Here is a 72,089-nt window from a genome sequence, read left to right as displayed (position 1 = left end):
TGTTTTGTTTATATACTGTATTTTAAAGTATCTTTCTATAGTGCTTTACCTTAACAGCCTGTTTTTATTCTCTAAACATTTCTCTGAAGTTGTCCATCTTGCTTCTTGGATATACTTTGGTGTCTTATCTCTTGGCTAGTGTCAATAATAGTTTTTGTTTTTGTTTTTTTCAGAAGAACTATCTTAAAAATACTCCTGCATAGTTTCCATTCCTTCCAAATTTATTTTATTCTTTTTGATTGGCTTAATCTCTGTTGGAAAAGTTATTCTGAAATGGTAATTCCAGGATATCTGGTCATGATTATGAGCTGCTGCTGCTGCTGCTGCTAAGTCGCTTCAGTCATGTCCGACTCTGTGTGACCCCATAGACGGCAGCCCACCAAGCTCCCCCATCCCTGGGATTCTCCAGGCAAGAACACTGGACTGGGTTGCCATTTCCTTCTCCAATGCATGAAAGTGAAAAGTGAAAGTGAAGTCGCTCATTCATGTCTGACTCATTGAGACCCCATGGACTGCAGCCCACCAGGCTCCTCCGTCCATGGGATTTTCCAGGCAAGGGTACTGGAGTGGGTTGCCATCTCCATATGATTATGAGCAGGGGAGTAAAAAGTAATTGGAAGCACGGGTATGTGGATGAGACTGCCAGCTTCAAACTTCTTTGCAGTGTGAGCTAGAAGGGCTAATGACGGTTTGCATGTCAGATAATTCCATATTTTCATTAGGTACTCAGGTGTTTATACCTGGAATCATCCTACCCAAATAATTTCTATTTTACCTTTCGAAACATTACGACTTGGGATTTCTTCACTACCTAAAGTAGGAGAAGGCATCTTGAGCTTTAAGGATCCAACTAACCTTTCTTCCAACTTTTGTCTTATTTTAACTACATCCTTCACTCCAGTTTTGAAGTTACCAGATTACGCTGCACCCGGAAGCTTTCCAGAGACTTTCCAGTTTAAATTGGGTTATTCTTGAGTGCTCCTCAATACTGGCTTTGTTCCTCATTGTCTTGAATCTCTTATATAAAGTTCCATCAGTCATCTGATTTCTTGATTCTAAAAATTTGTTTTACCTTTCCCCCATTCTTTCATTCCATGTGGATTTATTTCTTAAAAAGAAAATCACTTTAATAAAGTTTTATTTGTAAAGAGAAATTAATTTAATTTGATACCAACTTGAAACTTGCTTTTCTTTTAATGAATGGAATTTTAATTCTTTACTTTCACAGTAGTGTGGCAGGTTGATAATGATCCCCAAAGTTATGGCCATGTCCTAAAGTATTGATACTAAATATTTAATTTTGACTCAACTTTCTGTTACCAATAATGTGCCTTCAAGTAATATTTCCTTAAGGGTTGGTGGATAATATATTTTTAAACACTTACATATTTTATTATATTTTCAGTTATGAAATTCAATTAATTATTAATAACCTCAGTTAAGAGATTAAGATGTTTTCCCCTAAAATCCTCTAAAACATTAATCTATTGTCTTTGGCATTACATGTAACAGATAAAAGGTATGATACTCCACCAATTTTTGTTTATTGATAGCTTATAATTTTATATCATCTTGGATTATTGAGAATTTTTTCTTAATCTTCAAAATCCAAGTATTTTGTTTTTTCCCCTCTGCAGTTTGGAAGGACTTTTCAGTTTTGTCCTCCATGTCATTGATTTAACTTTTTATAAGACAAATATAGACTCTAAAGAGTGCATGTGTGCTAAGATGCTTCAGTTGTGTCTGACTCTTGGTGCCCCAGTGGACTGTAGCCTGCCAGGCTCCTCTGTCCACGGGATTCTCCAGGCAAGAATTCTGGAGTGGGTTGCCATGCATCGATTGAGCTGGGATTGAAGTGGGATTCCCAGGATCAAACCCACATCTCTTTGGTCCGCTGCATTGACAGGCAGGTTCTTTGCCACTAGTGTCACCTGGGAAGCCCCATGGATTCCAGCGCTCATTTTATTTGAAATTGCTTTTTTTCAGCTTTGCTGATATACTTGACATATAACACTGAGTAAGTTTAAGCTACACAAAATATATTGATTTGATACACTTAAATGTCTCAGAATGATTACTAACATAGCACTAGCTAACACCTGCATCATGTCACTTAATTACCATTCCTTTTTTATGGTGAGAACACTTAATGTTTGCTCTCTTATTAACTTTCAAGTGTATAATACTGTATAATTAGCTCTAATCTCTATGCTGCACATTAATCAGAATTTATTCATTTTATAGCTGAAAGTTAGTACCTTTTGACCAACATCTTCCCTTTCCCCAAACCTCTCAGCCTTTCTAGTCTCTGCTTCTATGAGTTTGGCTTTTTTAGATTCCACATGTAAGTGATATCATACAGTAGCTGTCTTTCTCTAACTTATTTCATTTAGTATATTGTCCTTAAGATCCATCCATGTTGCCAAAAATGGCTGGGTTTTGTGTTTTCTTTTTTTTTTTTAAGCAGCATGATATTGCATTGTACACATATCATATCTTCTATATCCATTCGTCTGTTGATGGACACAGCTTGTTTCACAGCTTGGCTCTAGTGAATAATGCTGCAATAAACATGGGAGTGCATATATCTCTTTGAGATTCTGTTTTCATTTCATTTGGTTATATACCCAGAAGTGGGATTGCTGGATCATATAGTGGTTCTATTTTAAGTCTTTTGAGGAAACTGCATATCATTTTCCATAGTAACTACACCAATGTACTTCCACCAACAGTGCACAAGGGTTGTCTTTTCACCACATTCTCACCGTTGCTTATTATCTCTGGTTTTTGATGACAACCAGCTTAACAGGTGTGAGGTGACAGCTCATTGTGCATTTTGATTGCATTTTCCTGATGATTGGTGCTACTGAGCACCTTCTCCTGTATCCGTTGGCCATTTGTATGTCTTCTTTGGAAAAATGGTTTTTCAATACCTCTGCCCATTTTGTAGTTGAAAGTTATTTTTGTTCATTTGTTTTTTTTGCTTTTGAGTTTATGAGCTCCTTATTTTGGATGTTAACCCTTCATTAGACATAAAATTTGCAACTATTTTCTCCCATTCCCAAGGCTGCCTTTTCATTTTGTTGATGGTGTCCTTTGGTGTGCTGCTGCTGCTGCTAAGTCGCTTCAGTCCTGTCCGACTCTGTGCGACCCCAGAGACAGCAGCCCACCAGACTCCCCCATCCCAGGGATTCTCCAGGCAAGAACACTGGAGTGGGTTGCCATTTCCTTCTCCAAGGCATGAAAGTGAAAAGTGAAAGTGAAGTTGCTCAGTCGAGTTCGACTCAGCGACCCCAAGGACTGCAGCCTACCAGGCTCCTCCATCCATGGGATTCTCCAGGCAAGAGTACTGGAGTGGGTGCCATCATCTTCTCTGCCTTTGGTGTGCAGAAGCTTTTTAGTTTGGTGTAGTCCCACTTGTTTATTTTTGCTTGTATTGCCCTGGCTTTTGGGGTCATATCTAAAACATTATTGCCAAGGCCACTGTCAAGGAGGACACCTCTTATGTTTTATTCTAGGACACTTATGGTTTCAGGTCTTATGTTCAAGTCTTCCCTCCAGTTTGAGTTGGTTTTGTGTGAGATATAAGATACAGGTCCAGTTTCATTCTTCTGCACGTGGATGTGCAGTTTTCCTGACCCACTTATTGAAAAGACTATCTTTTCCCACTTTTGAATATTCCATTTTTTTATTTCTTTGCAATCTCTTCTCACCTCATTCTCTTTAATGTCTCTTAATTTCTCCTTATTCTCTTCTCACAGTATTATCATTTCAGTCTCTCTTCTATAGTTTTAAGCATTTGTCACATACCAGTTATAATTTCTATTAAGATTGAGTAAAATTCTCTGAAATTTTCTACTGGTTGGATTCCTTCAGTTCGTCATTTTCAGTTTGGCTAATCGTTTTTATATTTTCTTCTCCTTATCAATTTTTTCATTATCCTCAGGTACATATTTCAATTTTATTCTTTATCAATTAATATATGCCAGTCTTAATTTGCCATCAATGAATGTGTATGCTACATTCTTGGCATAACTTTTCTTTTGAGTTCTGGGTGTGTCATTTTTCACAATTCATAAATGGATGATACACTCCAAGATCAGTTACCCATACTTCTAGACTTTAACAATGTTTTTCAAATGAATGGGAGCTTCTGATACCCTCACTGCTGTGCTTGGACAAAGTTAGTATAAAAAGAAAGCATAATACTTGTCATCATAGCTCTTCCTTTCTTTATTCCTCTGGATAGCTCTTTAATGGCAAGATCTGGGCATGAATGTCAATATGTCATGTTCCTGTCAAACTTCTTACCCTGTTACTCTTTGGATTTCCAGTTTCTTATGGAAGAGATATAAAGGAAGAGATACTCAAGGTGGTATGGGGTAGCAGTTCTCTAGCAATCTCAAGGAGCAAGACACATGCCGGCCATTTTTGTTTAGTTCAGCTATTTCATTTCTGATACCAAGGACTGTCAGTGTAGCAAGGATGAAGGATTTCTACCTACTTTAAGCAATATAAGCTAAGTGAGCTGTATTATTATTTTTTCAATCTAGTTCTATCAAGCTTATCAATAAAAATTCTCCTTAAAATCTGTTAGCTGTTTGATTGCTGGTCCTAGGTTTTGATTAATTTCATTAATTTCGTAGTATACGAAGATAATTTAATGAGAAGTTGGGAGATGTTTTACCAGGAACTGGGAAGTAAATTCTACAATAAATAGGTAATTAGGCTCCTTGCATATAAGTTCATTAAGTTGAGTACTTTCCCCCTAATTCTGTCACCACTTCATGCCTCTAACAGGAGCATATCCCTCATGTTACTGGGCACATGGAATGTACTGGTACAGAACCAAAGTGAACCCCAATGAGAAGGCTTGTTAACATTCCTGAAATAAATACTGATGTATGTCTTGGTCTTAGATGTTTTCAGCCCCTTTGTACCAATGCTATTGAATCACTGAACTACAGAAAAGTAGATTTTGAGGCACATCCTTGTTTTATCAATATATAAACTGAAGTTAGGAGAATTTTAAAGAAAGATGGGCCCTCTCCCATAGGGGACATGTATATACTTAGGGCTGATTCATGTTGATGTACGGCAGAAACCACAAAATATTATAAAGCAATTATCCTTTGATTATCCTTCAATTTAAAAATAAATAAAAAGAGATAAATAAAAATACATATAAAATAAAATAAAAATAAATAAATAAACAAAATTTTAAAAAAGATCCTGGTAAGAGAATGATGGAAGGAAGGTCTTTGTCTAGCTTGACATGAAGGAGACTTGAAGTTAGAGTTCTTCACTGCCTGTCTAATATTCCTTTCCCAGTGAGATGGTATCCTTTGTAGCATGGGAAACAGAGAGGGGGAAGTCTTGCTTGAGCTTTCTTTGGGATTGAAACAGAGACTTCTTATTCATTAACTCACCCAGCGTGGGATTCTCTTTTCCAGTGGATGAATGATAACTAGAGGATAACAGTCCAGGGTTGGAGACCTCTTTACTGAAGAATTGAAATCTGAGGGCTTTATACTCTTTTCTGGCAGGAAGCCCTTGACGACAGTTCAGGGATGCCTGGTACATGTCAAAAAGAACAGTCTTGGAGGTAAGCTTATGGATCTCTGGGTTGAAAACTTATCTCATATTTTCCCCCTTTTAGTCTGCCATCCAATCGACATATTCAGAGTATTGTAAATGACATCCTGCTTTGCTCAAAACACCAGGAATCTTCCAGTTGGACCCCATTCCTAAATTCTCAGCTGAGCTTCAATATATTGTTTGTGAAAGAAAGTCAGTTCCAATTTATCCTGATTTACCTTTGAATAAACTTCAAAATTGCCAAAGCAAACCACGATAATTTCACTACAGTTCATGCATGGAGATTGCTAAAGCAGAGAGTCTAAAAATTAGATTCATCCAGTTTGACTTTCACATTGGTTGTTTTGGTCATCATGAAAATCTGCCCATCATGTTCAAGATTTAGAAATAAAAATTGATTTCTCTTTCAGGAAAGGAAACAATAAAAAAAGGAAGCAATTAGATCGTGTAATTTGGGGAACATAATAAGTAATTACCAGGAAACAGAATGGAAAGATTACAGTTTTAGTGTTTCTGTTGCTGTTGTTTGTTGACTTTAACCTTAAGGCCATTTGACTTGGATGGAAAGGTTTGCAGATTTGAATGACCGAAAAATAAATTTGGCAAATACAATTTTTTAGGTGAAGTTCTTTAATTAATTCTCTTTTCCTCTACATGTTATATTCCAAGGCATCCAATTTCTTAAGGTCAGCAGTCTATGCATTGTAACAGGCCAAATCTTGATTACATTCCATTCATTGTTTTTAACTGGAAATATACATTCTTACATTTATTTTACAAACATGTATCCTGATGGAGTACCTCATCATATGGGCCATGCACTTTTCTCAGCATATAAATTTGGCCAATATACAGCTACCTCCTCAACAAATTTATAGTTCAGCTAGGGAGACCACAGATGAACAGATATGATATATGCAGAACTCTGTTCTATAACAACTTCAGTTGTATGTCACAGAAAGTGGCTTAAGTGTAAAATGTCATTTTTTGGCTAATGTAAATGAAATGTTCTAAGTTATGTCTCCTCTTCTTTGTGACATAAATGCTTTCACATGAGGTCACCATCTTTTGGCCACAGAGTAGTCCTGGCTTTTGCTGGGCTCACATCATCATCCTAGCACATCCATAGAAAAATAGAGACTCTGCTTTCCTGTAGCCCAAACAGGAATCAAATATCATTATCTTGAATTGGTCTGATTTGTTTTGTGAATGCCTCCCTTAATCTAGCATTTCAGTTGTGCCCAGGCAGTGTAATGGTGCCCTAAGAATACTACTTAAGAATACCGTAAGAATGCCATAAGAATACCACAGTGCAATTGTGCCTTGAGTGAGCGGCACGTGTGCTGGACATAGTAGTAGGGCAGGACTTGGGCAGGACTTGGGCAGCCAGAGATCCAGGCTAGTCAACTCTGGCGATGGGTAGCTTCATCTTTTGTCTCAATGTGGCATGACAATATATATATATATATATATATGGCTTCCCTGGTGGCTCAGACGCTAAAGTGTCTGCCTACAATGCGAGAGACCCAGATTCAATCCCTGGGTTGGGAAGATCTCCTGGAGGAGGAAATGGCAACCCACTCCAGTATTCTTGCCTGGAAAATCCCATGGATGGAAGAGCCTGGTAGGTTACAGTCCATGGGGTTGCAAAGAGTCGGACACAATGGAGCTTCACTTTCACTTTCTTTCATATATATATATATATATATATAGTCATGCCACATTGAGACAAAAGATGAATATATATATTCACATATATATATGAAAGAAAAGATGAATATATATATATTCATATATATATATGAAATAAAAAATATATTTTATGATATATATATAAAATATATATATATTTTATGAACCCTACTATGGACAAAGATGGAGAAGCAGTGGCTTAAATGCATTTTTATCACTAGTGAGATACAATGTTTTGTTCAGCCCATCCTTGAAACAGGATGATGACAATTTTTTTGTGGATTCTGTGGATGGAGAGTGGGGGAAGGGGTATGATTCATCTAGGACACATTTGAGAGGTTGTTAGCAGAATTAGGGAGCACAAAACAACAAACGGGCGCTTACAGCAGTGGTAGAGAATCTGATTCTGTGTTTTCTTGTCAGAAAACTGGAGCTTTGCTTGTGCTCTAGAAATAAAATACCACACAGTTGAAGTCTGCAATGTTTTTCTATGCATATATTGACAAAATACCCATAAGACTTCTGTCTTCTCAGTGGTATACTAATTAAATCTTAGGATAGTCTTCAATAATATATGAGTTCTTGCAAAAAATTATCAATTTGCATTAAAAAATAAAGAGAGGATAAAGAGAAGGAGAGCTTGAGGTGGAATTTTTTTTTCAATGAAAGGTCATTGAAAACGCCTCTGTGCAGGCATTTGCTCCATGGGCATGACAAATACCTCATGGTTTCTGCATTGCCGTCATTTACAGGCTTGGGACATGCTTTTAACGATCTGAGGAGCTGCTAAGAAATTGGCTTCTTAGGGTTATATAGCAAATAAGAGGGTCTGATTAGTCAATTATCCCTTGGTCTGGAAGAGGCCATTAAATCTGATGAAGGAAGCTGTCAATGCATTAAAAGGTATGAGTGAGTGAAAGGCGAGAACAAACGCTGACACATATGGTAAACACAGGACACAGCTGACAAGACACAGGACAAGCTGAGCAAATGGCTCATAAAGCTGATTTAGCAGAAGGACAGTAAAAATCCTTCCTTTCAAGTGATTTGACTTTTTACTAAGCATTTATATGGAGACAGGGTCTACAAAGGAAGGTGGATGACATGTTTTGACCAGATTTTGCAGGCATCAGTCTTGTATAATCATTATTTATTGTAGCATTAAATCTGCTAAATTCTTACAGTACTTTTTAACCTAAAATCAGATATTAACTGTCTTAACTCTAATCATTGCTTTTGACAGGTTATCTTCTGTATCTTTTTTTAAAAAAGTTATGCAGAATTGAGTTTCTCTTGTAGTGAAGGCTGGTATAAGGTAAATCTTTAGAACTAATTACAAAGAGGAGGAAGACCCAACAACTTCTCCTTCTCCTAACAAATTTTACAGCTACTGCTTTATAACTCCTCTTGCTACAGATGATTTCATCTCATGACCACTATATTAACACAGTCCTTATTAACACAAAGGCCTCAAAAGTGTTAGAGATTTATTTTGTTTCTAAATAAGCACCCAGACATTTAGATGTTTATTCAAAGTTTGTCTGAACCTCATTGGTCTGGAACATGCTTAAATTCGTGAATATTTAGTAGCTTGTAAGATTTGTAGTTTCAGATTGCATTGGAAGACAATGAAACCCAACTGCTTGGTAACTTTTCACAGTAGCCTGATACTTTCTCATTGAACCATCTAATGAGACATCTACATGCCCATTGTTTTCTTAAGGCTGTGTTCAAATGTTGAGTTATGCCTTGTGGCTTGGCCATCGTTGTGACTGGGCAAGGGCTGCTCTCTAATTTATACCCTTTTATTAGTAATGTAATGCTAGCTGCTGAAACAAATAAAGCCCAGATTCTTTGTGGCTTAACATAATAGAAATTTATGTCTTGCTCATATCGGGTCTAAGTTGTGGCTGGGGATTTACTCCCTGAAGCACATAAGGATCAGGCTTAGGAAATAGTTGGTGTCCATGGTCACACTCAGTCTCAAATTCAGCCTGCAGGCAGGAGAAGAGAGAGAGAGAGAGAGAGCAGAGTCTCTCGGCAGATTTTTTTTTTTTTTTGGAATATCGCTTTGGCCACTTTCCACTTGGTGGAACTGGGTCTCAGGGCCTCACCCAAAGTAAAAGGTGTTGGAAAATGTAGTTTCTTATGGGACAGGGGCTTCTCAGACACAACTGCACACAAGGGAAGGAGAAGCACAGATATTTGGTGGGTAGTTAGCGGTCTCCCCACAACTGCTGCAGGACACAACTCTGGAGCTACAGGTGCTTATGACGTATGTGTCTGAATGACAAACTCCCTTGGAAATAAATCTTCTCCACCTTCAGTTTAGAGAGCCAGAAAAAGTCCCCTCCAAAATTCTTTTTATTTCCCCAAGTTAGGTACAATGATAAGAAACTCTTCAAATTCCCAGTTACGTAATGGTCTTAGGATTCTGTATAACCTCTGAGAATATTCTGTCTTTCATATTTATCAGTCTATATGGCGATGACCACAGTCCTTGTCCCCAAGATGGTTGACCCACAGTTTGAGACTTTTTTTTTTTTTTTCCAGTGGCCTGACGTTCTCTCTCAATTCTAGCTCTTGGCTGGCATGTGCTGAAGATCCATGTTAAAGAAATTACTTTTGCCAACAAAACTAACATCATAAATTTTAAAAACTGAAAAGGCTTCTATGGAATAAGATCTGTGTTTTTTCTGCCTATGTGTAAGCCATATGACTATTTTCCAAGCTCACTCAGTAATAAGACTAATGTTATTCATAGTAGTATTATGACCACTTATCCAGGGCCCTGCTCAAAGTACATTAGAGGTATTAAATAATTTAATCCTCACAACCAAAGTGTGAGGTACCATTATTATCTCCATTTGACAGATGAGAGCACTGAGGTGTGGAGATATGCCCAGTGTCAGGTCTCCGGGAAGTGGGAGAGCTCACTTTCTAACCCCAGGAGTCTGGCTCCGGAGTCCTGGCTACTGACCACCACAATGGGCTGCCTTTCCCTCACTTCCTTTGTAAGCTGGTTAGATCAAACCCATTGTTAGAGTGAACATTTATTTTCTATCTTATCTGAAAAAAGAAATAAGTGTGCTGAACTGGCCCCACAATTAATAGAAGGCACTAATATTTTACTCTGGGGTCATAATTATGGTTTAAAGGATTTGGTGGGATCTGGAAGTGGAAGCTGCTTTGGACATTTGGCTGGAGATAAGGAAGATGATGTCAATACACCATCGGGAAAGGTCAGCTAACATATAGGTGCATATACCATAGAAACAAAGCAATCACTGACAGGAGGCTGTAATTCCCTAAAGTTCCCTAAGGTCAGGCTAAGAGTACATGAGTCTTATCCCTGAAGCACCAGCCTTTACATCAGTAGGATCCCAGTCTACCTATCCCCTCTTTGCCCCTTTTCCACACCTTACCATGGAAAAACCTTCTCTCCCTGCTTTCCACTCCAGCCCCTTCACAAAGCACTCTACACCACTGAGGCGTCTCTTTTTGTTGAACATCTGTAATTTATTTAGAAACTATTATTCAGATGTTATTGTATAAAAGATATAAATGTTCATCCTGTTTCTCTCAAACAAGATTCTAAATGCACCAAGAGTAGTGAATACATCTTTTAGTTCCTTTTTATCTTCCTACTTCACTCAATGTGATACTTAATTCCTAAATTAATTAAAACTGTGATTTACAGAGAACCAGGTAGGGTGAACAACATCACCTGGATTTGAGCCTTATAAAGATGTTTACCAGTCAGTTCTCTCTGAAATCCTTCCTAGATTATAGTTTCCCTGGATTCAATATTGTCAGGGCCTTTCTCAGATGCCTGAACCTAGAAAAACACACATTTCAGACCAAAAAAGTTTTCGAAGTCAAATTGCTTCACTATTGTTTACTTTGTTGACTGGAAAATGTTCTGATTCAACCATGAGGGCATCTCTAATTGTCACAGCTGTCAGAAGCAGAACAAGTGAATAAGATCAAGATGCTTGGACTTTCTGCAGGATCTTGGAGAGGACAGGGTATGGCAGAGCAGTGCCTGAGCGACCACATGTGTGCTGGGAGGTCACGGCTCTCCCTGCCACACGGCAACTGGTGTGACTGAGTCATCACCACCAGCTTTGTCCCAAACTTGGGATGCGAGTCAACACTTGTTTCAAATTATAGTAGATTGTCCTATTTAAATTTATTTTTATATTTGCAGTTCAGAATGTTGACATGGAAAATAGCTATACATATATATATATACACACATATACATATATATGTATTCTTTTTAGTCGAGCAAACAAACTATTGTAGAAAGATGCAACACCCTGGAAAACATCTGTGAGTGTATTTTTCCTGCTGGGTGGTTAGAGGACACAAATCCAATGTACTTATTACAGAGATTATCTAGAGAATGTTCTGGAAACACTATACTGATCTAGGACTTAGCAGATAACAATTATTCCAGGAAACCTGGGACACTAGTTGGGGGATTTGTCATGACACATTTATAACATCACTGGTTCTATACATCCTGAACCTCTTCTGTTTTTTGATAGCATGGGATTCTGAAACAGAGCTACACATTGATATTTGTCACAATTCCTTAAGAAAAGTTCATCTTCTACCACAAGTTTTATTTTGTATTTGGAGTTAATTTGAATAACTATGAATGTCAATATTGCTTATTTTTAGAAATTATTTCTGTGAATACTTTTGCATGTATATTTATAAAATTGTCTGTAATTCTATAAATTATAAAGTTAAGTCAAGAGTTACTTGGGCAACAAAAGTTTAACTTGCTTAAAGCTCTAAGGTCATGTTTTTTTTCCCCCAGAGTGTGATTTTCCCAGACACTCATTCATTCAACAAATATTTATTGAGTGCCTACTATACACCGAAGAATTGATGCTTTTGAACTGTGGTGTTGGAGAAGACTCTTGAGAGTCCCTTGGACTGCAAGGAGATCCAACCAGTCCATTCTGAAGGAGATCAGCCCTGGGACTTCTTTGGAAGGAATGATGCTAAAGCTGAAACTCTAGTACTTTGGCCACCTCCTGCAAAGAGTTGACTCACTGGAAAAGACTCTGATGCTGGGAAGGATTGGGGGCAGGAGGAGAAGGGGACAACAGAGGATGAGATGGCTGGATGGCATCACTGACTTGATGGACGTGAGTCTCAGTGAACTCCGGGAGTTGGTGATGGACAGGGTGGCCTGGCGTGCTGCAATTCATGGGGTTGCAAAGAGTCGGACATGACTGAGCAACTGATCTGATCTGATCTGATGTGCTAAGAACTGTTCGAGTTACATGGAGTTGTTGTTGTTTAGTTACTAAGTCATATCCAAATCTTTGCGACCCCATAGACTGTAGTCTGCCATGCTCCTATGTCCATAGGATTTTACAGGCAAGAATACTGGAGTGGGTTGCCATTTCCTTCTCCAGGGGATCTTCCTGACCCAGGGATTGAACCTGCATCTCCTGCTTGGCAGGTGGATTCTTTACCACTGAAAGCAAAAGCCTCAAGTCCTTGTTGGGTTGATCTGGAGGCCAGGAGAGTTTGGCTATAAACAACAATTATCAATTGTAAGTTGTGTAGTCTGTTAGAGGGTGATATATGCTATGGAAAAAAAAATGAGTAGAGAAGGTAAGAGGAATCGAGAGTGAATCGCTGGGTGAGGAGTGTTACAATTTTAATAGGTAAGGGTGTTCTAAACAGGTTTTAAGCAGGAACTTGCTTGGCAAGTTCAAAGGGCAGAAAGAATTCTTTTGTTTCTGGGACGAAGTGAGGAGAGAGAGGTTGGAGAAGTAATAACAGGGTGGTGATGGACAGGGAGGCCTGGCGTGCTGTGATTCATGGGGTCGCAAAGAGTCGGACATGACTGAGCGACTGATCTGATCTGTGAGGGAAAAGGGCAGCTCAGGAAGGGCCTTTTCCAGTGCTGTGAGGACCTGCTTTAGCTCTAAATGAAATGGGAAGCCAAGGTAGTTCTCATATTAGCTTCACACAGCTGCCTGGTGCACGTGTATGAAGTATTACTTCATCTTATGAATGAAGAAATGAGATGCTGAAAGTTGAGGTAACGTGAAACAATCTGCTCTTAATAATTTGATTTCTTATAGAAAATGGAGGAAAACATTTGTAGAAAACCACTTTTGGACAGAGGTTATATTTTGAGTTTGTCTTTCCTATTTTCACTTCCTTTTAATTTTTACAAATAATCATAAGATAAATAATGTTTCCTGTTCAATAAGTGAAAAAATGGAGGTTTAGAAAGCGTGTGAGTTTCAGAAAGCTTACACAGCTAGTGAACATGGATTCAAGGTTGAGTCTCTGAATCCTCATACAAAATGATTTGTAAAGCTATATTAAAATGGCTTTAAATTTTTGACTAAGAGTTACTTCAAAATCAGAAATCAAGACAATATAAAAGCTGTATATTGTAAAAGGAGATGTCCCCAGACATCTTCATGATACAAAGATATTAATTTTTACCCATGTATGCTATAGATCATGTTTTCTTTAATTTGAAAAATAAAATATTTAGGGTTTTTCCCATTTGGTTGAGCCAAAATGCTATATTGTTATTATATTAATTGGAATTTTTTATTATTCAGTTCAGTTCAGTTTAGTCACTCAGTTGAGTCCAACTTTTTGCAACCCCATGGACTGCAGTGTGCCAGGCATCCCTGTCTATCACCAACTTCTGGAGCTGACTCAAACTCATGTCCATTGAGTCGGTGATGCCATCCAACCATCTCATCCTCTGTTGTCGTCCCCTTCTCCTCCTGTCTTCAATACTTCCCAGCATCAGGGTCTTTTCAGATAAGTCACTTCTTCGCATCAGGTGGCCAAAGTACTGGAGTTTCAGCTTCAGCATCAGTCCTTCCAGTGAATATTCAGGACTGATTTCCTTTAGGATGGACTGGTTGGATTTCCTTGCAGTCTAAGGGACTCTCAAGAGTCTTCTCCAACACCACAGTTCAAAAGCATCAATTCTTCAGTGCTCAGCTTTCTTCACAGTCCAACTCTCACATCCATACATGACTACAGGAAAAACCATAGCTTTGACTAGATGGACCTTTGTTGGCAGAATAATGTCTCTGCTTTTTAATATGCTGTCTAGGTTGGTTATAGCTTTTCTTCTAAGGAGCAAGTGTCTTTTAATTTCATGGCTGCAATGACCATCTGCAGTGATTTTGGAGCCCAAGAAAATAAAGTCTGTCACTGTTTCCATTGTTTCCCCATCTATTTGCCTTGAAGTGATGGGACTAGATGCCATGATTTTAGTTTTCTGAATGTTGAGTTTTAAGTCAACTTTTTCACTCTCCTCTTTCACTTTCATCAAGAGGCTCTAGTTTGATTACTAGTGAAGTAAAAAATGTTTAAATGTTTTTATTAACCACTCAGTTTACTTATTTTCTGAATTGCCTGTTTATATTATTAGTCTATTTTACTATATATTACCTTTTACTTATTCACTTGAAGAGCTCTCTATGTGTCCTAGTTAATATTCATTTATCTGTCCTAATCCTTGCAAATATTTTCATGCAATCTACATCTTATTTTTTTCACCATTTATTATAAATATACAAAAGGTTGAACAAAATATACATGTATGCTTAAATAATTTTTCTGATCACAGAGACAGTATATCAATTTTTCCTCATTAGAATATATTACCTTTAGGTGTCTGGTCAATGGCATTTATTATATTCACTAAGAAAGTTGCTAAAATGGAAGTGATATATCATCAAATATATTTTTTGTTTTTATTGAGGTGATTATTACATTGAGATGGTGAATTATACTCATTGTTTTTCTAATGTTCCAATAATTCAGCATTTTTGGAATAAACCCAAGTTGTTAATTTTTTAAATACATTTTCTATTACTTTTTTTTCACTTTGTTTGTTTAGTATTTTGCATCAGTATTCCTGAATGAAATGTCTAGTAATTTTCTACTAACTTCCTTTCCAGATTTTTTATCATAAAATAACTTGGCAGGCATTCCTTCTGTTTTTGTTCTCTGGGAGTATTTGTGTAATATTGGAGTTAGTTGATCCTTGTTTGTTTCATGAAACTTGCTATTGAAGCCAGCTGGACCTGGAGATTTATTTATGGGAAGGTTTGTTATTATATTCAGTTTTTTAAATGGACATTCTGTTTTTATTTCCTCATGAGTCCGTTTTGATACATTATTTTTTAAGGGATTATTTCATTGAAATTTTCCACTTTTTTTGAACATAAATTTGTTCATAATATCATCTAATTTTTTAATGTGCATATTAATAATAATGTTCACTTTTATATTATTGATGTTGATTGTTTTGCCCACTCTCTTTTACTTGATTAATCTTCAGTTCAGTTCAGTTCAGTTGCTCAGTCATGTCCGACTCTTTGCGACCCCGTGAATCACAGCACGCCAGGCCTCCCTGTCCATCACCAACTCCCAGAGTTCACTCAGACTCATGTCCATCGAGTCGGAGATGCCATCCAGCCATCTCATCCTCTGTCGTCCCCTTCTCCTCCTGCCCCCATCCCTCCCAGCATCAGAGTCTTTTCCAATGAGTCAACTCTTTGCAGGAGGTGGCCAAGTACTGGAGTTTCAGCTTTAGCATCAGTCCTTCCAATGAACACCCAGGACTGATCTCCTTTAGGATGGACTGGTTGGATCTCCTTGCAGTCCAAGGGACTCTCAAAAGTCTTCTCCAACACCACAGTACAAAAGCATCAATTCTTTGGCGCTCAGCCTTCTTCACAGTCCAACTCTCACATCCATACATGACTACTGGAAAAACCATAACCTTGACTAGATGGGCCTTTGCTGGCAAAGTAATGTCTCTGCTTTTGAATATGCTATCTAGGTTGGTCATAACTTTCCTTCCAAGGAGTAACCGTCTTTTAATTTCATGGCTGCAGTCACCATCTGCAGTGATTTTGGAGCCCAGAAAAATAAAGTCTGACACTGTTTCCACTGTTTCCCCATCTATTTCCCATGAAGTGGTGGGACCGGATGCCATGATCTTCGTTTTCTGAATGTTGAGCTTTAAGCCAACTTTTTCACTCTTCTTTTTCACTTTCATCAAGAGGCTTTTTAGTTCCTCTTCACTTTCTGCCATAAGGGTGGTGTCATCTGCATATATGAGGTTATTGATATTTCTCCCGGCAATCTTGATTCCAGCTTGTGCTTCTTCCAGCCCAGCATTTCTCATGATGTACTCTGCATATAAGTTAAATAAACAGGGTGACAATATACAGCCTTGACGTACTCCTTTTCCTATTTGGAACCAGTCTGTTGTTCCATGTCCAGTTCTAACTTGCTTCCTGACCTGCATATAGGTTTCTCAAGAGGCAGGTCGGGTGGTCTGGTATTCCCATCTCTTTCAGAATTTTCCACAGTTTCTTGTGATCCACACAGTCAAAGGCTTTGGCATAGTCAATAAAGCAGAAATAGATGTTTTTCTGGAACTCTCTTGCTTTTTCGATGACCCAGCGGATGTTGGCAATTTGATCTCTGGTTCCTCTGCCTTTTCTAAAACCAACTTGAACATCTGGAAGTTCACGGTTCACACATTGCTGAAACCTGGCTTGGAGAATTTTGAGCATTACTTTACTAGTGTGTGAGATGAATGCAATTGTGCAGTAGTTTGAGCATTTTGGGCATTGCCTTTCTTTGGGATTGAAATGAAAACTGACCTTTTCCAGTCCTGTGGCCACTGCTGAGTTTTCCAAATTTGCTGGCATATTGAGTGCAGCACTTTCACAGCATCATCTTTCAGGGTTTGAAATAGCTCAACTGGAATTCCATCACTTCCACTAGCTTTGTTCATAGTGATGCTTTCTAAGGCCCACTTGACTTCACATTCCAGGATGTCTGGCTCTAGGTCAGTGATCACACCATCGTGATTATCTGGGTAGTGAAGATCTTTTTTTGTACAGTTCTTCTGTGTATTCTTGCCACCTCTTCTTAATATCTTCTGCTTCTGTTAGGTCCATACCATTTCTGTCCTTTATTGAGCCCATCTTTGCATGAAATGTTCCCTTGGTATCTCTAATTTTCTTGAAGAGATCTCTAGTCTTTCCCATTCTGTTGTTTTCCTCTATTTCTTTGCATTGATCACTGAGGAAGGCTTTCTTGTCTCTTTTACTATTCTTTGGAACTCTGCATTCAGATGCTTATATCTTTCCTTTTCTCCTTTGCTTTTCACTTCTCTTCTTTTCACAGCTATTTGTAAAGCCTCCCCAGACAGCCATTTTGCTTTTTTGCATTTCTTTTCCATGGGGATGGTCTTGATCCCTGTCTCCTGTACAATGTCACAAACCTCCATCCATAGTTCATCAGGCACTTTGTCTATCATATCCAGTCCCTTAAATCTATTTCTCATTTCCACCCCTAAATCATAAGGGATTTGATTTAGGTCATACCTGAATGGTCTAGTTGTTTTCCCTACTTTCTTCAATTTAAGTCTGAATTTGGCAATAAGAATTTCATGATCTGAGATACAGTCAGCTCCTGGTCTTGTTTTTGCTTACTTTATAGAGCTTCTCCGTCTTTGGCTGCAAAGAATATAATCAATCTGATTTCGGTGTTGACCATCTGGTGATGTCCATGTGTAGAGTCTTCTCTTGTGTTGTTGGAAGAGCGTGTTTGCTATGACCAGTGCATTCTCTTGGCAAAACTCTATTAGCCTTTGCCCTGCTTTATTCCATATTCCAAAGCCAAATTTGCCTGTTACTCCGGGTGTTTCTTGACTTCCTACTTTTGCATTCCAGTCCCCTATAATGAAAAGGACATCTTTTTTGGGTGTTAGTTCTAAAAGGTCTTGTAGGTCTTCATAGAACTGTTCAACTTCAGCTTCTTCAGCATTACTGGTTGGGGCACAGACTTGGATTACTGTGATATTGAATGGTTTGCCTTGGAAACGAACAGAGATCATTTTGTCGTTTTTGAGATTGTATCCAAGTACTGCATTTCAGACTCTTGTTGACCATGATGGCTACTCTATTTATTCTAAGGGATTTCTGCCCACAGTAGTAGATATAATGGTCATCTGAGTTAAATTCACCCATTCCGGTCCATTTTAGTTCACTGATTCCTAGAACGTCGACGTTCACTCTTGCCATCTCTTGTTTGACCACTTCCAGTTTGCCTTGATTCATGGACCTGACATTCCAGGTTCCTATGCAATATTGCTCTTTACAGCATCGGACCTTGCTTCTATCACCAGTCACATCCACAACTGGGTATTGTTTTGGCTTTGGCTCCATCCCTTCATTCTTTCTGGAGTTATTTCTCCACTGATCTCCAGTAGCATATTGGGCACCTACCGACCCGGGGAGTTCCTCTTTCAGTATCCTATCATTTTGCCTTTTCATACTGTTCATGGGGTTCTCAAGGCAAGAATACTGAAGTGGTTTGCCATTCCCTTCTCCAGCGGACTTCATTCTGTCAGACCTCTCCACCATGACTGTCCCAACTTGGGTGGCCCCACACGGATTAATCTTATCAGAAGTTATTTCTGTAAGTAATTTTTAAAAGCCAACTTTTGGCTCTGTTGAACCTCTCTAGAGCATCCTTATTTTTTGTTCCTTTAACTTTGCTTTATACTTCCTTTTTATTCATTTAATTACTTATTTATTTATGTTTGTTATACTGCCTTTTTCCTACTGCCCTGAGATGGATGATTATTCACTAAGTTTTATTCTACTTAAAAAAAACCCAAAAAACCTATAGTAAGCTATCAGTTTTTCTTTAAGTCCTGCTTTGGGTGTATATAGGTTGGCTTGTATTTCTGTTCAAAATATTTCTGATTTTAATATGAGTCTTAGCGTGTGTTAAAAAGTAAAAGTGTTTTTAATTTTCTAACATTAGGCATATTTCTAGGTTTTTTGTTTTCTTTTCCCATTAAGTTTTTAATTTCTAGTCATAGAAAATGTGTGATTTAAGTTATTTGAAATTTGTTGAATATACTTTTAGTCTAGGATGTGATCAGTTTTTATAAGTGTGCACATTGCAAAAGAGCATGCATTATAAGGTTGCTGAATGGAGTGGCCTGTAAAAATCTAGTATATCAAAAATTTTTAGATCAAATTTTTAAATTTAGCTATTTAAGTTTTCTATATCCTTATTTTTTCTTTTTAATAATCCTTATAATGGAAATTGTGTTAATCTTCCACTCTGATTTTAATTTATATATTTTTCTAGTTTTATCAATTTATTATATACAGTAAAGTTTAAAATATTATAAGTTATTGATGAACTATAATAGACATATTTTCTCATTTGAAGTGGCCCTGTAGAAATACAATAATATTGTTTGCCACAACACCTCTTTTTCTGCTATAAAGTATCATTTTTAAGGAAGATTAATATTTCCAAAGTACTCTGTTTCCAGTTTTTAAACTTTTATTCTTTCTTCATTTCTATTTTTAGTGTGCATCTTTAATAAAAAGTTTGATTTTGCATTTTTAATTTATTTTATCATTGCCCTTTAATTATCACATATAGCTCATTTATATTTAATGTAATTGCTAATGTTAAATTTTACCATCTTTCTTGTGCTATTTGTCCAACCTGTTGTGTATTGCTTTTTCTTATTTTTTCTGTTTTCATTTGTGATTGTGTTATTTCTTATTGCTGCATGTTTTTTCCATTCCCTAGTTGGAATTTGTAACTTTTTATTCTTTAGTGGCTGCTCTGCAAAATACCTAACACTTCATCTATCAAATACAGCATTATTGATTGCATTTTTTTCTGAGGGAGTGTAGGGATTAACATCGTACAGCTTCTAGAGCCTGTTCTCCTACCACCTATTTCCATTTATGTGACAGATTGAAAAAGTAAGTTCATATCGTACAGATGAAGTTGAACCGTGCTTTTTTGGTAACATATAGGTCAGGTACATTCCTCAATAAACTAGAACTTACCTAGAAGCCTCATGAAATCATGAGAATAAAATCCATTATTTTAGGTTTCAAGAGGTTCAAAATCTCTGATTTGATTCATTATAGAATTACTTCAGAATCCCATATGTTGTTTTGTTTGAGTAAAATCTGAAATATATTAAAAAAATACCTACTGCTGCGTTGCCTGTTTGCTTTTCTCTTCTTAAAAGTTCTATTGAGAAGTGCTGCAGAAATTTTGTCTTGACATGTGGGGGCCCAACTATTTCCTGCCACACTCAGCTTGGGGGACATAGCCTCTGGGTTATACTCTTTTGAAATTGTCCTGCTGAAATGCATGTTTTGATTTTCGGATTTTCCAGATGCTTCATAAGCAGGTCCCATGTGTTAAAATTTGTGGCAATTCAGGCTGTTTCTGAATATGAGGCATCTAAGTAGTTCACCAGTTTAGGGCAGTTAGTCTATTAGCTGTGACGAGAGTATTGCTATTTAATTTCATTCTATTGTTTACATATTATATGTTTATTCTATGCTTTATTATTTATTTTGTCTGCATTTTTAAAGAAGTCTCTACATTTACCATTTTAAACAATTTGATTTTTACATATAATTATATCCTCTGGCTACTTAAATTGAAGACACATTATAAATATAAAGCAAATTAATATCAATAAATGAACAATGCATTCACATATGACAGGAGCTTATTCCTATGCTAAAATTTTCTGCTTATTTTAATCCTCAGAATTATAGCACCACATAATATTAAAAGTTGGAAATAAATTTACATACCATGTCCACAGATTTTCTCACTCAACTGATGAGGAAACTGAGACCCAAAATGTTTAACACATGGGTGATAACTGAATTAGTCCTCAAACCCAAATTTCTTCATTCCTTATATCAATCCCAGAAACATGTCATATGTCTTAAACATAATGGTTTCAAACATTAATGAAGTATGTTTCTAAAATATCATGATGTTCATGCAAATCTAAAATTTCAGTCTTTGCACAGCTATTCAAAGGGTTTCCCTGGCAGCTCAGATGGTAAAGAATCTGCCTGCAGTGCAGGAGACCTGGGTTCAATCCCAGTTTTGGAAGGTCCCCTGGAGAAGGGAATGGAAACCCACTCCAGTATTCTTACCCGGAGAATTCCATGGACAGAGGAGCCTAGCAGGCTACAGTCCATGGGATTGCAAAGAGTCGGACATAACTGAGCAACTAATACACGCACACTAGCTATTCAAAAGGTAATATTGTTGTCTTAAAGTTTCTTACTGGGGCTAAAGCACCTGCCAGTCACTTTGATAGGTACCAGTGATTTAATGGTGAAAAAAAAAATAGATATGATCTCAGCCTTCAAAAGGTAACAAATCATAGAAATGAATGTGAAATTGCAACTGATGCAAATATTCACCGTCTCTTCTTAACTCGTCCCAATTACCTCTTCCAGATCTTTCAAACCTCAACCTGGGTTTCCTTTCTTGAGAAAACTTTTCAGACTAGTTTAGGTCTCTAGTCATCCACCCTCCTGTCACTGTACCTGTTTTGGCTCACTCTTAGGGAGGCCACATATATTTGGGGTGTGTGAAGTACACCTTGGAAGGCCTTACAGTAATCCATAGTAAAGACTTGGATTTTTAACCTTACACAATTGAAACCTTTTCAAAGACTTATTCATAATATCTATGCATTAAAATAAGTTGCTTGGCTGCATTCTTGAAAGGTAGGAAGCAAACTTAAAGGGAGTCTAGTTAGAAAGCTGCCACAGCAGTCCCATGGGAGATGATGGTAGTTTATTCTGAGGAATCTTCCTGAATAAAGAGATGGACAAATTTGAGAGTGGCTCAGACAGTAAAGAATCTGCCAGGAATGCAGGAGACCCTGGTTCAATCTCTGGGTCTGGAAGATCCCCTGGAAAAGGGAATGGCTAAACACTCCAGTATTCTTGGCTGGAGAATCCCATGGATAGAGGAGTTTGGTGGGCTATGGTCCATAGGGTCACAAAGAGTTGGACACAACAGAGCACACATATGAGGATTCCTAAAGTATGTTTATTGTTGTTTAGTTGCTAAGTCCCATCCAATTCTTTATGACTCCATGGACTAACATTCCAGGCTGCTCTGTTCATGGGGAATTCCCAGACAAGAATACTGGAGTGGGTTACCATTTCCTTCTCCAGTTGATCTTCCTGACCACAGATTGAACTTGCGTCTCCTGCATTGGCAAGTGAGTTCTTTACCAATGAGCCACCAGGGAAGCCCAAAGCATAAGCCTAGAGAGCATAAAAAAAATCAGATGTAAATATCAATGATTGGAAATATGGAAAATGCCTTCAAATGTAAATAATATATGTCTAAGCAACTTGGAATTTTGTGATTGGAAAGATTTGATGTGGGAATCTTTGATAACATATTGTTGTTAATTAAAACATCTATTTATAAATGAACAATGGAATACAACTGCTTGATGTGATTAGAACTTCTGAAAATGTTAGGGATGCTTCCTGTATCTACATGTAAGAAAAGTCTTTATGCTCATTTTAGCATTCAAATTACTTTTAGATCCCACATGAAGCAGAGCAGATTTGGGGTCGTATTAGTTGGCTGTTTTGTCTGAGATAAGTGGATGGTTTATTTTCATATACAGCATGATGTAGCAGGAGGAAATATTACATATCAATGTGAGTATTTATTTTAAAAGATGTTAGCACTTTTGTATCAGGTAGGAAAGTTTTCTTCATTACCATAGAAAGCCAACCTGATTATTTTGGGACACATTAAAAAGTTATCAAATTGCTATTTCTTTTTAGTGATATGTATATTTTTTAGCCCTTTGTAAAGAAAAAAAAAACTTTGGAAAGGAATCTGGATATCAGATATGCCTTAATTTCTTTGTGATTTTTTAAAAGCTACAATAATAACCTTGTTGATAACTCACAGTATTAAGAATATATACATAGTATATTCCTAACTGAATCACTTCAGTGATTCCTGAATCAGTGATTCAGTACAATTCCTATTGTACACTCTAACAAGACACTGTAAAATTAACTATACTTCAATTTTTAAAAGTCTAATTGAAAAATCCGTCAAAGGTTTTTAAAATTTTCTTTGGCTCTAAAGGTAATACTATACCTGAAGTATATAATTCACCTCCTAACTCCAGAAATGGTTAAACCAAACTATGCATTTAATGTAGATATCAATGTGACAGGGCTTAACTTACCTTGAAGTGGCAGGACACCTCTAGAGTCTTATTAAAACTGGCCTTAAACTTGCTAACTGGCAAAGTTTGTATTATATATGGGGTCTGGTTATCCTGAACACAAGAATACATTCTTGATGTTCTTAAGGCCATTCTAGTTAAAAAATGGCCTCTGCCAATAAAAAAATGTATAGCAGAAATCAACAACACATTGTAAAAAGCAATTACATCCCAATGAGAAAAGGTCTGTGAAACCATCTTCCATATAGATACTTCCATTAAAAAATTCACATTATGCATCATATTAAATAAAGTTTGAATTTTGGGAATTATGTAGTTTTGAAAAAAAATACTGATGGCAACAATAGTTTTAATTTACTGAATGATATATAAATATATTTATATATATTTAATATATATATTAAATTTCACAACCTGTAAGCTTGATTCTGGACTTCCCTGGTGGCTCAGACGGTAAAGCATCCGTCTACAATGCAGGAGACCTGGGTTCGATCCCTGGGTTGGGAAGATCCCCTGGAGAAGGAAATGGCAATCCACTCCAGTACTATTACCTGGAAAATCCCATGGACAGAGGAGCCTGGTAGGCTACAGTCCATGGGTCTGCAAAGAGTCGGACACGACTGAGCGACTTCACAAGCTCGATTCCACTATTATGGATGAGGCACGTGTTGGCTGAGCAGCCCATCTGAAGTGACACAGCCAGTGAATAGTGGAAGTGGAAGCACACCCAGGAATGCTGACACTCTGGCATGGTTCTCACTTTGAAAGATCATTACAGCTTATAGTAAGTGACACTATATTCTCTGTCTAGTCTGGAGTTGAAGAAACTAGAGACATGCAAAATTTTTATTTTGCTTTATGGTATATAATTATTTATGCACATATTTAAGTTCAACATGGGGGGTGGGGTGTGAACTGAAATCACTTTTTCCTTTAAAAGTCCCCATATATTACTCAGGTTTGACACACCCCGTACTGGTCCCATCCAAGTTCAATATTTTATGATTATGTGATTTCGTTGGCTGTGGGTTTTGGGCTTATAGGAACCATTTCAAATTACTTCAATGGATGTTGTGCAATCCTGCTCTACTAGGAAAGAGTTATGCTCTTTATACACCGGAGACTGGGTTTATTAAACCCATCCACACCCTGTGGTGTGTTTTTATGCACGCTCCCTTTGTCTTCTAAAGGAAGTTTCTGCATGTGGGAGACGGGTGTAAAGGAAAACAAAATCCTGGACTCTGTCTGTATGATGAATACAACTGAGACACAAAAACATCTGCTGGGTTAAAGATACCAGCTGTTGACTGTGCAGAGCAATCACATACAATGCCGTTGGTCAGGAAATTAAGAAAGCCGTGGTGTCAGTGGATCAAACTGTGAAGAATCTTGGAAAGACTAAATATTACTATACACACTGACATTTGACCAACACAAAGGGCTTAAGTAAAATATACTTATTTTAAGACAATTTCCTTCTCATTCCCTCTATTTTCATCACTGATTTTAGCCAAGTAATTTTGAGTCACTCTCAGAAAGGAACGAGCTTATTGCTGTGTAAAAACCCTCACCTGCAATGAAAGAGGGGTTTTATATTTTTAATTCAGCAGTGTTTTGCTTCTCATCTCCAAAGAAGCTCTGCTGGTATTTCACATCAGAAAACACTTTTGAAACTGATGTAGCTTTTTTAATGCACAGCTATTGATCATCCCTTCCTACTTTCTTTTCATCTATAGCCCTGAGAAGGAAATGGCAACCCACTCCAGTGTTCTTGCCTGGAGAATCCCATGGACGGAGAAGCCTGGGAGGCTGCAGTCCACGGGGTCGCATAGAGTTGGACACGACTGAAGCGACGCAGCAACAGCAACAAAAGTCTAAATTTCAAAAAAACATATGCACCTATTTATTCTTAGGACTTATCAAGAGTATTTTTGTAATGTTGTATTGACAAAATACCGATATCCTTGAAGACGTGTCCTGTATTGTGGCATCATGGTAAGTCACATTTGATTGATGACTCAGAGTAGAACAAGTCTCATGATTCCTCAAAATATAGAAGATTTACATTTTATAAAATAAAGGAATGATTCTGAATTTGTTTTATTTGTTGTGTTAGCTGTAGTTAAGTACAAATAGCTATAGCAGAGGAAATTGTTATAATTGACCAACTTCACAGCACTTTAAGCTTCTTACAAGCTCTGGAAAGAGCAAAAATATAATAGATTACAGAAAGAATTCTCTAATTATCAAAAGCAAAGAAAGACTTTTTTTCTGTGTCCTGAGTGTTTTGGTAGAGATACTAAATTCTGATGCCCAGTGCTTTTATCCGTTTGGAGGAACATTCATTAGTATAACACTCCTGGTCGCTGAGCCCACCCTTGCTTCTCCCAGAGAAGTAAAAGGGACTGCCCGACTTATCAGGCATATGCTATTGGTGTACTGCTTCTTGGTTCCGTGGGGTTGATCTACTAAATTCTTGCAAATGGGGGCTCAATATCTTATTTCTCCTTCTCACTCCACCAGATTCTGAGAGAGGCAATGACCTGGGTGAGTTTTTTTGTTCTGTAAATTTCAAAGTCTCCTTTGGTTAAGTTTTCCAAGACCAAAGCAGTCAAGTTGCCTCACCAACTGACCTCCTCCAGCTTAACGTGTGTAAGAGAAGAGCGTGGGTCTTCATCAGCAAGCTCGTTTGGCTTATCTCATGATTGGCACAGAAACTGAGTAGATGAGAAGGATGCTCTTTATCAGGCCACCTTCACTTCCATCTTGGCCTATTTGTTTCATTCATTGGGAACTTCATGAAGTAGAAGCCAGGGTATGTTATTTTTCGACATAAACACTTATGAAGAGGCCCAGGGAAGGGTCAGGGCTTTGAGCTTTGGATTCTGGTAGGAGACTCTGTGTTCCTTTAATGTGGACAGCCTTTGTGGCTGTTGTTATTGTTCAGTTGCTAAGTTGTGTGTTTTGTGACCCCACAGACTGTAGCCCTCCAGGCTCCTCTGTCCATGGGGATTTCCCAGGCAAGAATACTGGAGAGCCTGCTGCTGCTGCTGCTGCTAAGTCGCTGCAGTTGTGTCCAACTCTGTGCGACCCCATAGACGGCTCCCCCGTCCCTGGGATTCTCCAGGCAAGAACACTGGAGTGGGTTGCCATTTCCTTCTCCAATGCATGGAAGTGAAAAGTGAAAGTGAAGTCGCTCAGTCGTGTCCTACTCTTAGCGACCCCGTGGACTGCAGCCCACCAGGCTCCTCCATCCATGGGATTTTCCAGGCAAGAGTACTGGAGTGGGGTGCCATCGCCTTCTCCGACTGGAGAACCTACTTGGTATAAATAGTGGAGTGTGGCTGGGTTTGCAGGTGGTTTTAGGATTTAGGCATAAGCCTTATAAGATTTTCCCCTGAAAGATCATTGCAGGTTATAGTTGTTCAATTTCTCAGTCATGTCTGACTCCTTGCGACTCCATGGGCTGCAGCATGCCAGGCTTCCCTTATGGTAAGCTTATGGTTAAGTGACACTTTTTTAGAGGCAAATTTTGCCTTATTGTCTACAGAGGTGGTGGGGCTTAAGTGAAGAAGCAGGTGTTAGAGAAAGCTTAAGACTTTGCAAACATAGGTGGGTTTTAAGTGTTTCAGCACACAAAACATGAGCTGAGCAGACTGGGATAGCCTGCGAAAATATGCAAGGACCGTAGAAACCTTAACCAGGACTTAAACTTGGTTTTAAATGTTGTGTGTGAGACTATCCATGAAAAGGCATGGCTTATATAAAGCAAGTTTTCACGCACAGGCATTTGGGGGCGGAGCCACTGGTTATTGTGTTTATTGTGCTTTTCAATCACATAGGCGGGACATTTTTCATGCCAGCTCTAGACAGGAATGTGCTGTTTGCTGCTATTCTGACTTGCCTTTGGAGCCAAGAGAGGGAACAGGGAAAGCGTAACCTGGGAATTCAGGAGACCTGTAGGGAAGAATCACTCCCTACTCCGTCTTCCTGCCTTGCTCTGGATTGCTACTTACATAAGCTCTAACCACTTGGGGAGATTTTTCAAGACCCAAATCTTGACTTCTCTCAAATAAGAAAAATACATTTCATTACTGGGCTTCCCTGATTGGTAAATAATCCACTTGGAATGCAGGAGACCCTGGTTCAATGGGTCGGGAAGATCCGCTGGAGAAAGGACAAGCTACCCACTCCAGTATTCTGGGGTTTCCCTAGTGGCTCAGCTGGTAAAGAATCTGCCCGCAATGCGGGAGACCTGGGTTCGATTTCTGGGTTGGGAAGATCCCCTGGAGTAAGGAAAGGCTGCCCACTCCAGTATTCTGGCCTGGAGATTTCCATGGACTGTATAGTCCGTGTGGTTGCAAAGAGTGGGACTGAGTGACTTTCACTTTTGGGGGCTTCCCTCATGGCCCAGTTGGTAAAGAATCCACCTGCAAGGCAGGAGACCCTGGTTCGATTCCTGGGTCAGGAAGATCTGCTGGAGAAGGGATTGGCTAAAAAGAAGAGGACCTTTTATCATAGGCTAAAAGGAAGAGGACCTTTACCATAATTTAGAGAGTCAATCCATTTTAGAGCTTCCTAGCGGCAGAATCTCCACTGACCACTGGAGCTCCTGTAGGACATGTATTAGTGGGGATTCTGAAGTAGAGTTTTATCTTCATTGTTTAATTTTCTTTTACCTAAAATGCCTTATATTCTGTCAGTATGTGAAACCATCAACTATTTTCACACATTAAACAAAAATCAGAATTAGGTAAAGAAGTTGCATAATAAGATCAACAGCTTATAGCTTCCTGTATTTTTTTAAAATATTATTTTTGGCCCTTTTATTAAGAAAGAGATCTACAATTACATTGCTGTTTTCAGAATCTTGATTTACAGTTTAGAGGGAGGTATGCATTAACATTTGGAACTGAATTCTTTCTTTTGTGATGTGACTGAATTTATCCCATGTCTGCAAACAATAACTTAATTAAGTTCCCAAAGTGCCTTTGGGTGAAATAGGACAAGATTTAATGAATTTTGAGGCATTGCAGAACAACAAAAGAATTTTAGGGCATTGTTCCCCAGCTCCGAGGAGGGCCTGTTAGTGTATTTGGCTTTGAGGGGCCCTAACAATAGTGGTGCTCTTCCAGTCCAGAGTTTCCAGTCTTGAGTTTTGTTAGCAGGGACACCAAAGCCAAAAGGCAGTAATGACCTGCGCCATCTGGCTTGTCAACAACCAGCTCCAGTGAAGTGTGAAGGAATTCAGTCATTATTTATGTATCTTGGCTCTATGAGTCATTTTGATATATTTCCCCACTGTTAGTCAAGATCAAGATCTGCCTGTGTCTTCTTGAACATGTCATTTCTGTGAAGGGTTTAGCTTAAGATCATTTTTCAGTTCATTTGAGTAGAAGATTCTTTTCATATGAAACAAATTATGTCTTTTCTTTAATTTGGCGGGCTATTTAAAAATGAGCTACTTGAAACATTTCATTAAGTCCCACCATGGTTAAGTTAATGTCTGGATTTAAAATTGGAAATATTTAGAAGCAGGGATAGGCTAAAGTGGTTTATTTATTTTGTATTTTCTAAATTGTACTCAAGTTTTGGTATGATTGGGATTGATAATCACTTCCTTCTAGATATCTAAAAGCACTCGGAAAATTCACCTTTCTTCTGAAAATTACAGTCTCATTCTTGGACTGGAATGATTCTGATCAGAAGGTAGGAGATTTTTCTTAACAGCAACACCCCCCCCACCCCCCCGCTTGTTTTTTCCCCAGAAATAGACTGATTCAAAAACTATCCCCAGTTCCTCCTAGATTTCTTTTGCTTGGTACTTCTTTACTAAACTGCCTTTAAATTTGTTTTTTTTTTTTTTTAAGGGGAAGACCCTCACTTCACATTTCTCTATGAAGAAATAGAGGAACAGAGAGGGTAAGCTACTTTCCCAATGTCACACAACTTTTAAGAAGCAGAAGTGAGATTTGAATTGAGGCTTCATGAGGTTCCAGAGTCTTTGATGTTATAATTTCCCAGACACAGCCTAGACCCTTTTGAAATATTTTTATTAAGCAAGTTTGAATAACTTGCTGGGGATCTGGTTTTTAAGCAAACAACCCAAATGAGATGATTTTCCCCATTAGGAAAGTTCAGGAAACTTACTCCAGTGAATAAATGTAAATGTATATATTGCAGAAAATTTTAACATTTTGGTTTTGCTTAGAAATAAGATATACCTATGCAAACTTTATGTATGTTCTATTCTGGGTTCCAGATTCTTACACAACTCTTTCTTATGAATAAGTTGGGAATAGTTGCTTTCCATAACAGTTCAGGAAAATAACCTGAGGCTAATAAAAATGGCCTAATAGAAATTAGGCAGTAGGTCTGAAAAAACTGGCCATGGGCAGCTTTGTAAGAAATCACCAAAAAAGGAAGCAGCCAAGTTATAAGGATAGACATTTTCCCTTTGTTTAGAAGCTTCTGTGACTTGCTGGGTTGAGCCAAGAACAGGAAATCTGAGTCTCTTTTCTTCCAGGACTCTCTTTGGCCCACTGCATACACAGGAAGTGGCAAAAAGCTGTATGGTGGCTCGGGAGGAATTGAAAGTTCTTGGGCAAATCAGTCCGACCTGACTCTCTGCATCAGCAAGCCAGGATAATAATACTGGCTAAATTTATTTGAATCCCATCTGGATTTACTTACTGGCAAGTGTAAAGTGTTTCCAAAATACCAAATAGTATATAGGGCATCCAAGCAGCTTCAATTTCAGTGGCCCCAACCTTCCCCTTCTTCCGCTTCAGTGTACACTGCTTACTGGGATGGGATATACTGTAGTAAACCCCCAAATCCCTGGACTCCCACACCCATGCCTGATGGTGTTCTTAGGTGCTCGTGCAGCTCCCGCTGGACGATCTGCCTTTGGGCCACCTATTCTGTTTACTTCCAACAACTACTTTGATGATGCTAAAGAAAATTTTGTTTTCAGCTTTTTGGATACCTGAATAAAAACATACGGACACTCTGAAAATTCAAAAAATAATAATTGCTACTGAAACATTTTAACTTTCCCAGTACACAATTTTGGGAACTATTACCCCCTACCCACAAGGCCTATCACACCTTGCTAATTCGCATACTCAAGGCTCCTCTGTCCATGGAATTCTCTAGGCAAGAATACTGGAGTTGGGGGGTTGCCATTCCCTTCTCCGGGGGATCTTCCTGACCCAGGGATTGAACCCAGGTCTCCTATGCTGCAGGCAGATTCTTTACTGTCTGAGCCACTGGAGAAGCCCTGAGAAATAGGTGTGCCTCTCCTGTTTTAATTTTGGTCCACATTACAAATCATGTAATTAATCTCAGAGCCCTCTTTGTACTGACTGCTAGGAGAGTCAGATCTATGTGTGTGGCTTACATGAGGACTTGACACACATTTATTTGACATATATACTTCAATCCCAGCTTAATCTTTTATTTCCTACTTTGCATTTCCTTCTTCTCATTCAATTAATATTAACACTGTGTTTTAATGTGTTTTCAAGTTGCCTTAAACACTTGCATGCATAACAAGAATGATTGAAGAAGACTTTATTTAAAATTTTTCTTGGCAAATCCTTGCATCCATCCTCCAGAATTCTGGATGCATAAAAATATTAAAAGACTATCTCTAGTTTTCTTAGAATGTGTATTTTTTTTCATGATATAACACAGAAATCTTTATTTCTCTCCTCTGAGTATGCACTATATTTGAGAAAAACAATTTCATGCATCTGTAAGAAATTTCCTCAGATTTGGTCTTCTTGAGACATCTAAAACCTTTTACGTGGAATTTCTCATGTTGAGGGACTCGAAACACACTTGATTTCTCTTCTCAGGGAGCACTTGTCCAAATCAGAAGAGCAAAGGTAAAGAAACACTGAATTTTAAAAAGAGCAAGTGAATACAGGTTGAGGGAAATTCTACTTTATGAAGTCCCTCCATTTCATTGCCTTATTCTCAGAGCCTATTCCTACTTGGAAAAATTCATAACCTGGCAAAATAAAAGCATTCATTCTCCTCCAGGCTGTAAGCCAAATCAAACCATTCTTTTTAATTACAGGTGAATAATACCACCCTTAAATTTCTTACAAATAACGTCAGCCTCCTTTTGCTTTTTGACTGATGGAAGGTGATGAATGAAGACCTTTTAATTCGGTACAGCTGGATGTCTTTTGTTGCACTTCCTCTCAAAGGTTGCTGTGCAGATCTGGCCTATTTTGTCAGATGTGCTAAAAACAGCCTGCCTGACTGGAGGTGGAAACAGCCTTCAAACAGGAGACATTTGCGTGATTGAATGCCCTGTCGGGACAGCAGCTGTGGCAGTCAACAGACGAGGTGGAAGATATGCCATTTGTTTGAGCCCATGTGCTTGTGTGAGCAAGTGTTTTTCAATCTGATGGTTCTCCCAGGACTAGAGAAGGCCTCCACTCGTCAACTTTGGAGCTGGTATGAAAGTGACTTTAGTATTGTTGCCAGTTTTGAGGCTGCCCTGTAAAATGGAGAGCTGACTGCTTGGACCTACAGTCTTTGTTCCTGTATGGATTTCAGAATACTTAGTAAGCCAAGCCTTCCTTGAGCAATTTAAAAGATCTGTGAGCTGCAGAACTTGGTGACATCTGGACAAGGAGGTGACTTGCTGCAGGTTGCAGTTTATCCAAACTCTTCCAAGAATGAACTCAAAATCCATGTCCTGGGGAAGATGGGAAAGATGCAGTGACCATCCTTCACCATTACCCTTTGCTCACTGTAGCTTTAATTGAAATGAGTGATCTGTGACAGAGTGCATCTGGACCTTATCTCATTAGTGTTGATCTGTGTCTCTAGAGGCACAAGTTCAATTGTTGGTAATAGATAGCTCAGCACAGACTCAGTTTACTAGGGATATATCCTTCACACACAGGAGCCAAGTCACAGGGCCAATAGAATGGATTCCCAAGCTAGAACAAAGTCTTGAACTAGCTAAATTCTTTCTTTTGTGCTAGACTACATATAGGATATTTCTTAACTACCTTATGAGATAGACATTATATTTCCATTTTATAGATTTAAAAAATGGTAATATAACGCTTAGAAGAGACCTGAAAGGACAAGCATTCTGAATTTAGATCCAGATCTAATTTGAAATTCTGTACCCTTTTCTCAACTTTACTTCATTATCATTTTTAATCAGTGTGTCTAATAAAGCTGATGGCAATAATTTGAAAAAGAAAAGCACACACTGTACTTGAATAAATGTGTAATAATTTTTTTTTTTTGCAGAAATGTTTAAATTATTAGGGTTTATTTAAAAGGCAAGCATAATTTGCTAGATTTGTGTATCTACTCTTCCAAGCAAAGATAAGCCTTAAAACACTTACTTGGATGATATTTTCACACCAAGAGAGAAAGAGAAAAAAGAAGACAGTTGGTATTGGAGAATTCCTTATTTGGAACTCTGGCTTCTCTCCAGTTGCCTTTAAATTCCTTATGTGGATCCACACAACATAAAATTTAAATCACTCAACAAACTCAGTGATTGATCATCAGCTAATAAATACCTTGTATGAGCTTAGGGAGTTTAACACTTTAAGTTTGAATATAAATGTTATGTTTGGAGGAACTTTGAATATGGTAAAGGAATGTCCTTAATTAGCTGAAAATGTAAGTAATCAAAGTGAGCTCTATATGTTTAAACTTCATTGCCATAGCCTTATAGATATTTTGCAATGGATAATCAGTTGTGTGTGGGGAGTGTTCTGAACAGTGTAAGATTTTCAGTAGCATCTTTGGCCTCTATCCACTAGTTGTCAGCAGCACTCCGCTTACAGTTGTGAAAATAAAAAATATCTCTAGATATTGCTAAATGTCTCCAGGGAGTCAAAATTGTCTTTGAAGGAGTACGGCTGCTTTAAAAGATGTATGACCATATAAAACAAAAATTTAATTTATTTTGTATGTATAGCTCTACCTGTATGTGTATAGATGGATGGATATAGATACAGATATTTGTATATATATCCAAAAAAGCACAGAGAATATGGGGTGTTGAATTTGATTCAAGGCTCCTGTATATTTTATATGAAGCAGTTCAATATTGACTCCACATAGTTTGCAATAACTTAAAGATACACAGTATAATTCTTAAAAAAAATTCAAGGAGATATACTAAACAGGAATAAAAATGGAATACTAACAATTGATTAACTGAAAATAAGGCAGGAAAGAAGAAATGGATAAGGAAAAGCAACAATAACAACAACAAAATCATTTGAGGGAAAAAAATGGATACAAAGTGGTATACTTAGGTCAAACTATACCAATAGTTACATTAAATGTAAATGGACTATGTTTTACAATTAAAAAGGAAACATTATTGATCTGTATAAAGCAGCAAGACACAACTATATGCTGTCCCTAAAAAGATATATTTTAATTAGAAAGGCACAAAGAGTTTAACATTATAAAGGATGAAAAATTATATATCATAGATATACTATTCATAATAGAGCTGAATTGCTATACATCAAGGGCGAATACATCAGAAAGAATTTCAATGTGTATATGTTTAAAAACAGTTTTGATAAAAATGAAGCAACTACTGATAAAAAGAGAAATATAGGCAAAATCACAAACATACTTGGAAATTTTATCACATTTATCCCAGTAGTTATAAAAAGCAAGCGATTCATGTTGATGTGTAGCAGAACCAATACAATATTGTAAAGTAATTAGCCTCCAATTAAAATAAATACATTTAAATTAAAAAAAAGAGTAAAATACAGCTTCAAAAAAAAAGTAAGCAAAAATAATCAGAGGAAGAAAAGAAATAATGTAATTAATACTATTTTATTAGCAGTGTTCTCCAGAGAAACAGAACCAATAGAATATATGTGTCCATTACATATAGCATAGTATAGTATAGTGAAATTTGCTCAGTTGTGTCCAACTCTGAGACCCCATGGGCTAGGTTAGCCTGCCAGGCTCCTCTGTCCATGGAGTTTTCCAGGCAAGAATATTGGAGTGGGTAGCCGTTCCCTTCTCCAGGGTATCTTCCCAACCCAGGGACTGAACCCAGGTCTCCTGCATTGCAGGTGGATTGTTTACCATCTGAGCCACCAGGGAAGCACATATGTTTTATGTTCAGTTCAATTCAGTTCAGTTGCTCAGTCATATCTGACTCTCTGTGACCCCATGGACTGCAGCATAGCAAGCTTCCCTGTCCATCACCAACTCCCAGAACTTACACAAACTCATGTCCATTGAGTCAGTGGTGCCATCCAACCATCTCATCCTCTGTCATCCCCTTCTCCTCCTGCCTTCAATCTTTCCCAGAAAGAGGGTCTTTTCCAAAGAGTTAGTTCTTCATATCAGGTGGCCAAAGTATTGGAGTTTCAGTGTCAGCATCAGTCCTTCCAATGAATATTCAGGAATGATTTTCTTTGGGATGGACTGGTTGGATCTTCTTACAATCCAAGGGACTCTCAAGAGTCTTCTCAACACTACAGTTCAAAAGCATCAATTCTTTGGCACTCAGCTTTCTTTATAGTCCAATTCTCACATCTATAAATGATTACTGGAAAAACCATAGCTTTGACTAGACGTACCTTTGTTGGCAATATGTATATATTGAGATTTATTATAGGAATTGACTCACATGGACGATAATGGAGACAAAGAAATCCCACAATCTGTTATTGTAAGTCAAAGAACCAGGAAAGATGGTGTTAAAACTCAGTCCAAGCCTTTCACTGTGTGGATCACAACAAACTGTGGAAAATTCTTCAAGAGGTGGGAATATCAGACCACCTTACCTGCCTCCTGAGGCATATGTATACAGGTCAAGAAGCAACAGTTAGAACCAGACATGGAACAACAGACTGGTTCAAAATTGGGAAAGGAGTACGTCAAAGCTGTGTATTGTCACTCTGCTTACTTAACTTATATGCAGAGTACATCATGCCAGGCTGGGTGAAGCTCAAGCTGGAATCAAGATTGTCAGGAGAAATATCAGTAATCTCCATGCAGATGATAACATTATAATGGCAGAAAGCGAAGAATTAAAGAGCCTCCTCATGAAAGTGAAAGAGGAGAGTGAAAAAGCTGGCTTAAAATTCAGCATTCAAAAAACTAAGATCATGGCATCTAGTCCCATTACCTCATGGCAAATAGATGGGGAAAAAAATAGAAACAGTGACATACATTATTATCCTGGGCTCCAAAATCACTGTGGACTGTGACTGCAAGCCATGAAATTAAAAGACACTTGCTCCTTGGAAGAAAAGCAATGACAAAGCTAGACAGTATATTAAAAAGCAGAGACATCACTTTGCTGACAAATATCTATCTAGTCAAAGCTATGGTTTTCCAGTAGTCATGTATGGATGTGAGAGTTGGACCATAAAGAAGGCTGAGTGTTGAAGAACTAATGCTTTCAAACTATGGAGAAGACTCTTGAGAGTCCCTTGGACTGCAAGGAGATCCAAGCAGTCAATCCTAAAGGCAATCAACCCTGAATATTCATTGGAAGGATTGATGCTGAAGCTGAAGCTCCAATACTTTGGCCACCTAATGTGAAGAGCTGACTCATTGGACAAGACCCTGATGCTGGGAAAAATTGAAGGCAGAAGGAGAAGGGGGCAACAGATGATGAGATGGCTAGATGGAATCACAGACTCAATGGATGTGAGTTTGAGCAAACTCCAGGAGATGGTGAAGGACAGGGAAGCCTGGCATGCAGCAGTCCATGGGGCCACAAGGAATCGGACATGACTAAGCAACTGAACATCAGCAATCTCTACCTTACAGACATTTATAGAACATTTAACACAAGTTCAGAATCCACATTCTTTAAAGGTGTACATGAACTATGACCCAGGATAAATCATACCGAGCCATAAAAAAAGTCTCAGTGAAGTTCAAAAGACTAGACAATATTAGTAATTATATTCTGTGACAATACGAAATTAAATTATTGATAAGATACATAGAAAAGTTCAAATATTTAAAATTTAACAATCAACTTCTGATTAACACATGGATCATAGAAGAAATCATTAATCAGATAATATTTTGAACCAAATGCTGATTAAATCACAACATTCCGAAATTGGTGGCATGAAGCTAATACAGTATATAAGGGAAATTTATACCATTAAATATTTATATTAGAATGAGAGAAAGCCTTAACATTAATAATTAAATTTTCTACTTTAAGAAGGCTTATGATTGTGATTAACTTAAGGTTATCATAAGATTATTTTAAGAACCTAGAAAAAGATATAAAAATTTAATTCATAGACGGAAAGAAATAAGATCAGAACTCAAACAAATAGAGAAGAGACACAACTGAAAAATTGTGCAAAACCAGGAGTTAGTTTTTTTAAAGGTTAATAAAATGTATAAATTCTAGGAAGAGTGATAAAGATAAGAGAGCAATCATAAAATTCTGAGATTAGGATTTGGAAGATAGTATATTATTCCAGATCCCACAGAAATCAGAAGGATTTTAGATACTATGGAAAAATTTTTGTGAATGAATCTGGCATGGTAGATAAAGTCGACAAATTCATTAAAAACACACGACTTACCAAATCTGATACCAGGTGAAACAGGAAATATAAATGCCTTATATCCATCAGAAAAATTGAATCATATACCAGAAACTTCCACATGAAGATAAGACTAAGCCTTGATGGCTTTAATGGTGAGTTCTCTCAAATTTGAGGAAGACATAATATCAATCTTACACAATTTTCCCCCCAAATAGACGAAGCACACATCCCTACTTGTTTTATGATGACAACACAATTGTGATATCAGACAGACAGCACAAGAAAAGAAAATCATAGACCAATCTCCTTCAAAAAATTCCTTAAGGAAATATTCACACATCAAATTCCACAATAAAAGCATAATATATAATAACCAAACAGGTATTAATAATCTAGACTATGTTACTTCATGGACTCGGGTTAAATTATTGCTTAGTCTTTTACTGTTTCTGATTCCCTGGTGTCTGGTCAGGGGCCTTATGCAACTTTGTCATTGCCAGTAATTCATAGGTTTATTCTCTGCTCTTTTAACTCCTTTTTGGTCCATGGTGGAACATCTGCTTTTCATACGAAGTCAAGCTCAGGAAAAAGAAAAATGTTCACTAGCTTTATCTTTTCTATTCAAAATGAATAAACTTTATTCAAAATAAAGTGAAAAAGAATGTTTTTCACTTTGGGAAAACGTCTTCTTCCACCATGTAGAGTGTCTACTTTATTCAACAGAAAATTTCCAGTGAGAAAATTGGCAAGGCTTTCCAGCATTCTGAATTTCAGCATTTTGTTTGAGAAGGAAAACATGAACACAGCTTCCTACTATTCATCCCTCGCATTCCTAAAATGCTGTTTAGATGATAAAATGAATTCTCCCATTTTCTCCCTGATGCTTCCTCTTGTGCAGGCGTTATTTTCATCCACACTACTGACTAAAGAAAGCGAGGCTCAGGACAGGGTAAAAGAAGCTCACGGAGGATTACAAAGAAGGCAAATAGCATATCTGCCACGGGTCTGTTGTGTGTTCAGCACTGGGACGACCAAGAGGGAGGGTAGGGGAGGGAGGATGGAGGAGGGTTCAGGATGGGGAACGCGGGTATACCTGTGGCGGATTCATTTCAATATTTGGCAAAACTAATACAATATTGTAAAGTTTAAAAATAAAATAAAATAAAATAAACAAATTTAGGTGCTCCATTAAAGATAAGAAATATTAAAAAAAAAAAAAAGAAAAAAAAAAAGAACTACACTAGTCTCCGTGAAAGCAGATGATAAGATACAGGGGAATCATGCTCTATTTTCTCTCAACCTTTGAAATTATTTTTCTAAAACCTATTGTCCGGTTGAACCATCATTTCCTTTCTTGTTTATTGCTTCTAAGATCATAAGAATTTCCCTCCTGGGTGACTTAGCACTTCATTGAATCAGCCAGAACAAATCTAGACTCATGGCAAAATGATTGTCAACAACAAAAGGAAAAACATGATTGTCAAATCCAAGGAGAAGACATAGTTAGTAAAAACAAACTTGGGCCACAGAATCTTATAACTCAAAGAAATGCAACTTGAATAATAGTTGCAACATTGTAGATAGTCATAAATATTGATTAAATTAATGAATGAGTAGAACTGTGAGATAAATTTTTGCCTATCAAATTATAGGTATATAATAGACAGACGTAGATAGATAGATGTGTGTATACCCAGTTGTGCTGCAGTCTTTGCAAACCATTGGACGATAGCCCTCCAGGCTCCTCTGTCCATGGGATTATCCCAGCAAGAGCACTGGCGGCCCTTTCCTCCTCCCAGTGATCTTCTTGACCCAGGGACCAAACCTGTGTCTCCTGCATCTCCTGCATTGGCAGGCAGATTCTCTACCGCGGAGCCATCTGGGAAGCCCAGATGGATAGACAGATAGGCAGATATAAATATAAAAAGAGGCACTATGACCCAGTACTCTCAAGGATATGTTGAAACTGGCATTACTCTTTATTGCCGTTGGCATTATAAATTCAAACAATCATTTTAGAATGAATAAAAAGAGTAATAATGATGTCATATGCTATAAATGAGTAAATTTATTGTGGGTAACAAAGCCAAGAGTAACCATCCAAAATAAGGAGGAACTGTATCACCTCACACCTGTCAGAGTAGCTATCATTAAGAAAATGCACAAATAACAAATGTTGGCGAGGATATGGAGAAAAGGGGAACCTCGTACATTGCTGGCGGGAATGTAAACTGGTGCAGCACAATGGAAACCAGTATGAGGGTTTCTTACAAAAATTAACGGTAGAACTATCATATGGCCCAGTAATTCCGTGCCTGAGTATATATCCTCAAAATCCCCAAATCACCAATTCAAAAATATACATTTCACCCCAATGTTTTTAGGGCTTCCCTGTTGGCTCAGACAGTAAAGAATCTACCTGCACTACAGGAGACCTGGGTTGATTCCTGAGTTGGGAAGATTCTCTGGAGGAGGAAATGGCAACCCACTCCAGTAGGAGCCTGGTATGCTGCAGTCCATGGGGTTGCAAAGAATCAGACGTGACTGAGCAACTTAGCATGTCAATGTTTTTAGCAGCATTATTTACAACAGCTAAGATGTGGAAGCAACCTAAGTGTCTATCAAAAGATGATTGGATAAAGATGTGGTATATGTATACAATGGAATACTAATCAGCTATACAAAAGAATGAAATTTTGTCATTTGCTACAATGTGGATGGACTTGGAGGGTATTATGCTTGGTGAAATAAGTCAGACAGAGAAAGATAAATACTGTTGATATCACTTAAATGTGGAATCCAAAAAAATTAAACAGACTAGGGAATATAATAAAAAAGAAACAGATTTCCAGATATAGAGAATAAATTAGTGGTTACCAGAAAGGAGGGAGAAGGGGGACTAGCAAGATAGGGGTAGGGCATGAAGAGGAACAAACTACTACGTACAGAAAAAAGATGGCCCAAGGATATTCCATACCACACAGGGACACTGGGACTATAGCCAATATTTTATAATAACTATAAATGGAATATAACCTTTCAAAATTGTGTATCACTATGTTGTACACCTGGAACATATAATATTATACATCAACTATGCCTCAACAAAAATTTAAACAAATAGACAAAAAAAAAAGCAAAGACAAGCAAGCAAAAGCTTTGAAACTATAAAACCTGTTCAAATACTTCATTACTATTCTTGAAATTGTATTATTCTGTTTTTATCCTTTTTGTGCATGGGAAGCTAGAATAAAAGTCTTAATATTATAAAAAAATAAACAGAATTATATGTTTATAGAAAAGTGTTCAGAGTAGCATAATTTTTAATAGATAAAAACTGAAAATAGTTCTTTCCCTTCACTTTATTTCCTATCTGTAATTGTCTCTTTTCTCTTTAAATTCAGTTTTAAAGTTTTGAGTTTAGTTACCTGGAGGGGCCTCAGCCAAACTTGATCTACATAGGTCCTGTTGGATGGTCTTATTCCTTGCAAAGAATGCATTGCTCCAGTTTCTTAAAGTATTGCCCACAAATTTCAATTTCTGCTCTTCAGAATCAGCTATTAATTTTCCATATCTTTATGTTCTTTCCAAAGAAATCAATTTTGGGAGCCTTGTCTCTAATCCACTCACGTTTTAACTCAGTTTTCCAAAGTTGTTAGAGCTAAATTTCACATTTCATTTTGGGCTGCTGTGTAATGAGCAAAAGTGAGTACTGTTGTTGTTGTTGTTCAAAGCAACGTTGTATGCATTATCATGAAGGTTTTTACCAAACAAATGTCAATCACAAGTTATCTATTACCCAGTAGGACAAATTGCTTCCCACTCTTTATAGAAGAGGTTTACCTGTTACATGGTGGGTGTTGTTCTCACCAGATTATGGTTCCAAATGAGAGATGGGTCAATCTTTACAAAGGGAAGTGTTAAGCAGATCAGACTTTTAAAAAATGGACTTTATTATTTAGAGGAGTTTTAGGTTCATAGCAAAGCTGAGCAGAAAGTACAGAATTCCCAGTATATTCCCTACCCCCACATACAGAAGCCTCTGCTCCTAATAACATCCCCTACCACAATGGTACATGTGTTATAACTGATGGACCCAAATTGACACATCATTATCACCCAGGGTTCAGTCACACTAGGGTTCACTCTTGGGATGGGACGGTCTGTGGGTTTTGACAAACATATAAGGATATGTGACTACCATTATCCTGTAGGAATAGCAAAGATCAGTGTCTCGCTGAGCACAGTGCGGATGGACAGGATGCGGACTGAACAAAGGGCACGTTGTCCATTTCTGATTGCTAACAGCTTCTAGCACAGTGACAGCATTTTGAGGAACATTTATATGGAACACGAATACATTAGGCCCACTCTCAGTTATTTCTGTCACCAATTGTCCAGAATCCCTCCTTCCAATTTCCCAGTCGTTTGCCATATTGTTAGCCAACTGCTTATGCCTCAGGTCAGAACGGCACCTTAGGCCATTTCTCCTTTTCCAGGGAAAAAAAGACAGTGAGATGTGGTGTTTTGTGTTTTTTTCCACCTGTGGGGAAAGACTTCTCCCCACCACGGTCCTTTGGGGCCACCCTGAATAGACTAACACAGTAACAGTACCCTTATTGCTGGTACCAGCAATCTGTAAATCGGGCTTGGTATTTTTCCCTTCTCCATCAACTTAGGGCATTTTCTGTGAGAACACAGATGTGGGTTGATGAGGGGTATGTGGTGGGCGGGGAGTAGGGGACATGGTGGTACAGCAAGAATCTGATGGTGTTGGCTTTATTGTGCATGTACAGGAGAGTGGCCCAAAGTTTGGTTCAGTAACAAAGGGTGGGGAGTAAAAGATGTATGCCACCAATTCACTCAACAAATTAATGATAAATGAGTCTTTAAAAAAAAAAATCGATAAAACAATAGCTTTCCTGGAACTGCCACCTAGTATTCTGCTTTCATCTCATTGGCCAGAATTTTGCACTTGGACCATATCAACTAAGTGATTAGTTTCAAGTGGACACATTGCAGTGCTGAAAAATATTCAGGTTTTATTAGAAAGGAAGAGGGAGAAAGAGATGTTGGTTGGCACCAAGGGCTTCCCTTGGTGGCTGAGATGGGAAAGAATCTGCTTGCAATGCAGGAGATATGGGTTTGATCCCTGGGTCAGAAAGATCCCCTGGAAAAGGAAATGGCAACCTACTCCAGAATTTGCTATGGACAGAGGACCCTGGTGGGCTACAGACACGACTGAGCAGCTAACACTTTCTTTCACTGGCAGCAAGGAGCATCATCAAAATTACCTCCCTGAAGTGGATATAAAGAAACTGCTACAACTCAGAGATGATAAAAATCCTCTGCATCTATTTTATTAAAAATTAACTTCTAGAAAGTGGTAATGAACAAATTTTAACCATTGTTTTGAAATATTGTAACTAAAAACTAAAAGTAGCATTTTCCTCATCCCTTCCATCCTTTCTTGTAAAGTTATAAATGTTTACAGTCTCTTAATTGTCGAGTGCATTGTTGGTCGACTGTGTTTGGGGCCTTCTCAGCCTCTGCGCCAGAGCAGCTGGACCCACAGCTGGGACTCTGAGAACGACGCTGCCTTAATCACAGCGGCTCCCCTGCCTGTGTGTCTCTGTCAGGGCTCTTTGAACAATGGCTGTACCACTAAAAGAACTGGAAAACCACCAATTCAAGTCTGACTCCCTAGTTGTACAGAGAAAGAAGCCAAACAAAAGTTAAGTGACCAAAAACCTAAAGGAGAACATCAGAAGTGAAGCCTTTTGCTTTTTTAAAATTTTTTTTTAGTATTTCCACCAGTCATCGTCTAACTCATCCTTAACAGGTTGTTAAAGTTATCCTTGTCACTGTTGCTTAAACAGATGGGCCTAATGAAGCGTCTGGGAATAGAAATTCACCTTCTGAATTTTAGTCTAATTAATTGCCATATAATGGATGTTTAGTAAAAACAAAACAAAAACAGAACAAATCTTTTTACAACAGAGACTCATTATTTCAGATTGTGGTTTTGTTTATGCAAAAAGAAAAAAATGTGTACCTACAGTTGACCTGTTTCTCCAAGAATCACTGCACATTCAAATTAGGGTGCGTAATTTATCTACGTAACACCACACATTGTAAAACTGTAAGAGCAGACACTGTGTTAGGTACTGCGGCCTCTGCTCGGGGGTTCAGAAACTTCTTTTGGGTCTAAAAGGGACAGAAAACATTTTTCTGTGTTTTCATTAATTCTCTTCAGAATTTTGGGCTGAAGTGGTGAAGAGTTTGTTATGAGGCACTATAATAACAATTGTACTGGTAGGGGTATTTTCCTCTAAGAAGAAAATTATTGCATTCCATATTTTTAAATCCGCACTGGCCCAAAAAATTTCTACTTAAAACCACAATGATGAAGTTAGGAAGTATGACGTTTACAATGTCCCCACCAAAATTGGTTTACAATCTTGTTTTGAATTTGATATATCTTAACCATGATGAAATTGTTAATGGTTTTAATTTATTTGGCTTATGCTTTTAATTATAGATTCATTGTTATAACAGCTTCAACTGTTCAGAATTTTGTCAGGATGGCGAGCAAGAATATGTGTATCTCAATAACATTTGCACCAAATTCTTTGTTTATTATTTTTAATAACGTCTTGAAAATCTTAATCAGAAAGGAGTTATAGAACAAAGAGCTCCAGCCTCGACCATAACATGAGGAAGTGATTTTAGCACTCTGAAAATATGCTGGAGGATGAGCCCAGCAAAAGCAGGGTGGTGCTTACACACACGGTCTCCCTTCTCTAAAAACAACAGCTGGAAGTGCCTGTTGCCACTGGTGGGGGAGGGTACGATGGAAGAATCTTTTTTTTTAGTGTTGGAAAGTTTTCAGTGAGATCATGATGTCACCAGGATATGTTTTGTCTGTGATTAAGATTTGCATAAATTCCTTCCCATGGAACTATGTGACATATAAAGGAAAGTTTCATGGTACCTTTTGTGTCTATAGTGCCAATACTTTTAAGAGTCTATGAAGGAGATCTAATGTATGAAGAATTTGTTTTGCAAATTCTCTCAAAGGAAGAACAAATGAAAAAGAAAAGAAACACAGCTGGCAGATACTACAACTTCACTTTGTACTCCGAGAAAGACTGGGATTGTTTTTCGTTCCTGATCACTGACTAATATTTTAACTTTGTACTACATACTTTTGAGAAGAGGATCTTCATTTTCCTTCATACTTACAGCTTGAGAGAGCTACTCATTTTATTATTCTTCCTGTTATAAGTAACTTGGACTATTTTGTCAAAGTCCTGTGTTTGGAAGATTTTAATCATCCAGCAAAATGTATTTGGGGCACATTTTAAAAGATTCACTTTGACATCAAGTTAAGGAATGTTTTGCTACAGAGCAGAGATATTCGAGTATCAAATAAAATGTTGAAATGAAGAGCCATTGAGTTTGCTGCAAAGGAATTTTAATTCCCAAAACATCATTTGAAACTTGTGTACATGGTTCAAGTTGACTCATCAGTCCCCACGTCGATCAGAGAATATAAATAATGCAGAGGGAGTGTTCTCAGTAATTCTCTCATCTTATATTCTCCTTTCTTGAGGTTTCTGTTCTGGTTAACTTTTTGTTTGGTTAGAATCCTTTGCCTAGTAATTGCCTCCAATGGAACACACCTTTTTTATCTTTTTGAATCCTTGTATATCTACACAGCTCTCTCTCTCTTTTTTTTTTTTTTTTGACACTGGTAAATGATCGAATCCCTTCTTAATTCCTGTGTAGCAGATAAAAAGTTCAATCCTAAATGTCTTTGCTCTTCCTTGAAAATAACCACTTCTTTTAGAAGCTTAAAATAGGTCCTTGAATATAGTATTAATTAACATGTGTCTTTTCTGATAGGCTTCCCAGGTGGCACCAGTGGTAAAGAAACTGCCTGCCAGTGCAGGAGATGTAAGAGACAAGGATTCAATCCCTGGGTTGGGAAGATCCCCTGGAGAAGGGCATGGCAACCCACTCCAGTATTCTTGCCTGGACAATCTCACAAACAAAGCAGCCTGGTGGGCTGCAGTCCATAGCGTCACACAGAGTTAGACACGACTGAAGAGACTTAGCTCCCATGCACATCTTTTCTGATAAGCCCTTCCTAGAACTCTCTGAGCCCTTCTAGTCTGAAAATTCAAGTCTTTTCGCTGCTTAGAGAAAAATTTCAAAGTTACTGGCTTAATGATTTCCTTTCCAGCATCTGTTTCTTTTCCTCTTTCCGGAACTCCTGTTTTCCCATTTCAGTTCTCTTGCAGGATGACAGGTGCTATAGTTGGAGTCTCCTAGAAACCCCTGGGAACTGGCTCAGCATTCAAGAAGGTAATTAGATCAAGTTGTGTTAGGCTGTGCAGGCTGCAAACATGCCTCACAAGCAAGCTAGAGTATTGAGTACGGTCCTGTGGCAATCATATGGTGCATTGTGTACCTCAAGATTAATGAGGTGTACTTGATCCAGGTGAAGAGGTCCCTGGCAGGTTTCCAGACAATGCTCCATCCTGGAGCACTCTGGGTTTATGTGTATCAGGCCAGGCTTAGAAGAGGACAAGTATACTTTCAGACAGTCTGATGTGAACCTGATTGATTTGGATGCTAACTACAACCACATAGGCTTGACTAAGACCTTTGGAGGCCAGGAGATGTGCGTCTTCCTCAGAGAATGGTTATCTCTCTGTTGGGTACTATGACACCTCTGATGTTCTTCTGAATCCTTTAGATGAGCACAACTTGTTTGATTTGCCCAAGCAGTTGTGACCCTGTCCCTGATCTTTATATCAGTGACACTACTTGTAGACATTTATCATAGAGTAGTCATGTTCTCCTGAATCTGTCATGATGTTCTCTTGTCATCCAGTTCTTGTATATCTTTTCATATTTTGCCTTATATTTGTATTTCTTCCTCTGTATTATAAGATCTCTCCCCAACTTGATCATTCATTGGTATTATTATTGTTCCCTATTAATTCACTATCATATTTTTTAATTAAAAAATCATGTTGTTGTTTCCTAAGTCCCAGAAAGGGTTTTGTGTGCATGTGTGTGTGTGCACATATACCATCATTCATTTTCTTATATGTTTTGGGTATCATTTTATGGACCAATTGTCTTTTCTTTCCTCCAAACAGTTCCTCCAACGGTGTGAGCACCGTGCTGGTGTGTGTTCTTACTCTGGACCCTGAGAGTGTTCTTCCTCTAGCTGTCTACTGTGTCCCCTTAGCTACATAACAATTGTTTTTTGCCTCTTCACCAGGCACAGTGCTGGAACCAGGAGTAGCAGCCATTTTGTAAATGGTGGTAAATGTGGTAGCTTCTTCTGTTGGGGGTATGCATGCTAAGTCACGTCAGTCATGCCCGACTCTTTGCAACCCCATGGATGGTATAGCCCACCAGGCTCCTCTGTCCGTGGAATTTTCCAGGCAAGAATACTGGAGTGGGTTGTCATTTCCTTCTCCAGGGGGTCTTCCCGATCCAGGGATCAAACCCATGTCTACTGTGGCTCTTGCATTGCAGGCGAATTCTTTACCACTGAGCCACTAGGGAAGCCGTCTACTGGGGGCAGGTGATATATTAGACAAGAAAGAATCTTTGAATTGAAAGATGCAAAGTGAGTTTTTAAGCATCATATAGTTGGTAGTAACTCTTGTGGGACAGAATTGAACTTTCTAAACTCCAGATCTCACTTTAAAAAATACAAACTGTTCCACTTCTTTACTTCTTTTCTGTTGGCTAATGGTCTAACTAATTTGAATAACACACATCTTTCAGATAGACAAGACTCTAAAAACTAGAATATGATGACAAAAATGCTATTTTTTTTTTCTGGTCCTAATGAGTAAAATCAACACACTCAAGGTTTAGACTTTAAAAACTGAATTAACCCCAGGATAAATTTAAGATATAGATGATAAGCTACAATGACTTATTTCTGAAAAATTGTGACAAATGTTAACAAAACTCCAGTGACAAATGACTACTACCCTTATGAAGCAACACTCTTTTAAAACTCAATGAAAGTAAAAAGTTTTATGACCACGAAAGTACCATTTATTAGCAGATTGCTCACAGCCATATTAAAGTTAATTGTGGTTGCTTTCAGAGAGGGAATTATTTCTTTGGCTAGTGTTATTTTTACGATAAATGTCTCATGCCATTCATTCACTGAATATTTTGAACAGTATTTTACTGCCCCATAATCCTCCGTTCAGCTGTGTTTTAAGATACTTTAAAGAAAGTGACAACAAAATCTCACTCCTGTCTTGTAGCTGACTATTCTTCTATTCTTTCCTTTCTGTGCATAAAATTTCTTAGGTAAATACAACTGAGAGGAAGTAGGTATATCAAAGGGCCTAATTCTGCTAGTCTGGGGACTTTTGCAAAAGAAGGTTGCTCTCTTTGAAAACAATTGTCTGGAAGACAAGAAGCTTTAGGCAGGGCCACCTGCTGGGCAGTGCACACAGGAAACAGCCTGACAGTTTCCCATCTCCACTGGCAACCAGAAAAAGCATTTCCGACCCAACTGCCCTCCCTTTGTTATAGCTTTTCAGATGCTCGTAGAACTCTGGTTTCAATAATGGCCACAGCTTGAAAAGCATACCCGCACTTCAAAACAGAAATTCTAAGAGCCTATTTTGAAAAATATATCTTAATTAAAGAAGAAAAATGATAGTCAAGGCATGGAAATATATGAGAAATTTGGATGAAATGCTGAGATTGCCAAATATGGATTATTTAAAGTTAACACAAATCCAAGTCCCTGGCTATTACAATTTATGCCATAGTTATCTCTATATTGAGATGTGTCAAAAAATTTATCCCAAAGGGTGAGATGGTTGGATGGCATCACTGACTCAATAGACATGAGCACACTCTGGGAGATAGTGAAGGACAGGAAAGCCTGGTATGCTACAGTACATGGGGTTGCAAAGAGTCAGGCATGACTTAGCAACTGAACAACAACAAAAGATTAATTTCTGGACAAGGAATCTAAATCCCTAAACAGGGAATCCAATTTTAATATTTAAGTTACCAACCACTTTTCTTATTAATTTCAAATATAGTTTAAATATTGCTGGGAGCATTAGTTTTCTAGAACTGCTACAGCAAAATACCACAAACTGAGTGTCTTCAACAACAGATTTTTATCTTCTTACACTTCTGGAGGCTGGAAGTTCAATATCAAGTTCAATATCAAGCAGATTTGGTTTCTCCTGAGTTCTCTATCATTGGGGAGGCACTGGTGGAGAAATGGGGTCCTGGGCCAACAACTAGTACAAATTATCAGCCGTGAGAGTCAGCCACATTGGAAATGGAGCTTCTGGCCTCAGACAAGTTTTGAGAAAACTCCTCCAACTGACATCTGACTGCAATTGATAGATGCCCAAGAAAATCCCCTCAGCCAAGCTCTTACAAAGTCCTGACCCGTAGAATCTGTGAGCATAATAGATGGTTGCTTGTTGCCACAAAGTTTGGGCTAATTTTCTGCATAACCTTAGACAAATGAAACAGGTTGAATGTTGTAAGTATAGTTGAAATTCATGGTTTTTTAAAGTTATGATCATTACTTTATTTAAAATTTACTAATTTTTTTTTCTCTGCTTTAAGGGTACTGATTTATTATACCCTGAATCGTTTCCTGTACTTTACTTTTCAATGTGTCTGAAAACATTCTTTATCTCCCTTTTTTCCCCTTCTTTGTCACTTTCTCATCTTTTTTTCTCTTTGTTCTCTTCTTCCATTTACTAATCCTTTTCTTTGTTCTACATATATTGATTTAATATCTATAATGATTTAGAATGAACACATTATAACTCCTCCCATCAAGACATAGAGTCTACTTCACCGTGTTCTAACTCTGGGCTGGTCTTAAGTATTGCTTTGACAACTATAATGTTCTAGAATGACTAGCCAGTTCTGATATTAAGCTTTGAGAGGCCTTGTAGCTCCTATTTTTTGCTCTTGCTGCTTTGAGGTCACCATATGAGGAAGCCTAGGCCAGGCTACTGGAGGATAAAATTGGGAAATTAGCCATCCTTTTTCAGACTCATAGACCAACCAGCCCTACAAAACCCACAGATGGACTGTAGCATCATGAGTGACCTCATTAATTAGCTAGAAAAGACTGTTAAGAAAACTTTCCAGATGGACTCACTGAATTATGAGCACGTGGAATGACTGATTATTTTCAACTCACCATGTTTTGGCATGATTTCTTGTCATTGTTGTTCAGTCACTAAATTGTGTCCGGCTCTTTGTGACCCCATGGACTGAAGCACGGCAGGCTTTCCTGTCCTTCACTGTCTCCCAAGTTTGCTCAAACTCATGTCCATCTAACAAAATGTGGTCCACTGGAGAAAGGAATGCAAACCACTTCAGTATTCTTTCCTTGAGAACCCCATGAACAGTATGGAAAGGAAAAAAGATGAACTCCCCAGTTCGGTAGGTGCCCAATATGCTGCTGGAGATCAGTGGAGAAATAACTCCAGAAAGAATGAAGAGACAGAACCAAAGTAAAAACAACACCCAGTTGTGGATGTGACTGGTGATGGAAGTAAAGTCTGTAAGAGCAATATTGCATAGGAATCTGGAATGTTAGGTCCATGAGTCAAGGAAAATTGGAAGTGGTCAAATAGGAGATGGCAAGAGTGAACATTGTCATTTTAGTGAACTAAAATGGATGGAATGGGTGAATTTAACTCAGATGACCATTATATCTACTACAGTGGGCAAGAATCCCTTAGAAGAAATGGAGTAGCCATCATAGTCAACAAAAGAGTCCAAAATGCAGCACTTGGATGAAATCTCAAAAATGACAGAATGATCTCTGTTCATTTACAAGGCAAACCATTCAATATTATGGTAATCTAAGTCTATGCCCTGACCACTAATGCTGAAGAAGCTGAAGTTGAATGGCTCTATGAAGACCTACAAGACCTTCTTGAACTAACACCCAAAAAAGATATCCTTTTCATTATAGGGGACTGGAATGAAAAAAAAGGAAGTCAAGAGATCCCTGGAATAACAAGAAAATTTGGCCTTGGAGTACAAAATGAAGCAGGTCAAAGGCTAACAGAGTTTTGCCAAAAGAATGCACTGGTTATAGCAAACACCCTCTTCCAACAACACAAGAGAAGACTCTACACATGGACATCACCAGATGGTCAATACCGAAATCAAATTGATTATATTGTCAGAGCCAAAGATGGAGAAGCTCTATACAGTCAGCAAAAACAAGACCGGGAGCTGACTGTGGCTCAGATCATGAACTCCTTACTGGCAAATTCAGACTTAAATTGAAGAAAGTACGGAAACCACTAGACTATTCAGGTATGACCTAAATCAAATCCCTTATGATCCTACAGTAGAAGTGACAAATAGATTCAAGGGATTAGATCTGATAGAGTGCCTGAAGAACTATGGATGGAGCTTCATGACATTGTACAAGAGGCAGTGATCAAGACCATCCCCAAGAAAAAGAAATGCAAAAAGGCAAAATAGTTGTCTGAGGAGGTCTAACAAATAGCTGAGAAAAGAAGAGAAGCTAAAGGTAAAGGAGAAAATGAAAGATATACCCATTTGAATGCAGAGTTCCAAAGAATAGCAAGGAGAGATAAGAAAGCCTTCCTCGGTGATCAATGCAAAGATATAGAAGAAAACAATAGAATAGGAAAGACTAGAGATCTCTTCAAGAAAATTAAAGATACCAAGGGAACATTTCATGAAAAGATGGGCACAAATAAGGACAGAAATAGTATGGATCTAACAGAAGCAGAAGGTATGAAGAAGAGGTGGCAAGAATACATAGAAGAACTGTACAAAAAAGATCTTCATGAGCCAGATAACCATGATGGTATGATCATTCATCTAGAGCCAGACATCTTGGAATGCAATGTCAAGTGGACCTTAGGAAGCATCCTTATGAACAAAGCTAGTGGAGGTGATGGAATTCCAGTTGAGCTATTTCAAATGCTAAAAGATGATGCTGTTAAAGTGCTGCACTCAATATGCCAGCAAATTTGGAAAACTCAACAGTGGCCACGGGACTGGAAAAGGTCAGTTTTCATTCCAATCCCAAAGAAAGGCAAGGCCAAAGAATGTTCAACTACTGCACAAATGCACGCATCTCATATGCTAGCAAAGTAATGCTCAAAATTCTCCAAGTCAGGCTTCAACCGTATGTGAACCAGGAACTTCCAGATGTTGAAGCTGGATTTAGAAAATGCAGAGGAACCAGAGATCAAATTGCTAACATCTGTTGGATCATTGAAAAAGCAAGAGAGTTCCAGAAAAAGCATCTACTTCTGCTTTATTTACTATGCCTAAGCCTTTGACTGTGTGGATTACAACAAACTACGGAAAATTCTGAAAGAGATGGGAATACCAGACCACCTGACCTGCCTCCTGAGAAATGTGTATGCAGGTAAAGAAGCAACAATTAGAACTGGACATGGAACAACAGACTGGTTCCAAATCGGGAAAGGAGTACGTCAAGGCTGCATATGGTCACCTTGCTTATTTAACTTATACGCAGTGTATGTCATGTGAAATGCCTGGCTGGATGAAGCATAAGCTGGAATCAAGATTGCCGGCAGAAATATCAATAACCTCAGATATGCAGTTGACACCACCCTTATGACAGACACTGAAGAAAAACTAAAGAACCTCTTGATGAAAGTGAAAGAGGAGAGTGAAAAATTTGGCTTAAAAATCAACATTCAGAATGCTAAGATCATGGCATCTGGTCCCATCACTTCATGGCAAATAAATAGAAGGGGAAACAATGGAAACAGTGAGAGACTTTATTCTGGGGGGCTCCAAAATCACTGCAGATGGTGACTGCAGCCATGAAACTAAAAGATGCTTGCTCCTTGGAAAAAAAGTTATGACCAACCTAGATAGCATATTAAGAAGCAGAGACATTGATTTGCCAACAAAGGTCCATCTAGTCAAGGCTATGGTTTTTTCCAGTAGTCATGTATGGATGTGAGAGTTGGATTATGAAGACAGCTGAGCACCTAAGAACCAATGCTTTTGACTGTGATTTGGAGAAGACTTGAGAGTCCCTTGGACTGCAAGGAGATTCAGCCAGTCCATCCTAAAGGAAATCATTCCTAAATATTCACTGGAATGACTAATGCTGAAGCTGAAATGCTAATACTTTGGCCACATAATGTAAAGAACTAACTCACTGGAAAAGACCCTGGTTCTGGATGAGATGGTTGAAAGGCATCACCAACTCGAAGGACGTGAGTTTGAGTAAGCTCTGGGAGTTGGTGACGGTCAGGGAAGCCTGGCATGCTGCAGTCCAAGGGGTTGCAAAGAGTCAGACATGACTGAGTGACTGTACAGAACTGAACTGAATGGCCGTTGAGTCAGTGATGCCATCCAACCATCTCATCCTCTGCTGTTTCCTTCTCCTCCTGGCTTCAATATTTCCCAGCATCAAGGTCTTTTTTAATGAGTCAGACCTTCTCATCATGTGGCCAAAGTATTGGAGCTTCATCAGCTTCAGCATCAGTCCTTCCAATGAATATTCAGGGTTGATGGGATGATTTGCTCTGCAGTGAATAATACTAGCTAAAACTAACACTCATGGCAGTCATGGTTAGTATTCAACTCTAGCATCTATTCTTTCTTTTTCCTGAGTAAAATAATCTCACTTTTTTCCCCCCCGGGTATTGATTGTCACCTAGAATAGGAGGTCCTGTAAGAACTGCCAGCAGCCATGACATTAGGGAAAAGAGTAGGGAGGATTCATTATGTCATGGTGGAGCAAAGTTATACACAAAGAAAGGAACTCAAGTCAGAGTAACCACTCAGCAAGCAGAAATAGAAGACATGATTTTGCTGGGGGTAGGGGGTAGGCAGTATCTGACTCTGCTTGATGCCTAAATAGCTCAAGTGTCTTATAATTTGACATCTTGTTGGGTCAAAATATTCAACTGTTTCTGTATCCCAATTTGAAGCAGGTATAAACCATCAGTATAAAAGGGATGAGATCAATGTAAGCCATAAACAATCTACTGACAGAGATTAAATTAACTATATTGCCTCTCCATGCAAAGCCATTATTTCAGATAGTCTCCAATCAGTAGCGGTTCTATGGAGCAACTGGGAGAATGAGAGCTAAGAGGCCATTAAGTGAAAGAAAAGAGACTTTGTGTTTTAATTCCACTTCTAGAAAGACACTTGGTTGTAGTTATTCAAATATGGGATTGACTCAAAGCCAATTTAAAAGAAGTGTACTCAGTTATAGCGAGGATCACAGTGCCAAACCAAACCAACCAAACAAACACAACAAACAAGCCTAGAATCTGGCTGAGAGTAGCTGGACTCCAAGCCTAAAGCCGCAGGAAGGTTTAGGAGGTGAGCAGCTTCCATACTCTGAGCTTCACCCAGTTCACACCACACTTATGGAGCAGCAAGAATCTTCCTGAGGACGGAACCACTGGTCTCAAGGACAATTGATAAAAGGGTATGTATTAGTTTTCAATGCTGTATAACAAATTGCTGTGAACCTAGTGACTTAGAGTGACATTCATGTATTACTTGGGCTTCCCAGTGGGTAAAGAATCCACCTGCCATGCAGGAGACATGGGTTCGAATCCTGGATTGGGAAGATCCCCTGGAGGAGAATATGGCAACTTGCCCCAGTATTCTTGCGTGGAGAATCCCATGGACAGAGGAGCCTGACAGGCTACCATCTATAGGGTTGCAAAGAATCAGACAGGACTAAAGCGACTGAGCACACACACATGTATATTACTCACAGTTTCTATAATTCAGGGAATCAGGAGTGACTTTGCTGATCCATGGCTCAGAGTCTCTGAAGGGGAAGCTGGACTGTGTCCTCATATGGAGTCTCGACTTGAGGAGAATCTGCTCCTGAGCTCCTTCAGATTGTTGGCAGAATCCATTTCTCTGTGGCTGCAAGACTGATGGTTTAAGTTTATTGCTAAAGCCAGTCCTCAGCTTCTAGAGACTGCTCATGATTCCTTGACATGTGGGCTTCTCCGAGTGGCCATTTATTTCATGACAGCTTGTAGTGGAGGGAGAGAGAATGGAGAGGACAAGTCAGTCGGCTAGCAAGATGGAGTCGTACAGAATGTAATGGAACTACAGGAATGACATCCCATCACATTTGCCATATTCTTTTGGTTTGAATCAAGTTGCAGGTTCTACCCACACTCTAGCGGTGAGGACTACACCAGGGCTTGAGCACCCAGAAGCCGGATCATGGGGGCCCCTTAAAAACTTATTTGCCATAGAGAAACTTTGCAGAGAAAGTAACCAGGACTTCTAAGTGGGGAGTTTATTCCTCCATTAGGGGTTGGAATCTTTGCTTTCCTGCCTAGCAAGATTTGATAGATTTTATGGATCAGAAGCCATTGCACCTACAACCTTACTGAATTTAGAGAGTGTCTTTACTAAGGTCATTTTGTTCTTTCTTCAGTGTTTTGTATGGGTATATTAGAGACAGATATCTTGCATATTAGTTTATATATCATCAAACCAAAAGAAGCACTTTATGACTGGAGATCTCCAGACTGGAGCTGAATGAAATCATGGATAGACTTCAGGGTTGTTTCTTGGACATGGAGCAAGGGTGTGTTCTATGGATGGGAAGAATATGTGTCTGTTTGGGTAGCCAAAGAGGCAGATTTTGTCAAAGAATATTATTTCCATGCCTTCAGATCCATTCTTGTCACACTTTCCTCTCAATTTTCAGCTGGGTCCATAAAATTTGTCATGAAGGCAATGAGTAGTCAATGCAAGATATTAATCAGGTTTGCTAGATATTCTGCAAACACAGGGCTGTACTGCAAAATGAAAACTTGTCCCATAATACTCATGACTTTCAAATGTCTTCCCCTGTATTTGTGTATATGGAAAACCTGTTTACAACTACCTGAGCCTGATAGCTAGCCCTAGCTAAAAATAATCTTGAATATTTTTGCATGTCTTTCGTATATTTTATGTTATCCAGAAATGCAACAACTGTGTAAATTGAGAAAAGACGTATTTTGTTTTGTTTAGAACTCTACCAAGAGTAGGTCATCATTTCAGAAAATCACACCACCGACATTGGGGCCCCTTATGCATTAAGGTTGCCAGCACCACTTCAGCCAGTATTTCTTCCTGACGTGTTTATATTATTCTAAGCAGAGAATCGGGCTGTTGTAAAGAACCCGCCTGCCAATGCAGGAGTCATAAGAGACTTGGGTTCAATCTATGGGTTGGGAAGATCCCTGGAGGAGGGCATGGGAACTCACTCCAGTATTCTTGCCTGAAGAATCCCATGGACAGAGGAACCTGGTGAGCTATAGCCTCATAGGGTCACTAAGAGTCAGACACAACAGAAGCCACTTAGCATGCATGTGCACAAGCAGAGAAACAATATTTGATGATTTCATCCTGGCTTCTGGTAGAGCCATAATCACATTGAAATCTATAATACGGATTATTTCTTCTTTGCATTTCAGGTTGCATTGAAATTATTTCTGAAGATATATTATCTAGGAAGATCACTTAGGGATAGAAAAGGTATTATAAAGTATTTGTTATAAAAAGGCAACATTAGGCCTCACAGAGTTGAACTATCCTGACTGAAGTACAATGAGAGCCTAAATGCTTGTGGCATTTATCTCCATGGCCATCTGAAACAAGATCATCTTTTGGAAAAAACAAAGTCAGAATGCCTGTAAAAACAAAAGTAGATACAGAGCATTAGTGCACACTTTGTGTGGGGCACTCTGCTTTACACACGGTTTGCTCAAGTAATCCTTACCCCCAACATTGTTAGAAGGTATGTGGCACCGAGTTGCTAATCAAAAGACTCCAGTGTAAGTTCTAGTTCTGTCACTTACTGTCTGTCATTTAGGGAAATCATTTTTTACCCCAAGTCTCAAATTTTTAGTAATAAAATGGAGAAAAACAATAAATTATCTCAAATGGAGAAAAAAATAAATTGATGTGAGGATTAAATGAGGTGCCACTTTGAGGATGGCGTATCTTGGGGGTGACTTTAGATACAGATAACTTGAAAGGTAACATATAACATTTTAAGTCACTCGTGTCCAACTCTTTGCAACCCCATGGACTATACAGTCCATGGAATTCTCCAGGCCAGAATACTGGAGTGGGTAAACTTTTCCTTCTCCGGGGAATCTTCCCAACCCAGAGATCGAACCCAGGTCTCCTGCATTGCAAGCAGATTCTTTACCAGTTGAGACACCAGGGAAGTTCAAGAATACTAGAGTGGGTAGCCTATCCCTTCTCCAGCGAATCTTCTCGTCCCAGGAATTGAACTAGAGTCTAGATATAATATATCTTCTATTGTCAGACAAATCCTTATTTCTGAAAGTACTATTTGAAATCTCTGGACTTGAAAATGAATATATAAGCATTTCACAAAGTTTCTGAAAATTTGAAGTGAATAATATATAAGAAAATTAAGTATTGAAAAATATAGTAAATATCTTACTATTTAGTATTGAGATACTGTTACCAGTAAGATACAAATCTGTTGGCTTATAGCTTTGGGGTATAATGAAATAATATATCTGAATACATTTGGATTAAACAGTATATTTATGACTATGTTATGGGGTAAAATGTTTACACAATGGAAATATTAAAACAATTTTGAATTGAATGATCATGAAAATAACCCATGTTGAAATTTATAGGAATAGCTAAAGTAGAGATTGAAGGGAAATGTAAAGCTTTAGATGCTTCTACTAGAAAAGAGCAAGGTTTAAAAAAGTTAATTAAGCTTTCACTTCAAGAAGCTGGAAAAGAACACATGTACACCCATGGCAGATTCATGTTGATGTATGGCAAAGCCAATACAATATTGTAAAGTAATTAGCCTCTAGTTAAAATAAATAAATTTAAATAAAAAAATACAAAGATAGATGTAGATAGATGTAGTTAGATGTAGACAGAATATATTAATAAAAGTAAAAGTAGAAATCAATGAAATAGAATACAGATTTGCAATAAGAAAATAAACAAGGTCAAGAACTTATTTTTCAAATGTTTATAAAGTTGATAAATCCCAAGCAAAGTTGACTAGCAAAATAAGAGAAAAAACCCTCCAGAATTTACCAAGAATATTAGTGAGATAAAGACATTATTCTAAATCCTTAAGATACAGATAATATGAGGCTATTATTATCAACTTAATGCTATTACCTGGTAATGACATGAAATTAAAATTTTCTTTGATGAATATTTATTAAAACTGACACAAGAATATACATAAAATATAAGTAGATGTACATGTATTACAGAAATCAAATCCATAATTAAAAACTTTCCTACAAAAAAATCCCCTCTAGGCGCAAGTAGTTTTACAGGTTAATTCTGATATACATTTACAGAAAAAGTAATTACCTCATCCAAACTTGTTGAAAGAAATAAAAAAGAGAGGGAATAATTCTAGTTCATTTCATTAGTGCAATATAAACCCAATAACAAACTCAAGAAAAAAAATTTTTAAAAGGGGAAAATGTATACTAATATCCCTCATAGACACACATGGAAAAAATTTAAATAAGATATTAATAAATCAGGTCTAGTTACATTAAAGAAGTAGAAGTACATCATGAAATGATGAAGTGGGTTTTATCCAGTGGTACATTGGTGAATGGTCTTCCCTGGTAGCTCAGATAGTAAAGAATCCCCCTGCAATGCTGGAGACCTGGGTTCAATCCTTGGGTCAGGAAGAAAACCTGCAGAAAGGAATGGCAACCCACTCCAGTATTCTTGCCTGGAGATTTACATGGACAGAGGAGCATGGTGGGCTACAGTTCTTGATTCGCAAAGAGTTGGGCATGACTGAGAACCTAAGCATGAGGGCACGATGCTGGTAAACACTTAACAATTGGCTTTCCAAATTTAAAAAAAGGATTTATAGATATATGGAGATTAATATATACACATAAACGCACACACACACAGACACACACATATATATATACACACACAGGCTTCCTAGGTGGCTCTAGTGGTAAAGAACCTGCCTGCCAATTCAGGTAGATGTAAGATATGCAGGTTTGATCCCTGGGTCAGGAAGATCCCCTGGAGGAGGGCATGGCAATACACTCCAGTATTCTTGCCTGGAGAATCTCATGGACAGTGGAGCCTGGCGGGCTACAGTCCATGGGATCACAAAGAGTCAGACGTGACTGAGCCAAGTAACACTTTCAGGCGTATATATACACACACAGTTCATTACAAATTTACTGAGATAAAGGATATTTACTATATGATCTACAAATTATAATAAAATATAAATTATTTTTTATTGTAAAGTCTCTCTTATTTTATTGACTTCTGTTGAATCATATTTGTATACAACTGATGGTCACGACTAATGAATAAATGCAGTTTCAATATATGTTGGTTGATATTTTGGTTTATTTTGATAAAACAAAAGTTAAACAACAAAGAAATGTAGTAGGACTTCACTAATTCATCAATAGTATGTTCAAATTCTTTGCTGAATTGGTTAATGGTTTTCAAATAATGGAATTTAATCAATTTTTCCTGGAAGTTAATCAATTTTCTTATTTTCAAATACTGGAAGTTATACAACATAATGGTTACAAACAAACATGTTTTTGTTGTAAGTATAAACAATAAAACAAAAAGTCAAGCTTTGATTTGTAGCTTTTGCTTATTTTCATGGTATAAATTCTAGTATGGGAGTTTAAGCTAGCAATGCGACTTCACTGAACCCAAACAGAGAAGCAGACTATTACATAGTATTTCCATCATATAGATGAAAAAGATTACAAGTAGTTCCAAGAGCATAAGTAATAGTAGAATGCAATAAAGTAATTAGGAAGTGATGAGTTTTGAGTACAAAGTTCATTTGCTTTTAATATAAAGTCTTTATAAGTTTACATGATTTGATACTTAGATGTCTGTATTTAAAAACTGGCTAGCAGAATTCCAGAAAATTGAATAATCAGGTCTTACAGGTAGGTATACACTGATTCTAGCACAACAGTGTTTTATCCTAGGAAGCAAGACTGACAAAATATTGAAAAATGATCACTGTAATATACAGCATTAATAGAATAAAAAAGAAAGTTATATAGTCTTCAATAAATTAGGAAAAATATTTGATACAATTCAATACTCATTGATAACAAAACTTCTAAGTGAAGAGGAACTAAAAAGCCTCTTGATGGAGGTGAAAGAGGAGAGTGAAAATAGCTGGCTTAAAAATTAACATTCAAAAAGCTAAGATCATGGCATCCAGTTCTATCACTTCATTGCAAATAGATGGGGAAAAAATGGAAACAGTAACAGACTTTATTTCCCTAGGCTCCAAAATCACTGCGAATGGTGAATGTAGCCATGAAATTAAAAGACACTTGCTCCCTGGAGGAAAAGCTATGACAAACCTAGACAGTGTATTAAAAACAAGAGACATTATTTTGCCAAAAAATGTCCATATAGTTCAAGGTATGGTTTTTACATTAGTCACGTACAGATGTGAGACCTGAACTATAAAGAAGGTTGAACACGGAAGAATGGATGCATTCTAACTGTGGTGCTGGTGAAGACTCTTGAGAGTCCCTAGGACAGCAAGGAGATCCAACCAGTCAATCCTTAAGGAAATCAACCCTGAATATTCTTTGGAAGGACTGATGCTGAAGCTCCAATATTTTGGCCACTTGATGCTAAGAGCTGATTCACTGGAGAAGATCCTGATGCTGGGAAAGATTGAAGGCAGGAGGAGAAGGGGATGGCAAGAGGATGAGATGGCTGGATGGCATCACCAATGCGATGGACATGTATTTGAGCAAACTTGGGAGATAGTGAAGGATAGGAAATACTGGTGTGCTGTAGTCCATGGGGTGGCAAAGAGTTGGACACGACTAAGCAACTGAATAGCAACAACGACATCTACAAACCCCCTACACCCTTGCATCACAGTCAATGATGAGATACAGGTAAAACATGGTTCTTGTGTGTGCTTAGTCATGTCCAACTCTGTGACCCATGGGGTGTAGCCGACAGGCTCCTCTGTGCACAGAATTCTCCAGGCAAGAGTACTGTGATGGGTTGCCATTTCCTATTCCAAGGCATTTTCCCGAACCAGGCATTGAACCTGTATCTTCTGCATTGGCAGGCAGATTTTTTTTACCACTGCCCAACCTGGGAAGCCCAAAGATATGGATAAGTTTGCAATAACCTAGCTGATCAGGCCAATATGGCATAATGAAAGTGAAAGTTGCTCAGTTGTGTCCGACTCTGTGACCCCATGGACTTTACAGTCTGTGGAATTCTCCAGACCAGAATACTGGAGTGGGTAGTCTTTCCCTTCTCCAAGGGATCTTCCCAACCCAGGGGTCAAACCGACGTCTCCCGCATTGCAGGCAGATTCTTTACCAGCTGAGCCACAAGGGAAGCCCAATAATCAAACCAGGGTCTCCTGCATTGCAGGCAGATTCTTTACCAACTGAGCTCTCAGGGAAGCCCCAGTATAGCATAAAGGCAGAACAATGAGTTAGTTGATGGTAGTCATACAAAAATCAAAAGTTACAACAACACTTAGGAAGACTCAAGCTTCATAAAATTAAAATTTATGTGAAAGGCATGGACTTGGAAGTCCTATGAGGTAGCACTAGAGACTTCCTTATAAAACAAGATGCTACTTAACAGCTAAGAAGCACAGATGTGAATTACCTCAGACTGTGCAGTCAACTTTCTGTTCCAATCAAGAATCAACAAGTTGGCATTTCAGATTCTGCTACCTCAGCTAATCTGAGATGATATTACTCTTCTTTTGAGTCTGGTAGAATTACTGCATTTTTAGGAAGGCAACTCCAGGAAATTGTAAAAGCAAATGTTAGCAAAAAGGTTTAAATGATGCAAAAGAAAATTAAATCCATAACATTAATAAGTTTATAACTTCTATGTAATAAAACTTTTTTCTTCTAATTACGGTGTTTAAAGCATTTAAGAGAAAAGGGATATGCTGGATTTGAAGGTTTAATTGGATGTTTTGAAGAACTTTATTAAGTAGTTCTGCAGACAATGGGGAAATTTAATTTGTTTAATCCATGAATCTTTATTTGTTAATTGTATAAATATTGTGGCTATTTAGAGGAATGTTACTCATTTAATGTTAAACAAATGCTCATATTTAAGTAATAAGATATATATATATATATATATAGTGCATTATATAAGAATGGGAGTGGCAAATGTCTATATCAATACAAAGGAGTTCATTCAGACATTAATTCCATCGAGAATACGGACAAACATTTAAATACAAGAATGCTCATCCAGAATTATTCATAATGGTAAGTACTATCTAAAGATCTAATTTAGGACTCTGGTTGAGCAGATTATCATATAGTCATTGGATATGAATAAAATAATTTGTAGAAATTATATAAAAAATATTCAGCATAAAGAACTATGTGAAAAGAACAGAGAAAATATTGTATAATATTTAAATTTTTATCATATACAGATGTTCAAACGAATTTTTATTTCTCAAAGACCAGCATCCTTTGTAAGAATCTGTCAATTCAGAGAATAGACTATAAAGATCTAATAACAAAGTTTTATACCTATAATTTTTAAAAGCCTGTGCTCATGACAGAAGTCTGGAAATAAGTGAGAAATGCAAAATTCATTTACTAGGAATTTTTTACCTTGAAAATATTTGTTTATTGTATAAACTCCTCCAAACTAAAATTTCTTATAATTTTATGTGTGTGCATAAGCCTATAAATATATACAAAATATGTTTATAGTACATATGCATATGTATGCAAGCAAATGAATAATGAAAAGTCATAAGAAAAATATTAACAGAAATGATTTTGAATTTGGGGAATAAGTATGATTTATATGGGCTTCCCTGGTGGCTCAGACAGTAATGATTCTGCCTGCAATGAGGGGGACCTGGGTTAGGAAGATCCCCTGGAGGAGGGCATGGCAACCCACTCTAGCATTCTTCCCTGGAGAATCCCCATGGACAGAAGAGCCTGGCGGACCCCAGTCTTTGGGGTCACAAAGAGTCAGACATGACTGAGCAACTAAGCACAGCACAGCACATGATTTAAATATTTTTGTTTAAGCTTTTCAGTTTTCTTCAGTGTGAGCTATGCTTTTGTAATTTGAAAGAATCTTAAAAATCCAATAATAGAGAAAGGATTTAATAAATTTGGTAAAACTTTGTGCCAGCATTAAAATGTTAGGAATGAAAATGCTAATGATATACTTTTAAGTAAAAAGGACAAATTCACCATCATAAATATTTCATGATTTTAATTTTATAAAAGTTATTTTTGCATTACTTTCAACTGTGTGCATTACCCACAATGTCCACGAAGATAGTACTCACAGGGACTTTTAGTGTTTTTGAAGATATATTTTAGAAATATGACTTTGTATTAACCGCAAGTATTTTTCTTATTTTCTCTGAGAGTCGCCTTCCTATGTATTTCAGATTCTCCAGCAGCTGATCAAAATTTACTTGGGCTTTTCACATCTGCACAATTCTATGAACATAGGCAATGAAACAAAATATGAGACAGAATAGCCTAGATATTATGAAAGTACCAGTACTCAATTATATATTATTTGACTGTCAGGTCTGTTGGGCAAAACGAGGATTTTCGCTGAGGATTATCATGGTACATGCCTAACCCTTGGATAGGAACTTTGGGGACTTTTGAACTGAGGGAAGGACAAAGTTACTTTAGGGTATGAATGTCTAAACTCTAAAGCGTGTAGGTCACCTACATCTCTAGGTTCAATCTCTATCCCCTCAAACTCTCCAAGACTTTACTACAAGACTCAGAGCTAAATGGATAAAAATATAGGAACACATCATTTGTACAGTAATTATTTATTTATATTATTAGCTCTGTTGTCATCAATAAGCATGGTATAAATATGGCCGAGAAGTTGAAACTAGCTTTATAATATTGAATGGGCCATATCAATTACCTTTTTAACATGATTTTGTTTTCCTTTTCCTTCTTCTCTCCCTCTCTTCCACCCTCCATCCGTCCCTTCCTTCCTTCCTTTTTTTCATTTTCTCCCATCTTACCACCTTTACTTTGGACTGCCTGTTGGTTGAATCATCCATTAGTTAGGTAGTCCATAACAAGATGCCAGGTTTTCTGCACAGAGAATATTTGTATATTCTTAACTTTGGAAAAGAATTTGTATATTCTTAACTTTAGAAAATGTTCTTGATAAATACATGTGGCACATTGTGATTTCTAGAGTGACACTTCTCCTCTGAATACAGAATTTTATGATATGAAATTAAGTATGCATAATTTGAATATTTGTACTATTGTACAATTCCTTGTACCATTGTACCGGTGGATCATCACAGCCTTTTCTCTGACACAACTAGACTCTTTCAATAGGTTTGTATTTTATTTTAGTGTGTTTTGACTTAAACCACTGAATAACAGTCTCTCTGAAAATCTAGTCTGTCTTGAGGGAATCACTCACTGGCCAACAAAGGCCCCACTGCTCTAGTACTATTTATATGTTAGAGAGATCTTGAGACTTTTCATTTTACTTAGTTAAACTCACCTGAAGCATTTCAGCCTTAGGAATGTATCCTACACTCTAAAAACTAGTTGAATTGTAAAGAGTTTAAGAAGGTCTAGGAGAGAAAATGAGGATCATAAAAAGCGATGCTTTCCTGCTCTCTGCCCCCCATAATTATGTCCTTCCATTCACAATAAACTAACATTTTCTAAAATTGCTCCTAACAGCTGACATGTAATGGCTTATTACGTGTCTTTTCACTGGTTGAATGTCAATTTCTCCATCTAAACTGTAAAGTTCATGAGAGCAGAGACTGTTTCAGCAGCTGTGTATATAGACTGTACCTAGCACAGTTCTTATCACACAAGAGAAAATCAAGTAATAGTAGTTAAACCAATGAAAAAAAACATGAAAATATTAGACAAGATTCTTTTTTGAAGAAATGGGAAAGGGTGTTGGTTATAACAACTGGAAAAGAAAAGACAAAGAAGTCATTATAAAAACAAAATTAAATGAATAGCAGAAGTTATTATATATTTTTGGCTAACTTTTAGGATGTTACAATTTGTTTTATTTAGTTCTCAGAAAGGCTTTCCAGTTCACTTTTATTGGTTCTACCTTAAATAACAGGACCTAAAGCTAAAAGCGTTGGACCGCTTGCCTGAAGTTACAGAGCCAGCAGGAATTTGGATATTTGACAAATTACAGAAGTGTTAAGGACCACGTTGTATCTCCTAAACCTCATAGGGTGAGGCCTAATCTCCAGTGCGACTGTATCTGGAGACACAGCCTTAAGGGGGCAATTTAAGTTGAATGAGATCATAAAGGTGGGACCCTGATCCAATTAGACTGTTGTTCTTATAAGAAAAGGAAGAGATACCGGAGTGCTGTCTCTGTCTCTGTCTCTCTATCTCTCTCACACACACTCACACACACACGTGCACAAGCAGGGGTGGCCATTTGAGGCCACACCAAGTACGCAGTCATCTACAAGCTAGGAAAAGAGGTTTCACGAGAAACCAACACCGACAGCACCTTGATCTTGGACTTCTAGCCTCCAGGGCTTTGAGAAAATAAATTTTTATTGTGTAAGCCACCAGTCTGTGGTATTTTGCTATGGCAACCCGAGCAGGTTAATACAAGTGGAGAGAGAGGAGAGACAGATAGGGGTGGGGTGGGGGAAAAGGAGGAAGCAAGAAAGAGAGAAATAGAAAGAAGAGTAGAATTTAAGCTAACAGCAAGAAATAAGTTCTTTATATGAATTCAGAGACAGAAAATTGTGGAATCCCTTCCTTTGGACAATTTTAAGAATAGACTAGGCTATTATTTATCTTGTATGGTTTAGATTTTCTTCTTCTTGGAGACAGTGGCATGAATTAGATCATCCATTAAGATAAATGCTGGTCTATGTTTCCAGAGACTCAACAAAAAAAAATTTTAATGGTACTAATGAGAATCAGACCTCAATCTTGGAGGAAAGACACTATGTTTCTTCTTTTCTTTTTCCCATTTTTGGTCCCCCATCCTTTCTGTCCCTCACCTTTCTAAAACCCTGTTTTTAGTGATGAACTTCGGCAAAGCAAAGCTAGAAACAAGGTTGGCTGAATAAATATATACATATTTATATATATTTCATGAGAATAAAAAAGTTTGTAATGAGGAAGAAGAGAACTAAGATATTTCAAATGTGAGCAGTGTGAAAAGAAATAATAATGACTGAACTCTAGTCCTTAGACTTGGAAGGATTGTGCTGAGTTCCCAGATGGTAACTGCAAAGCACTGTCCTAGAGGGAAACCACTTTCTTTGCAGCCCCCAAAACTTTCAGGAATATGTGGACACTGGACCTTTATAACAGGCAATTATTATCTTAGTTGAGGAGTGGAGGTGTTTAGAGGATTAACATTCTTCTAGCTTGATTTGGGTATTTTTGTTACAAATCAGAAAACTATCTTAAGCATAGGAGGGAAAATGGTTTCAGCAATCACGGTGAACTGGGCTTCCTGGCCATGGGCAGAAAGGTTGCATCTTAACAAAGCCATACGTATCTTGCCGTTGTGTCTCAGGTTTTACCTAGATTAGCTTAGACCAAAGTTTATCTGATGCTTCCCTATAAAGGCTGCATAAAGTAGCATAATCATTCATTCATTACTTTTTGTATTTTTGTGTTCATTTAACAAATATATTTTTGCATCCTTACTGTACCTACTGTGCATTAGACATGTACTGGGCAGTGGGAATACAGTGATCAATTATCAAGAAGATAGAATCTCTGCTGTCACACAGCTTCCCTTCTTGTAGGGAAAAGAGAAAAAATAAGCGCAGACAAGTCTAAATACTTTCAGATTAGAAAGAAGCTGGGAAGAAGTAAAAGGGGTACTAATTACATAGTAGATAATGCCAAGAGCTGTCTCTAGTTAGATAGGATAGAGTTCTGATAAAACATCTTAGAAAAGCCAAATACTTCAACATTCTAACATTTTTCTAGCGAGTCTAGACACCAGGCTTGATGGACCCACTGTATAAATCATAGCTAAATATAAGTAGTCATTTAACTAACTACATCATTGCCACATTCTTTCAGATAAGAGTTGGAAATTTTTGCCTTGCAGACAATGCTCTTGGCCATTTGATCTGCAGTAATTTTTGCTCATCTGGGAAAAGGTAAGCACCTTTTGCTAGGTATGTAGAGCTTGGTAGCAAAGTTTGCTACGGATTGCCATTATATTCCATGTTTCAGATCTCCACTTCACCCACCACATATCAGCCCAGCCATTTTCATATTTTAGGGTCTTCCATTAGCAGTAGTAGAATTCAATGACCATTTTCAATATTAGAGCACTGTATTAGAATAGGCCAGAATTTGTTAAGGTAACAAAAAACCCCAAATCTCAGTGACTTAACAAAGTTTCATGTCTCACTTAGGTGATCTCCAATTCAAGCCTTTGGTCATTATTCAAGTAATTACTCTGGCATCTGTCTCCTTCCTTCTGGTGATGTCACTGGTTTAATTATGTGGTCCCAAAGGTTCCCAAAGAAGGGTAAGAAAGAACATGAATGGAGTTTTATGACCAAGACAGAAAGAAATGTACATTATCTCTGTTCATGTTCCATTAGCCAGAACTGTCAGACAGCCCTGATATACCTAGAAAGGAGGCTCAGAGATGTAACCTTCTCATGTTCCCTGGAGGAGAAATGGACTGAGTGCATGCTTAGCTTCTACTACAGTTCTTCCTTCAGGTCATCAAATAACCATTTTACTTTCCCTGCCCGTGATTGTGGAAGTTGGTTTAGTCCAAAATCTGATAAGGAAGTCCAGTAGGCTGGAGACTCCGGGAGGAGTTCAAGTTTGAATCCAAAAGCAGTCTGCTGCCAGAATTCCTTTCTGCTTGGGGGAGATCAATTTTTGTGCTCTTAAGGCCCTCAACTGCTTGGATGAAGTTGATCCACATTATGAAGGTAATCTGCTTCCTTCCAAATTCATGGATTTAAATGCTAATCTCATTTAAAGAACACCTTCACAGAAACATTTGGAAAAAATTTTGATCAAATACTCCGGCACTGTCACTTAGTCAAATTGACACATGAAATGAAGTATCACTTTCCTGGTAGCTCAGCTGGTAAAGAATTTGCCTGCAATGTAGGAGACCTTGGTTCAATTCCTGAGTTGGGAAAATCCACTGGAGAAGAGATAGGTTACCCGCTCCAGTATTCTTGGACTTCCCTGGTGGCTCAGATGGTAAAGAATTTGCTTGCAATGCAGGAAACTTGGGTTCAGTCTCTCGGTTGGGAAGATCCCTGGAGAAAGGAATGGCAACCCACTCCAGTATCCTTGCCTGGAGAATCCCAAGGACAGAAGAACCTGGTGGGCTACAGTCCACGAGGTCTCAAAGAGTCGGACACGATTCAGCAACTAAGCACGAGTAATAAACCACTCTATCATTGGGTTGAGAGATGGTACCTTTCAATGAAGTCACCTAGAAATTAAGACGATCTATTCAGCTCATCCCTTTGCCTTTTTGCCTATAAGCCTCTCCCTTTCAACCTAGGACAGCTACTGGTGCTTATCTGGAAACAAAACAGGAGAGGAGAGCATACCCTTAATCTCATGTTTTCCCTGTTGTTCAGTCGCTCAGTCATGTTCAACTCTTTGTGACCCCCTAGACTGCAGCATGCCAGGCCTTCTTGTTCTTCCTTATCTCCCAGAGCTTGCTCAAAATCATGTCCATTGCAGAGAAGGCAATGACACCCCACTCCAGTACTCTTGCCTGGAAAATCCCATGGGGGGAGGAGCCTGGTAGGCTGCAGTCCATGGGGTCGCTAAGAGTCGGACACGACTGAGCGACTTCACTTTCACTTTTCACTTTCACGCATTGGAGAAGGAAATGGCAACAGTGTTCTTGCTTGGAGAATCCCAGGGACAGGGGAGCCTGGTGGGCTGCCGTCTATGGGGTCGCACAGAGTCGGACACGACTGAAGCGACTTAGCGGCAGCAGCAGCATGTCCATTGAGTTGATGATACCATCCAACCATCTCATTCTCCATTGCTCCCTTCTCTTCCTGCTCTCAGTCTTTTCCAGCATCAGGGTCTGGTTTCACTTTATTATTCATTCATGAAGTCTTTTTTGTTGTTTTGTTTTTTACTGGACCACTGTTGCTTATAGCCTCCATAAAATCTACATCCATCCCTTTGAGTTTGGAAGCAGCTAGTTTTTCCAAATCTGCAGTGTCCCAAGCCCTTTACCCTAAGATAATCATTTGCAAACTAGACAAACTCATCCTTTTCCTGTAATAACTTGTTAAACACAGCCAATAATAATCAAAACACAGTAATATGGTATTTCCCAGGCTTTCCCCCAGAGCTTTTCACTCAGCAGGCACATGGACTGCCTCTCAAGTTATTGCATGAGACAGCTTATCCAAATATTTTGCCACTGTGCAGCACAGATTGTCAACTGTTAAGCCTCTCACATCAGCTTCTCTGCTTATTCCACCTGTGTGTGAAGTCAATGCCCTGGAATTTTAGGTTTGTTACCTCACCACTCTACCTTAGGTATCAGTTTTGGGGATAGATGCGATAGAATAACTGCGCTCCAATAACAAACAAATCCTCCAGTCTCGGTAGCTAAATACAAGAAAGGTTTACTGCTTGCACATGTCACAGTCTGAAGTGGCTCAGGAAGTTCTTTTTGGCAGCTCCTCTCTAAGCAGTGATTCCAGGCTTCCTCTATCTTGAAGTGTTGCCATCCTAAATATACAGCTTTCAAGGTTGCCACAGGGTGGGAAGACAGCACAACAGGGAGACAGAGAGGGAGAGAGAAAGAGAGAGGTAGAGGGAGGGGTAGGAGAGAGAATTAATAGAATCTTTCTCTAATTAAGTCTCTTCTGAAGTTTTAAACCGAAGGTGTGTAATAAGTGCCCAAACACTTAAAGAAAGTGATGGACACATCCCTACCAGACCAGTGATGAGGCATTCTGGTCACTGGGCTATCCAGCTTCATCCCGCACTGTCAGTCTGAATGACAGACACTTCGAGATCCTTGAGAAGAGGACATGAGGAGATTCGTGGGAAGAGCACAGTGTGATGGAGCAGAGCAGGCATGCTTTCCATTCTATCCTTCAAGAGGTCATCACAGGAGACTTCCTTGGAAGGATCTGGGGAGACTGGCATTTTACTTCCTGTCTGCCTCCTAGTTGAGCTGCAAATACGTGTGGGCTTTCTGGGGAACAGGACTTTGGAGTAGCTGGCTTCTTGTGGGGCATGGAAGCAGATGTAGACCTCTGCCTGGAAATGTCACAGGTGGCAGGATGGCTGCACTGGGCAGCCTGAAGAGAGAGGGGGCTGTGGGATTTTGGTTTGCAGTCTAGCAGATTTGTGTGCTCATTTCTTCAATCGTGTATGAGTCTTTGCGACCCTATGGACTGTAGCCCACCAGGCTCCTCTGTCCATGGGATTTTCCAGGCAAGAAGACTGGAGTGGGTTGCCATTTCCTCATCTAGGAGATCTTCCTGACATAGGGATCTAACCCATGTCTCCTGTGTCTCCTGCATTGGCAGGTGGATTCTTTACCACTGAGCCACCTGGGAAGCCCCAGTCTATCAGGCTTAAGATGCATGAATTGCCCTGGGACTACATGGAGGATGGAAGACATGGCTCATTTTGAAAAGGGACAGCTGCCAAAGGAGTTAGGGAAAGGCATTGAACTGCCCCACTAGAAGGGAACACAAAGAGGAATCCACCAAACATCCCATGAATAAGAGAGAGAGAGACAATGGCTAGTAGCCTGGCACAGCAAAGGGCATCACAGAGTCGGAGGCTCTACAGACTCCACTGGCCAAATAAAGGACATTGTCCTCTTCACCTCTCATCCTCCCTCCTCCTCGGCTTCCAGAAGATCCAGAAGGGGCCCAGTGGGGTTGGAGGTCATGGAGCAGGTGCTGAGAATAGCACATGTGCTACTCTGCTCATGCCAGCAACAGTCTCATGGAACCACTGCTCAGGCTGCAGCTGGGAGTGAGGACTTAATGCATGTTTTGATTTATATCAGGCAAGAGTACTTGATATATAAAAATGAGGTTCTGCCAATATGTGAGACTGACTGGATAAGCTGTGGGGTTTTCTTAATATGATGTCCAGGAGTGGTAAAAGAAGATCCAGGCAAGCATATTTGAAGGCAGTAGTGTGAAAAAAAACAAACTCAGCTGTGGCCAGTCAATAAAGTGATTGCATTTTCAGTTCTCTTATATTATTGTGAAATAAAGATATTCCTGACATTTAAATCAACACAAAGTGTGAAGGAAACGGAATCTTCTGTAAATGTTCCTTCATGAAATTATTCAAAATTTCTTCTTTGGAAATGAATTAAAGGAAAACCAACCTTTAACACTGTATGTAGAAAGTAAAATTTTCATGAATGTGGTTTCACTGTTATCTTAATTATATCAATGATTGCAATGATAGAGAGAAATTTTTCAAACAGCAGACTTTTCACCCAAGTGTCTCTTTTACATACAGAGATAGGTATTTTTAGGAGGCAAGTCCATTCTTCCAGGCTGGTAGATCTCCCTTTAAAACACTTTCATAAAGCCCCTAATGTGATCTGAAACAGATGTGAACTCAAAGCTAAACCTTTCTCAGTGAGTTTCAGAGAGATCACCTTAGAACTCATCAGAAATGCCCTTGACATAATGTTGTCTCTTAGTTGGCTGCATTCTCTCAAAATCACACTGGGATGCTTATTGGAATTATATTAATTTACAGGCTAATTTGAGCAGAAGTGGCACCTTTACAACATAGGTTTTCTACCTTAGGAACATAATATATGCCTCCATTTAATCTGCAAAGTCAAACTGATACAGGTGAAGAAATGACTCTAATGTTGCACCCTTAAATATCATACTCTTTGCTGTGGTTGGTGAACTCTTACTCGCAAGTTAAGAAAATTGACTTGCTAAGTGTCTTTTAAAGTCCTAACTTGCTAAGAATCTGTTATACAGGACAAACATTGCCTTTTACTGTCATTTCAGCATCCACTGATAAGGTTTTCTCCATTAATACAGCTCTCTTATATATTGTTACCAATTGTTTCTCAATGTGTAAAGGCTCAGGAATGTCCTTTTTCCAGATATGTCTAGTAACATTATTAAATGTTTATCCCAGATTTATCCAGCTATCTCTGTCTATACTATCTCACTCTGTCTATCTCTCTACCTTTTTTTTTTCCCCTTGACTTTGACCACAGCAGGTTCTGGGCAGGCCTCCTGTTCTGAACTCATGAATCCACACATTGACGTCCTCCAGCTGTACGGAGAAAGTGGAGGTGTGTGGACAGTGAAACTGATTTTGGGTTGTACAAGCAGGAAACAAGATGACAGACAGTACCATGATCTCTTCAAGTGAGACATAGGGAAGGACTTACCCAGGAGATAAGGCGACTTAGTGAAGTTTACTGCTCTGCTGAGCCTCTTTCCTTTATTTAGTTTTAGATTTTTGTTTATTTCACTGCTGCAGGTCTTCGTGGTGCCGTTCGGGAGCTTTGACCTTAGCTGTGGTGTGTGGGATCTTTTAGTGGCAGGATGCAAATTCTTAGTTGTAGCATGTGGGTTCCAGTTTCCTGACCATGTGGGATCTAGTTTCCTGACCAGGGATGGAACTTAGGCCCTCTTCATTGGGAGCGTAGAGTCTTAGCTTACATACATCAGTTGAAAACCAACTTGTCATTTTCTGTGCAAGGTTCCTTTCATGTGTGTGTGTGTGTGCGTGTATGTTATTTACATGTGTATGTTATCTTTTCCCTTCATTTAAAGGCCCACTCCCATGGCTCAGTAGTAAAAGAATCTGCCTGCAATGCAGATGTTCAGGAGACCAGGGTTTGATCCCTGGATTGGGAAGATCCCCTAGAGGAGGGCATGGCAACCCACTCCAGTATTCTTGCCTGGAGAATCCGCATGGACAGAGGAGCCTGGAGTCGCAAAGAGTTGGATGTGACTGAGCGACTAAACAAACAAACAAAAAAAAACA

The sequence above is a fragment of the Bos indicus genome, chromosome 17, assembly GCF_029378745.1.
Source record: "Bos indicus isolate NIAB-ARS_2022 breed Sahiwal x Tharparkar chromosome 17, NIAB-ARS_B.indTharparkar_mat_pri_1.0, whole genome shotgun sequence".
Taxonomy (NCBI): Eukaryota; Metazoa; Chordata; class Mammalia; order Artiodactyla; family Bovidae; genus Bos; species Bos indicus.
The sequence above is the reverse complement of the archived record's forward strand: the minus strand, read 5'-3'. Positions refer to the sequence as shown.